The 72,089-nt window shown below is 31.9% G+C and overlaps 3 protein-coding genes and 1 long non-coding RNA gene across 5 annotated transcripts in view; 3 read left to right on the top strand and 1 right to left on the bottom strand.

Annotated features, from left to right (window-relative positions):
* The first annotated feature begins 4,070 nt into the window (after nucleotides 1–4,070).
* Nucleotides 4,071–5,702, top strand: LOC131617863 (uncharacterized). 2 transcript variants are annotated; one of them, XR_009288696.1, is made up of 4 exons: nucleotides 4,071–4,355; nucleotides 4,509–4,629; nucleotides 4,723–4,817; nucleotides 5,497–5,702. It is a non-coding gene; the product is annotated as an uncharacterized LOC131617863 (long non-coding RNA). The 2 variants fall into 2 exon arrangements; XR_009288695.1 differs by having other exon boundaries at nucleotides 5,492–5,702.
* Nucleotides 5,703–22,465: 16,763 nt separating this feature from the next.
* LOC131617862 (uncharacterized) lies at nucleotides 22,466–23,862 on the bottom strand. Its single transcript, XM_058889126.1, has 6 exons — nucleotides 23,592–23,862; nucleotides 23,297–23,488; nucleotides 23,100–23,210; nucleotides 22,919–23,000; nucleotides 22,731–22,826; nucleotides 22,466–22,645 (listed from the first exon to the last, which is right to left on the bottom strand). Exons 1-6 carry the CDS (start codon nucleotides 23,750–23,752, stop codon nucleotides 22,541–22,543), a joined length of 747 nt encoding a protein of 248 aa, XP_058745109.1. The 5' UTR covers nucleotides 23,753–23,862; the 3' UTR covers nucleotides 22,466–22,540.
* An 18,702-nt stretch (nucleotides 23,863–42,564) lies between these two features.
* On the top strand, nucleotides 42,565–44,150 carry LOC131619747 (transcription factor WER-like). Its single transcript, XM_058890813.1, has 3 exons — nucleotides 42,565–42,879; nucleotides 43,248–43,609; nucleotides 43,724–44,150. Exons 1-3 carry the CDS (start codon nucleotides 42,565–42,567, stop codon nucleotides 44,148–44,150), a joined length of 1,104 nt encoding a protein of 367 aa, XP_058746796.1.
* Nucleotides 44,151–71,137: 26,987 nt separating this feature from the next.
* The window catches only part of LOC131619746 (uncharacterized), a 6,649-nt gene continuing 5,697 nt past the window's right edge, over nucleotides 71,138–72,089 (top strand). Inside the window, exon 1 of the mRNA XM_058890812.1 lies at nucleotides 71,138–71,452. Within this exon, the coding sequence (XP_058746795.1) occupies nucleotides 71,138–71,452 (315 nt within the window). The remainder of the gene's footprint in view (nucleotides 71,453–72,089) is intronic.

Raw genomic sequence — 72,089 nt, 5'->3', positions numbered from 1 at the left:
AAATTTTCAAACTTTGCAGTTATATATTGTCCTTTTGGACGACGTTTGGGGATCAATCTCTTTTGGGCTGAATAACCGGGTGAGGGTTACCCAAATTAGCAAGCTGATTGCCTTTTACCGCCTTTTCACCATTTGGTGCCAACTTTATATATTTTTTTAATCAGTAATCATGCACGTGAATCTGAATTATGCTAGACTGTATCAATAAATTACTCGAGGAGTACTTCTCAAGAGACAAGTACTATGGTGCAAATCTACACGTTAGACTCGTATTTCTTTTAGGAAACCAAGGGTGTTTAAACAAACCTCTTCTTGTCACATTATTACGAACTTCCTGTCCTCAAACAATCCTCCCTTCATCTCTATATACTATTCTCGATCGCTCTTTAAGATCAAAACTCTTCAAAAATTAAAAATTTCGGTCAAAATTTGGGACACAAATATTTTGTAGGTCTTACACATATAATAGCAGCAATATAAATTAAAATGCAAAGAGTAAAACCTTCCCCAAACTTGAACAAAACATTGGCCTCAATGTTTTAGAACAAGCCCGAGAGAGGCGACTCACAGAGGGTAATGCACTCCATAGCTTTCGCTTGAGATGCCCCTTTTATTTCCTGAAAGACAAACAAAAACAAACAAAGAAAACGAAAACTTAGTTAATAAATGTGTGGGTTGCCTCCCACGAAGCGCTTCGTTTAACGTCGCATGGCTCGGCGGTCCATTACCCTTTATTATGAAGGGTATTTTCTCTTCCAAACCTGGTTTCTTTTCACCTCCGCAACCAAGAACTCATGAAGATGAAAAGCATGGACAAATTTTATCTTCAGCTCACTTCCCACATTCTTCTTCTCACCTTGCTCATTCTCTTCCACTTTCTTCTTGACTTCCTTAGCCTTCTTAGGACTTTTGATAGCTACATAAGTTGGTTCCACCTGAGAGGCTATGCTTGAAACTTGGTAGAAACCCACATATTTGTTGGTTTCTTTTAGAGAGAGTTGCGTTAGATATTTCGAGCAATTAAACCTTTGATTTATGCTCGCTCTTGGAGACTAAAGCGTTTGTTTATTTCGCTTCGAATGGATTGCAACTTAGAGGTTAAACATTTCTTATTGCTCTCTCTTGGAGGTTGAAGCATTAGTTTGTTTCGCATTTAATGGATCGCATTTGAGCATTTTAAACATTTCTTATTGCTCTCTCTTGGAAGCTAACGCTTTTGTTTGTTTCGCTTTGAAATGACTAAAACACACTCATTTCTAAAAAAGGTTTTCGGAATCGCACAAGGGAAAAATAAAAAGTTTGACTAGTTGATTTAATTTAATACGAATATAAGTGTCAAATGTCTATGCTATACCGCCCGTATTCAAACACTCGGGGAAAAATTGGAAAATTTTCCAGCTCCCCCATTTAATTTGTTTATTGAAAAGAGTGAGACTTGTTTATTCTTTAACTCTTTAATATTGGGTGAGTATCAAATGGCCAAGCTATTCACCCTATATTTGGATACTCGTGAGAAAGGTGGGAAATACTTCTCGCTCGCTCATTTAATGTCTACTGATTTGAACTAAACTTGGTTTATTAAAAGTGTTTTGATTGGATTGCAATTATTAGAATGACCAAGCTATACAACTCATATTCGATTAATTTATAAAAATAGTGGAAATAGTTCCAGCTCGTCCATGTTTAAGTTGGAAATGTTTTATAATTATGGTAATTATGTGTAATGCCCTCATGAGACGCATGCTTCTTTACATTTATTTATGCAAATGTATGCCTTATTTGTTTAGTATAGAACTGGGGGGTGTTACATGGAGGATGAATCTTTTGCTGCAGTCAAGAACTTGTCTGGTTCTGCTGAGGGTCAACTGCCTATAAGATACTTGGGATTCCCTTTGTCTTGTAAGAAGCTGAATCCGACTCATTTCTCCCTATGGTGGAAAGAATAACAAAAATAATAAAGCATTAGACTACTAAACTTCTTAGCAGAGCTGGCAGAATCCAACTTGTGAACAGTATTACCACTACAATTGCTCAATACTGGATGCACTGCTTCCCTCTGCCTAAATTTGTTATCCACAAAATTGATTCGATTTTTAGATCTTTTACATGGATAGGTAAAACTGAGGTGTGTAGAAAGAGTCTCGTGGCTTGGAAGAAAACGTGTAGTCCAATACATCATGGTGGCCTAAATATTATAAATCAGGAAATGTGGAATACTATAGCACTGATGAAATGTTTATGGAATCTCTGTATGAAGATGGATAATATGTGGCTGAAGTGGGTACATATGTACTACTTAAAAGGTAATGTTGTGTTAGCTCTCATATCTAATACTTGTTCTTGGATATTGAAAGCCACTTTGAGCAAAAGAGCTAATATCCCACAGATTTAGCAGAAATGGGATGATATGCAATCTAAGAAAAGATTCTCGATGAAGGAAGTATACCTGCAACTTATAGTTGATCACAGTATAGTGGAATGGAAACATCTAATGAGGAATAACTATGCTAGACCTAGAGCCTTAATTAATCTTTGTCTTTTGTGTCATGGAAGACTAGCTAGCAAGGATATATTGAAAAAAATGGGCATGTTGCAAAATGTTTAATGCGATCTTTATTGTGAGTCTGATGAAACTCTTGATCATCTCATGTTTGAGTGCAAAATATATAAGGAAATATGGACTAAGGTAGTGCAGTGGTTGGATCTTAATCATTCACCACTTAGTTGGAAGGAAGAATTACCATGGTTGATAAGGAACGCTAAAGGGGAGGGTTGAAGACATGGTCTACTTAAGCTTGCACTGGCCGAGACACTTTATGCACTATGGCAATATCTTAATGCAGTGGTCTTTAACAACAAAGGAGGTAAAGATACTATAGTGAATAATATAATTTATATGATTATGTATAGGGGCTGGATGAGGCCTAAATATAGAATCCATATAGCGAACCTTTTAATGTAATTGGTTGATAAGTGATAGTCTTGGTTTTTATTTGAGGGTTGGATCGTTTGCGATTACCTTCTACTTTTGACTGTTTTTGAAATATATATAATCTTTTATTTCAAAAAATATATTTTAATATTTGTTATAATATTTTCATATAAAAATTATAAAAATGATAATTGTAAATAATGTATTTGGATCTATTTATAAAAAATTTAGAGAAAAAAATGCACCGACAGTGTAAAATTATTTTACAGAATGAACTAATCACCATCATGTATTCTGCTAAGTCATACTGATATTTTTAAGTTAGTTGTGTAACATGGTTAAATGAAGAATTTCTATTGAATGACAGTGTATAATTATTTTATTGTGCCAGGACACTTCATGTAATCTCAAAAAATTATATTGTTGTGGTATAACCAATATTTTTAAATTAAAAAAAAAAAAAGAAGAAGTTTTTTTTGTTATAAAAAAAGTAACAAATTTCAAAAAAAAAAGTCTCATCAAAAAATTCTATTTAATTTTATCTTTTTATAATTAAAATTGAATTATTATATTATTTTTATCCTTAAGTTTGCTATCAATTAATTTGTATTTTACTTACAAGCATTGGACTTTGTTTAGTTTTATCTTCCGGATTTGGTTAGAAAACATAGGAGTTAAAATAGGATAAAAGATTTTTATTTAAATTTAATCCAGCGTTGGACTAGAAATGATGTTGACCAGGTGTTGCTCGGATTTAATTATATTTTTTATCACTACGCCAAAAATGACTTTTGGCAGCACCCCTAAGACAGCGCTTTTTCTGAAAAGCGCTGCCATAAGTCTGAATTAAAAATCACGGAAGTTGGCTACAGAAAAAGCGCTGTGTAAAGTTAACCTACGAAAGCGCTTTTAAAAAGCGCTGGCAAAGGACCCCCTTTAGAGAGCGCTTTTTGAAAAGCGCTGGTAAAGACCCCTTTAAAAAACACTTTTTAAAAAACAAGGAGGCCTTTACCAGCGCTTTTCAAAAAGCGCTCTCGTAGCCCATTTAAGTTTTAAAAAATAAAATAGAAAACCCCAAAATTGAAGATGTATTTCAAGCCTATAGGCTATAAATTTCTCTGTCGTTATCGTTTTCTCATAGAACCCTAGCCGTATTCGTCCTCCTCTTCTTCAATCGCCGTCCCTTTCGCCTACCCCAACCAAATCACGTCCATCCCTTTTGCATTCTGGTTTCTGTACCTTTCTCATTCTCGGCTCCTTCCATTTCGTGTTATCGCCTCCATCATTGAGTGGATGCCTCACCATAAGCTCATATTTTCTCTACGCCATCAACAGAACAAAAATTGATATCACCACAAGTATCTTTCTACTACGTGGAAGCCTCATTGTTGGTTCGCTGTTGTTCGTTCGATGTTCTCTACAAGTAACTTTATTTTCTTCTCTACTTAATTGTTTTTCCTTTTCTTATACAGTGATTCCATCTTTTCCCTTTTGTGGTGTTTCAGCTTCTTTTCTTCTTCTATGATTTCATCTTTTCTCTTTTTATGGTTTTCAATTTCATTTCTTTAATATTTAGGGTTTGTGATTTGCGAACATTTTTATGGTATGTGAAACAACGATATGGTGAAGGGCGTAGTAAGAGTTAGGTCAGGTTCACCGTGTTGGAAATCGGTTAGGTTTCCGAACACTCTCGTCAGGTTCATTTATCTTCTCTCTATTTAATCACGAAGATTAGATTAGATTTGATGTTCCCATTTGCTGATTTTGATTTCAATTCCTTTTTTCTCTAGGTTATATAATGTTAGTCGGTGGCATTAAGGTTGTTGGCATGTATGTTTGGGTCAATGATAATGCTTTCAAACATTCAACCATAACGTGTTTCCAGGTATATACATGTTACTAAAATTCAGTTATTTTGATTGTTAGTGTGTATATGTTACGTTACTCTCTAGCTATGAAGCAATAATCCATACCCCGGTAGTCAATAGAGGCGTTATCTCGCAATAGGGTCGTTATGGGAAGAGCCTTAGTGGCGAATAATACTATACGGGCCACTATATGGTAAATAGCAGAGTATATTGGTTTCTGGCCCAAAGCAGATTCTGTTTAAGGTGTCAACTTCGAAAAATAATACATATTTGAACCTTTCATGAACTTTGTTTGTGTTTCTAATCTACCTTGATGTATCTATAACCATGATTACCAGTAAGGATATGTACGATGTTTTCTCTGTGATTGTATTATTATATGTTGCTATGATATTAGCATATCGTTCAGTTCGTTGGTGGAAAGTCTTCACACCAGATCAATGTTCTGGAAAAAACTGTTTTGTGGTGGTTTTGCAGTTCCTTTACTATCTTTCCATTTTATATCTTCTACTGATCCATATGCGATGAATTACCATTTCATATTATCTAATTCAGTTTAAAAAGTAGTTATACTTGCTGATATTTTTCTCTTGAAATCTCAAGGTGCAAATTGTTGTTCTACAAAGTGTTATTTGATATACTTTTATGTTGTTTTTGTTTGAATTTAAAGCTGCTAAATTTCTAATTACAGAACAGTTTCCTGAAACTGCAGCTTCTATAACTTCATTCAAAGTTGATTCCGTCATTGTTTCGCTCAATAATAGAGAACCGCTTCAAACTGTTGTTGATATAGGTGAAGATGGTAAACCTCACGTTGTTGTTATAAGATCAAGTACTAACTCTGTGGTATATGGATCTTTTAACAAATCTCTTTTACACAATGACTCCACAAGCTTCGAATCTCACCGGTCTATATACCTAACTCTGTGGTATATAGGTGTAATGAATTTTGAAATGTATGCTTATATGTGTTGCATTTCCCCTTATTATATTTTCTATTTAGAATTTAAATTCTCACCCTTTTGTTTGAATGTTGCCCTTTGTTGGTAACGTGCAGGTTCAAACGAGTAGTTGCTCGATTCGTGGCGTAATCGGAGAGCTCCGAGTTTCGTTTTGATTAGGTAGTGAGTCGATGCTCTGGTCATGTAACAATGGGTTAGGATTAGTGTGTTGAACTCATATTTCCATTTGGATTTGTATCTTGATACTACCTTATGATTTCGTATGATGTTTATTGTTGTTTTTGGAGGCCTTAGTGCCAAATATTTTGGATATGTTGTTATGGTTCCATTTGGATGATATCGAGACATGATCATGGTATGGGACATGGATCATTTATACAATGCATGAGTATTTGTGATTTCCGCTGTGTATGCATATTTTGATTAAATTATGCCAAGTAAATGTTTTATATTGATGACCAGATGTATCTTATGTAGACGGATGTATTGTTTGTTGGTTTTTAAAAGCTTTTAGTTTTTAAAAACATCGTTGTGATGCCTCTTGTTATATGCATGTTTACTCTGAGTATTTGTTTCTGATTATTAATTGGGGTATTAGAAAGGGGTGTTACATTAATGGTATCAGAGCAAGGTCGACCAGTTGGTCAATAGTCGTTAATATCCTTATTCCCGTTGTATTATATTTGTGTATCTGACACGATCAATACTGTTTTGTCTGTTTTGGTTGTTGGTTGTCGTAGGACAATGGTTGCTGGAAGGAACGATGATGCCATTGTTGATGCATTGAGGATGTTGGCTGGATCTCTTGGTCAAGTTCCTAAAGCTAATGCTGGAAATCGGAATGATGAGGATGATGAGTTTCGTGCCTTGGGAAAGTTCCAGAGGAACAATCCTCCTACCTTTGAGGGAGAGCATGAACCGGATAAAGCTCAAGCTTGGTTGAAGGCGATCGAGAAAATATTTTGAGTTATGAATTGCACTGATGCTCAGAGAGTGCAGTTTGGTACTCACATGCTGAAGAAGGAAGTTGGGGATTGGTGGGGCAATATGGCTCAGAGGTTTGATGAGGAAGGTATTCAGGTTACTTGGGATCGTTTTCGTGATGCATTTTTGGAAAACTATTTTCCAGAAGATTGTCGTGGAAAGAAAGAGGTGGGATTCCTTGAGTCTCCTACTAGATGAGATTCGAGATGTCCTTAAGTTTGATCATCGTCATTAAAGAATTGAAAACCACTACCACCGACTTTAGGAATATTTGGTGTTGTCGTCATCAGAACTTTCAAAAGGATCTTTTGTAGGATCATCAATTTCATACCTCCAAGCACAAATATCAACAAAGTATTAGGAAATGTAATCTATTGTTTCTAGGTGGGTAGTTGAAATGGAAGACGACTTAAGGTGTTTTATGTGACACAAATGTACCACTCAAGCTGAAGGAAAATTTTATCAGACTGCATTAAGACATGCGATGTTGTACATGACACAATATTGAGCGGTTAAAAATTAACACGAGGATAAAGTAAGTGTAGCATAAATCGAGATGTTGAGTTAGATGTGTGGTAAGGCTAGACATGATAGAATTATATATGACTAATATTAAAGAGAGTATTTGAACATAGAGAAGGTGGAAAATAAACTTAGGTAATTTTGGTACGTAGAGAGTAGGTGTGTAGATTAAGTGGTAAGGAAATTATATCAGATGGAGAGAAATCAAATAAGTAGAGGTAAAGGAAGACCTAAAAAAACTATGACACAAGTTATTAAGAAAGATCTCAAGATTAAAAATTTAGATGAAAGTATGGTCTTTGATAGAGTATTATGAAAAAAATTGATTCATCTAGCGGATCTCATTTAGGGTCTGTATGTTTCAGCTTTAAAAAAATAGATTTTTTCTTTGTATTTTTGAAATTTTAAAAAACCGTTTTTCAAAATGTTACAAGTTTTTTTATATTCTTTTTTTCTAAAATAAAACACTAATTTTGACATCCTATAACATAAACACACATTATTGAAGACCAAAATTTAGTTAAAATCACAATTTTTCAAAAAGTTGTATTTTATAAATGATTTTTATGAAAATCTATTTGAAATAGCTTCAAAATTAAGTGATTTTTTAAAATTTTGATATCCAAAATTTTTTCCCATAAATAGATGAAATACCTAAAATCACATTTTAAGAATTACTATTCAAACAAAATTTTTATTGGAAGCTTTTATAAAAAAATTATTTGTAAATTTTTTTTTCACAAAATTATGTAACACTATAAAATCATTTTTAAAAAAAGTCAAAACAAACGGGTCTTTAGTGAAATAATTCCTTGTTGTTATTGTTGTAGGATGTTAAAAATGATTGGGTTAAATATACAATATTTCACGTAATATAGGCGAAATTCACTTTACCCATATAAAAAAAATTATGATCACCACTCTCTTGAAATGTTAATATCTATGTCTTTTGTCCCTAAATGTAAAATTTACCCCTGTAATATATATTTTTTATTTACCCCTCCACCAAATTCAATGTTTAATTTGTACGTTTAAGGAAAAATCCAAAAAAATATATATTACAAGGGGGTAATCCAAAACAAAAATATTGTAGAGAATAAAGCAAAAATCATCTATTTTATAGGGGTAAAGTGATATTAACTTAAAATTGTTTGACTCTGATAGGTTTATTGAATAAAATGGGCAAAATCAAATATATGCTTATTTTTAAATAATATTTTGTGTGAAATTAATAAAAGAAAGAAAGAAAACAAGTAAGTTATGTGAATTATAAAACCTACCGCTTATTAAATCTATTTTATTTTATTTTTATTACTTTGTATTTAAATATCAATATTTAAACTAAATGGATTGTATTGTATTTTTTTTAATTTTAAAAGGAAAATAAAAATGATGATAAATGCAATTAAATTAAAAAACTAATAATGTCACTTTTTTTTTTGGAAATATTATGCTAAAATAATAGCGTCAATTAAATACATTTTTTAATTCGATTATTTTAAAAAAAATTTACTACAATTAAAAAAATCCTAACAAAATAATAGAGATTATATTAATTTTTTGAAAAACGTTTGATTGTTTAGACAAATTTGGAATACTACATGTTGCCCCTATTTAATTGGATCAAATAAATATAGAAAAAAGGGGGTGGCACTTATAAAACGGAGTTTCTCAACTTTAACGCTAAAATCATCTCTCAGATAAATTTATTTAATATTTTTTTGTAATTAAAAATAAATTTTTATATTTGTTTTATCTTTAACTTTTGTTATCAATTAATTTGTATTTTAATTACCAGCGTTGGACTAGTGTTGAGGTAGTTTTATACTTTAAATTTTGTACCCTATTAGTTAGGGCTTTATCTCAATGGATAATATAATTAGCAAATATATAGGGCATACATATTAAATCATGTTATTCATTTCAAATATGGAATATTTTACAATGAAAAATCTTATTAAAAATTAGAACTTGGTTAGCAAATATAGGAGTTAAAATAGGATCAAGGGTTTTTATTTAAACAAGGACTCTCTTATTTATTCTACGTACTAACACTATTCACCACCATTATCCCAATATTCACAATTGCTCAAAATCATGGCATCACATTCTTTGCAACAAGAAAAAGGAAATCATGATGATGATACTAAAAATATTGTGTTGAAAAAAGGAAAATGGCTACATGAAGAAGATGCATTATTAAGAGATTATGTGGAAAAATATGGAGCTAAAAAATGGGATAAAGTACGAGAGAAAATAAAACTCAATAGAGATGAAAAAGTTGTCGTTTTAGATGGTTAAATAGTCTAAAACCAAGTTTGAAAAGAGATCCATTTAGTGAAGAAGAAATACAAAAACTTGTTCGTCTCTATTGTGAGTTAGGACCTAAATGGTCTCAAATGGTTTCACAGGTTTGTTGTTTATTTATGCTTCACTTTTATAGGAAAACAAAATAAAAGTTTATTAGGCTTTATATGATTAGTGTAGTCATTTATTATATGTTGCCTAATTTTTTTTTCTGTAAATAGAACAATAATCTTTTGCATTGAGTCTACTTATAGAACTGACTCTTCTCATGACATAAGTTTGAAAATTTAAATATCTATAATTTGATGGAAATGTATTAATTAATGAATTTATGTGATATGCATAAATATTTTTCTAGAAGAATAGTTATTTGGTTATATATTTATTTTGTATCTGTTTTTGTTGTGACAATTTTTTGAAATAGTCGATAATTGGTTATATGATTATTTTGTATTTGTTTTTGTTGCGACAGTTTCCTGGAAGAACCGATAACGAGTTAAAGAATTTTATTAATTCAAAAACAAGAATTTTAAAAAAATCTAGAAAGTTCTCCTTTTCAGAGAGCATAAACAATATTGATGACTTGATTGAGAGTGTGATGAGGGATTCTAGTAACCAAGAAAATAACGTCTCTCAAAAAGAAGAAATGGCTCTACCAAGAGTAGAATTTGATCATCAAGATATTATGCAAGATAATTATCTAGATCAATTTTATTATGAGGAAAATATCAACTTTAAACCACTTTCAACCTTGGTTGATGATTCAAATATGATATACAATAATGTGGGAAGCTCTCCTTTAAGCAATCATATTGTTCCAACATTGAATGATAGGTGAGTAGACAATTTAATGTTTTTCTTTTCTTTTTAAATTCAGTTTAAATTATCTATTAACTTTATAATATATTTTTGGACTGACACTTGAACTTATATTATCTATTGTAACAGGTTTCCTACACTCCCGCAAAGTTCATACTTTCAAGATAAGGAAAATATCAACTTTGAACCACTTCAAAAGTTGGATGATAATTCAAATATGTTATATAATAATGTGGAAACTACTTCTTTATCCATGAAACAAGATCTTCTTACACTCCCAGAATGTTCACACATTCAAAATAAGGAAGATACACGTCCATCATTTACATCAAATAATATGCTTTTTAATCAAGATCTCCCTCCGCTTCCACAATGTTGGTACAATCAAGATATGGATTATCAACATCCATTATTTTCATCTGAGGAGTTTTTTGATCAATATCCTCAAAATTCAATTCTATCATCTCATGAGATTCAATATGAGATGTTAAAGCCTAATAGTCCACGTACTAATGGCTATCTAGAAGCCATGTTATATCCACCAAAGATTTTGTAAGATTGAGCCTATGGTAATTTCTTTGGAGAATGATGATGAAGAAAACCTTTTTGACTCTTTGTCGGGTATTTGGTTATTAGACAATAAAGATAATAAGATTGAGCATACAAATTTTTTAAGGATTACAATGCACGTTTTCCTTGTTCAGTTATTATTTTCATTTTTCTAAGATATGATTTGTATCATGAATATTTTTTCTAATTGTATTTGATAGAACTACTTCATTAATTTAATGTATGCATTTTAAACTCAAATTTATCTTCCACATTATTTTTTCATTAAAGTACGAAGTGTCTCATTCATTAATTCTAAAGTTTCTAATGTCTAAAATGAATAGTTTAGATGATTTATATAAGAGGTGTGCTATTTATACACCACTTTTTCTACATTGTATTTTACACCAGCATGATAACAAAGCCAAATGTATTGGCACATAAATTAAAGTTGAATAAATTATTTAAAAAAATAAAATTGGTACATTTAGTGGATGTTTATACGGTGTAGGAGTAAGTTATAGTGTACATATAGCTTTTCTCTTTATATAAACATACATGTATGTGAATAATATGAGTTGGCGAACATAAACAATTTTTAATGATTTTTTCTTTTCATATTATTTTTCTAAGAAAAATAACTCTATCCAACAACTATGGCTTGTTTACTTAAAAAAATATATTAAGTTTGACTTTGAATGAAAGACCAAATATTTATAACCTAAATATTTATAGGGTTAAATATGTTTATGGTCCCTATAAATAACCCAAAATCTAGTTTTAGTCCCTATAAATTTTTTGTTTAAAGAATGGTCCTATAAAATTTTCCGTCTCCAATTTTAATCCCTGCCGTCAAATTTCATTAACGAAAGCTGACGTGGCACGCCACGTAGAAGACAGCTTGGCAAACATTTTAAAACGCAACAGATTGAGGGGGTTTTAAACCTCCTCTAAAACAACTCAAAAAAAATTAATAAAGTATTAAATGTAAGACAACAACGGTCGACTGCTTTGCCACTTTTTGGAGCACTCAACCTTGTCGGGCGTCTCCCTATAATATCTATTTTATATAATCCAAAGTGAAATTAGTTTTAATTGCTACATGTGGTTTAAAATATGAAACAGTTAATTATTTTAAACATTTCATTAGAATTAGAATGATTGTGTAACCAAAGCTAAATGATTAACGTGTGAGCATATAGAAAAGTACTTCCACATTTATTTTTATGAAAACAACTCACTTACCTCCAGATAAACTTTCACCCATTCTACCAAAATAAATAGATACTCAACATGACTTCCCGTTTATATTTGTTGTTCTGATTGTGGCACATCATTTTGGTGATTCAGACTAGCTAGCATTAGATTCTCTCTTGTGTCTACTAAAAATAATTCAAAATCAAGATGTATGAAAAATCCAAATAAATGGAAGAAACTGAGCCAAGGCGGAGGCAAGCTTGGGATGATACAAAGGCGCAACATTTTAGAGGGGATCATGACTTGATTGTATCAACCTTCTTCACTTTGTTTTTGGATAAACTGAGTGCGAAAGATATGTACAATGAATATAAAGTTTGGAGATATCAACGAGGTTATTATTCCGGCAAAAAGGGATGTTAGGGGAAGAATGCAATGTAATGTGAATGATGAAAGATTGTTAGCAACAAAGTTGGATAATATTTTTCATAGGAAATCAGAAGTTATTTGTGAATCCCCCAATGTTTCCAAAGGTCAAGTCTAGAACTACCAAAGGAAGAGTAAAAAAGGACGATGAGGGATCGAAATGGAAAGGGGGCCGACTAATAGACCTAATTAGAGGAAGCCGGATGGAGAGGAATTGCAGTGGGGTTTCAAAAAGTTAAGAGGCCCTAACTCATATGCACAAGCTTTAAATCAGTGAAAGGTGCATACAAAAGGGAAATGGTCCTCAAAGTCAAGAGGGTTTTGTAGGAAAGGGACGCTCGCGTTCAACATTGATGTGAATAAATCCATTACATACATGCAATTTAACTAATCAATGCAGATCAAAAACTTTGAGATATTGTCAAATACTTCTCTTTAATTATAACAAATGATATTTGCTATCATCATTCATCTTTGGATCAGATGACTTGTTCTCTTATAGTATGTGCACTTATATACTGCATACTTCTTTCCCTTAATGATCTATGTTTATTCTAGTATTTATTTCCTTTTTAAATCCTAGACCTATTTTATTTATAGCGAATCTTTGACTAGATAGAGTTAGCTTAAGTTTCTTTTTACCTTGCGTAATCTTTCCTAGAGTTTCACGTAGACCAATAACTTCTTTTTTAAGGGAGTCACAATGTTTACATTCCTATTTCGAATTATTTAGTTTAATTATATCTATTTTGAAAGAATTATTGATTTTCTTAAGATATCTTAAGAATTCCTTAAGATCTAGGGTACGCTCTCTTAGTATAACATTTTCTTACTCTAATTGACTACTCATTCTAAATAGTTTAGCATATGATGGTTGGATACCTAGAATAGTATCTCCCTCGTAGAATACCTTTAAGCAGATTTTATCCTTTTTTTTGTTGGAAGAGGATTATTTATTATTTCTCCCTGAGGTTAATGTCTCTCATCCTCTTCTTCGTTCATGTGATGAAGAAACTTCTCCATCTTCTTTTTCATACCTTGAACAAGAGGGTCCTTCATTTGGTGTTGAATCTTTTGAGGATCGTTCAACTACTGAGTATGTCCTTTCATAGGATTGCACAGAAGTTGTATGATAGTAGTATGATGAGGATGATGATTCTTCAGTTTGGATTCCATCATCTTTAAGTAATTGAACTAGATCATTCAACTTTTCTACGATTTTATTCTTTCTTTATTTTTCCTGAAATTCATGAAGGCTCATATCTTTTGATTTAAGGATTGAATTAAATTTCTAATTCTTAATTCTCATATATTTGTTAGTAATACAATTTCCAACAAAGTTTCCAATATTTCTAAATTTGGAAAAACATTCATGATTGGTGTCTTCATCTTCTTTACCTCATGTGTTCATTTTCTCTTGTTCGATTCTTAGAGAAGTTCCATGTATCATATTAAGAGTATCCCACATTTTCTTGGAAGTTCTACATTGATAAACAACACAAAATTTACTATCATCTAGAGACATTATTATAAAGTTCTTTATTTTAAGATCTATCTCTATCTTTTTTTTTCTCTTCGGTCCAAAGGGAATAGGGTTTTTCCACTGTTTCATCATTTACTTGATGAGTAGGGAAAATCGAACCATTGAATATAATTTTCCATAAATCATGATTTATGCTTTGAAGAAAAATTTTAAATCTAGCTTTCCAAATATTAAATCTACTATCAATAAAATATGGGGGTGTATTTAGAAAAGGTCTTGTGTCGAAAGTCATCTTCCTCCTAGGACGATTGGTCCTTAAACATGAGTTAGGCTTTGATGCCACTTGTTGGACTTGATACTTCACGCACAAGAGGTAGTGAATTGTTTGGGAAATAAAACCAGATTATAAAAATATTTTCAAAAACTTAGAAGCGTAAGTAAACGACATAATATAAGTTGCAGAAATTGAAAGAGTTAAGTGAAAATAAGAACACCAATAATTATAGAGGTTCGGTCGAAATAAAAGTCCCTACTCCTCTCACTGATATTTGATCTAGGGAGTTTTCAATAAATGTTGAGAGCTTTTAGTAGGAAAATCTCACAACCTCTAACCAAATAATACAAGACTTAGAATATGGCAGTTTGAGTCTTCTTTTCCAAATAGTGAATCGAGGTGGTTAGTTCTTTCTTCACAAACAAGAAACATGGAGCGATCAATATTCACGAACCTTAAACCTTGGTTTCAAGCTTTTAATACTTATATGAGCTTAAACCTAATGTTGTTTTAATACCAGGCTATCCAATAACCTATGCGATTTTAATACCTGGCTAATATCAAACATGACGAATGCTCATAGACCGGATCACACAATCCCCACGCCAAAGCTTTTTAAAGGGTTTAACTTCTAACTCACAAACAAACTCTAATTGGATAATATTCTTCAAATCTGTATACAAAATATTCCATCGATAAATTTACAATTCTACCCTTTCCAGAATCACAAGATATCCTCAGTCACAAAAATAATTTTGTCACAAAATCACTTGGGCTAAATTATTAGTGAGAGATAATTAAAGAAAAGTTTATCGAGAGACAAAGAAACACACACATACATAGAGAGAGAGAGAGAGAGAGAGAGAGAGAGAGAGAGAGAGAGAGAGAGAGAGAGAGAGATAATGAGAGTTGAAAGTGTCAAAACATAATTCTAGATGAAATGAAATGGGAAAAGGGACCTCTATTTATAGGTCAGAGGTTGGCTCAAAAAGAAGTTTGAAACATATTCACATTCGATTAGAAGTTTGAAATATAATCGGTTGTAAGTTTATAAAAGAATGGAAAAGATATCTAGTCATTGTACATCATTAAGGCGTTATCATAATAGCTTGGGACTCAAATTTAAACTGATCTAGTCGATAAGACAAATGTTTCAACCGATTAGAATACTCAAAATCTTGCTTATAGCTATTTTGACTGCTCCCAATTCATATGGCATAACTTTAAGATATTTTTGAAGATTTTTCTTTGGGTAAAAACATTTTGAAAAACATTTTAGTGTGTGTGAGTGCTTTAGTCATACACTTTTACGATAAATCATTATGCTTTATAATTTTTTCACTCACTGCTAAATTAGGAGGTACCACAGTACTTTAAGACTTTGTCAGATGCTCATTCTCTTTTGTAGATACTTTTTTGAGTAGCTTGAGATGTGGCTTTAGTTACATTCCATTTTATTGCCATCATCTAATAGTCAAGTCCATCAAACTCTAATACTTAGGTTTGCATTTTATTCGCGTAACCGTTCATGCCTTACTTATCATAAGATATTATTTTTCATTATTAAAAGTTGATGTCCTTATTAAAATCACGTCAACTTCAAAATAAGTTTTCACAAGAATTGCACTCTCTTGTTAAATGGCCAAGCTTTTGAGAATTAAAGAATTGCACGTTGCTCTTGCCAACCATTCTTCTTCCACTTCTACCTCTTAGATTTCCTCCTCTAGAGTTTTTTGATCCAGCAACCCTACTACCATTATTTCACCCATTTGGAATGTTAAATACTTGGAATTCTGGGACTCTCTTTCAGCAAAATTCGGAATGTTCCCTTTACCTTTTCTCATGGGACATTTTCCCTTCGCCTTCTTGACTCTCTCATTGAAAAGGGCTTGCAAATCAATATCCTCATTTGCCTTATCAACATTACTTTCCTCCATTCTCTCCTCATCTGCCTCAAGATAGCTTTTTAGCTCCTCTTTGTTCATTGTCGCAAGATCCTTCAATTCCTCAGTCGCTACGACTATGTTATCAAATTTTGTCGTCAAAGAATGCAATAGTTTTGCGACAACATACTACTACGTGATCATGGGAAATTTGAGTGCATTTCACTTGAATTTAATGGAATTTGTGGGAAATTTAAAGGTGTGTGAAATGCATGAATGGTTTGGCAAAACAAGTGTAATCTTGTTTTGCCTTTTAGTGCCAAAATCTTGACTTTTTCCCTGACTTTTGATTTATGATGTATGAAAATGAATAAGAAATTCAAATGAAATAAAATGATGATGAATTAAATGATCATACATTTATTTTTCCAAAATGAATAATGAAACATGTAAATTTAGTCAATTTTCTTAACATGTGTAATGCTAACTTTTCTTTGAATTTTTATTATGACATGTGATAATAATCAATGAAATTCCAAATGAAATAATGTGACGATGATTGAAATGATTATTGTAACAATGAACCATGATGCATGAAATTTTAGTCAACTTTCCTAACACATGAAAATATTGACTTTATGCTGACTTTTTCAATCAAATACCTTATTTTGCAAGCAGCAATGCCTTAAGATCTTAAAATAATGGAATAATGAGATGAATGATATTTGAAGGTAAAAAATGTCAAATCTACGGTTTACTTTCCTTTTCCTTTAACCTATAAATACATCTTTTTGACTTTTGACTGATGAATGCTTATAAGATTTCATGATCAAATGAAATGATCATGATATGCTGATGAATTTAAATGCAATGAATATTTTTGTGCAAAATTTTGGGTATGTCAAAGTTGCCCATTGAAAAATTAGAATTTGCATTTGTCAAAGGAAGTATTTCTTGGAATTGTTGAAAGACACAAGTCTCTTTGTTCCAAATCTGTCAAAACTCCTCTTAATCCACATGTCAAGTTACATTAGGACACAACCAAGCTATTTGAAGATATTCTCAACTATAAAAGATTAGTTGGGAAACTACTTTATCTTACAACTGCCATGCCTGATATTTCCGTTATCACCTGACAGTTGAGTCAATTCTTGTCATCACCAACAATAAATCACTATGACAGAACCTGCAGGGTGATAAAATACCTCAAAGGCTCATTGGGAAGATGGTTATTATTTAGAAGGGACACAACTCTTCGGCTCCTTGTCTTTACATATGTTGACTGGGCATGGTGCATGGATACTAGAAGATCAACCTCATGATATTGTTTCTTCATTGGTTCATCCTTAATTTATTGGAGAGCTAAGAAACAACAAATAGTCTTTAGAAGCTCTTCCGAAGCAAAGTATCGAGCTTTGTCTTTTGCCAGTTGTGAGCAGCAATGGTTTCTTTATTTAACGCAAGACGTAGGAGTATAATGTCACAAACCAACAGTTCTTTATTGTGACAATTAAAGTGCAATACACATTTCTGCAAAATCACATACCAAGCATGAGGTAGGGTGTTAACGTACCTAGTATTAGCTAACTTGCACTACAAGTTAATTGTTATCTTTATCATATGGTTCACATTTCCTAATGGCGCACCACATATAAAGAAGAATTACAAACTAGAGAGTTAGTTATAGTTATAGTTAGTTAGTAGGAGTTTATTAGAGAAACTAACTTATATATATATATATATTTATATATATATATATATATATATATATATATATATATATATATATATATATATATATATATATATATATATATATATATATATATATATATATATATATATATATACCATGTAACTAAACTCTTCGATCAATGAGATAACTTCATTTGTCTCCATTTTTCTCTATTTTTCTGGTTTTCTCTTTGATTTCATCATGGTAATGAGAAACATCATGACTAATGCCTCTATTACTCATCTCATACCCATATTTTAAAATGGGGAATAATTCAAACCTAAAGACGAACTCAGTCAAAGAGGTTTTTTTATCAAACTCATGGTGTATTTGGGCGAGTAAGTACAAGTACGAGTATTGTCATCATGTAATTTCACCCTTTTATAGACGAGTAAGTGAAATGTCGTGGATCCGAATCCGCGCTCCAATAGAATAATATTATTACATAACTATCAATGAGCTAGTTTAGAATTTAATTAGTATATGTACACATGTTATATGTAAATCACCTTAAATTGCATGTCAATATTTTTTATAATATTTTAACATATAAATTATAAAAATTATAAAAATGATATTTGTAAATAATGTATGTGGATCCATTTATAAAAAAATAGAGAAAAAATAATATGGATTGACAGTGTTAAATTATTTTACACAGTCAACCAATCACCATTACGTATTAATTCTGTCAAGTCATACTGATATTTTTAAGTTAACTCTCTAACATGGTTAATTGAAGAATCTATATTAAATTACTGTATAAAACTATCTTATACCTATCTTTAATATTAAAAAGTTATTATAAAAAAAAAAGTTTTTTTGTTATAAAACAATTAACAAGTTTCAAACGTTTCATAGGTACTAAACTCAAATTAATATAAAAAGGTCTCTTTTTTTAATTTATTGTTACACTAAAAAAAGGTGGCACTTGTAAAGCGGAGTTTATCTTTCTCAAAAGATTTTATTTAATTTTATCTTTTTATAATTAAAATTGAATTATCATATTATTTTTATCTATAACTTTGCTAACAATTAATTGTATTTTACTTACAAGCATTGGGCTAGAAATGTTGTTGAGGTAAACTTTTATATTTCAATGAATAATATAATTAACAAACATATACGAGTTGGACTCAATAATTCAAACATGAGATGACCATATTTGATAAGCTGATTTAGTTATAAAACATAGGAGTTAAAATAGGGAAAAGGTTTTTATTTAAACTAGGTCTCTCTCTTATATATATGCCTACATACTAACACTATTCTTCACGTAGTCAAAAAAATACATCTTTTTCAAATAGTCACATTTACTCAACTCATGGCATCTTCATCTTTGCAACAAGAAAAAAGCAATGGAGGTGATGATACTAGAAATATTATGTTAAAAAAAGGCACATGGTCATCTCAAGAGGACCAAGTATTAGTAGAATATGTGAAAAATTATGGAGCTAAGAAGTGGGATTCGGTACGAAAGAAAACAAAACTTGCTCGAGATGGAAAAAGTTGTCGTTTAAGATGGTTAAATCATCTAAAACCAACTTTATTAAAATGCTCTTTTAGTGACGAAGAAAAGGGAAAACTCATTCGTCTCTATAGTGAGTTAGGACCCAAATGGTCTCGCATGGTTTCAAAGGTTTGTTTATTTATCTTTTACTTTTTATAAAAGAAATTAAAGTTTATTAGTCTTTCTATGATTGTAACCATTTGTTATAGGTAATGATTTTTGTATGTTCTATAAGATTAGGGTTTTTAGGGTAAATAAACATATAATCTTTTGGATGAAGTTTATTTATTAGATTGACTCTTAAAGATATAATTATTGGAGACTTAAATATATGTAATTTGTTAGGAAATATATTAATTAATGAACCTTAGTGGTGAGCATGACATTTTTATAAAAGAATCGGTAATTCGTTATATAATCATTTGTATTTGTTTTTGTTATGACAGTTTCCTGGAAGAACCGATAACGAGTTAAAGAATTTTATTAATTCAAGAAAAAGAAGTTTAAAAAATTCTAGAAAGAACCTAACTCGAGAAAGCATAAACCATGTTGATGAGTTGAACGATAATATTGGGGAAATTAGATTAATGAAGGGTTCTAGTAACCAAAATAATAATACCTTCACAGAAGAAGATATGACTCTACCAAGAGTGGAATTTGATGATCAAGACATTTTGTTTGCAAACTATCTTGATCAAATTTATGAGGAGACAAATATCAATTTTGAACCACTTTCAACATTGGTGGATGATTCAAATATACTATGCAATAATATGGGAAGTTCTTCTTTAAGCAATTCTAGAGAATTTCTCATTCCCGAAAGCATAAACATTGTTGATGAGTTTATTAATGATGTTGAAGAACTTATTATGATGAAGAGTTCTAGTAACCAAAATAACAATGCCTCCGAAGTAGAAGAAGTTATGACTTTACCAAGAGTGGAATTTGATCATCCAGACATTCTGCATGCAAACTATCTTGATCAAATTTATGATGAGAAAAAAATCAACTTCAAACCATTTTCAACATTGGTTGATGATTCAAATATGTTATACAATAATGTGGGAAGCTCTTCTTTAAGCAATTCTAGAGAGTTTCTCATTCCTGAAAGCATAAACCTTGTTGACGCATTTATTGATGATGTTGGAGAACCTATTATGATGAAGAGATCTAGTAACCAAAATAATAATGTCTCCGAAGAAGAAGAAATGACTCTACCAAGAATGGAATTTGATCATCAAGACATTCTACATGCAAACTATCTTGATCAAATTTATGATGAGGAAAAAATCAACTTCGAACCACTTCCAACGTTGGTTGATGATTCAAATATGCTATACAATAATGTGGGAAGCTCTTCTTTAAGCAATCATATTGTCCCAACATTGAATGATAGGTGAGTAGACAATTTAATGTTTTTTTCTTTTTAAATTCAGTTCAAATTACATATTAATTCTATAGTTACACTAACATATTTTAGGACTAATATTATCTATGGTAACAGGTTTTCTACACACCCAGAATGTTCATACTTTCAAGATGAGGAAAATATCAGCAACTTTGAAACACTTTCAAAGTTGGATGATGATTCAAATATGCTATATAATAATGTGGAAAACACTTCTTTATCCATGGTATCGGATCTTCTTACACTCGCAGATTGTTCAGACATTCAAGATAGGAAAGATGAAATTCCATCATGCAATATGTTTTTCGATCCAGATCTTCCTCCAAATCCACAATGTTCATACAATCTTGATATGGATTATCAACTTTCATCAAGGATGTTTTTTGACCAATATCCTCAAAATCCAATTCAATCATCTGAGGAGACTCAATATGAGATATTAGAACCTTGGTTACTAGCTGAATGCGTTCCTTTTTGGCCCTTTGATCAATGAAAAGCATGAGATGGTAGAGCTTATAACTCCACATAATAATGGCTAACAATGTAAAAGTTATCTTAACATTTACCTATGGAAAAAAACTTCCATCCTGATGGTTTGTGAAGGATTGTAGACAATAAAAAATTAGTTTACATTTATTATAATGCAAGTTTTCTTTCTTTAGTTATTATTTTCATTTTTCTAAGAACTTATTTGTATTTTGACATTTTTGCTGATTGTATCTGAGAAGTATTTCATTTCAATGTATGCATTTTGAACTCAGTTTTATTTTCCACATTATTCTAGCTTGACAAATTACAATAAAAGATTATTCTCTATACATATAATATATTTATATAGAAATCTGTATGTGAATAATATGAGTTGTCAAACATGCAATTTCTAACCGTGGTTTTATTTTTCACTTCATACTATTATCACTACAACACGGAAGGGCTTTCACAGCGCTTTTTTTGGCCTTTAACAGCGCTTTAAAGCGCTGCCAAAGCCAGCGCTGGCGTAGGCTACGAAAGCGCTTTTAAAAGCGCTCTGGTAGACCCCCCCTTTAAGAGCGCTTTCCTGGAAAAAGCGCTCTGGTAGGACCCCCTATAAGAGCGCTTTCCTGGAAAAAGCGCTCTGGTAGACCCCCCTTTAAGAGCGCTTCTTAGTAAAAGCGCTGGCAAAGACCAGTAAAAAAGCAAAAAAAATTAAAAAATTACGCAGCATACAAAAGCGCTTTTGGAAAAGCGCTCTGGTAGGCCCCCCTATGAGAGCGCTTTTTCCAGACAAAGCGCTCTCATAGGGGGGCCTACCAGAGCGCTTTTCCCAAAGCGCTTTTGTATGCTGCGTAATTTTTTAGTTTTTTTTGCTTTTTTACTGGTCTTTGCCAGCGCTTTTACTAAGAAGCGCTCTAGTATGTGGACCTTTAAGAGCGCTTTTTAGAAGCGCTGTAGTTGCTAAATGAGGTATTTTTATGTGCAGCCTATAATTTAATCCTCCCAGTCGACCTGTAATGTTTTCGACCTGTAATATTTTCGACCTGTAATATATTTTCGACCTGTAATATATTTTCGACTATATTATTTCAGCCATCAGTAAGACAATATATATACTAATATATACCATTATAATATCCAAAATTATATATATACATCATTACAAAATTATATATATACATCATTACAAAATCAACAATATTATAGTTCAAATCTGCATGAAAAATTGCTTAATATAAAATTGACACAATTCCTCTTTGATTTCTTCTAACTTTAGCTTCGAGTACCCAGCAGCACGGAATTCGTCAAGGTACTATAAAACAAAAACATAATATGAATAATATATTTAGGTAAATGTAATAAATTATATGAAATTATCTTAAGTTATAACTTTATACCGTGGGAGGAATCTCTAATTGATTCGCCTGAATGATTTCTTTCATAAACCTCAATACAAAGTATCCGCAGTCTGAACTGTTACGCTGTATCGGACACTACATAGAAAAACAAATAAGATTCTATATAAGTTGTCTTGTTTTACCAAGTAGCATAAATATTATAAGCAAATTTGTGAAAAGTAATGTACCTGCACTTCGATCCAGGTGATGTTGTTTGATTTAGTCCGGGATACCTGTGCGTCCCGTTGACTACGGAATACTTGTATTGATCTAATTAACAAATATATAAAAGCATATGTTTAGATCAATCCCACAAATAAGTAAATATATAAATATACACGAATATATATTTAGAACGATCCCACTTACAAATCAACGATTTCCTTCATGGCCGGATAATTGGTCCATTCACCCTTTACCGAATTCAGATAATACACGACTTCCCTTATCGGGTTGATAGCAAGCAGCAACCAGTGTGCTCTATAAATTAAAACAATAGGTTATATGAAAATATTGCTATACACTAAAGAAACAGAGATTAGATGAATAAAGAATGAGAAACTAACCCTACTGGTCGGGTATTATACGCCCAAAGATGCAGACATTCTGTATTGCCGGTGGACATGAATCTATCGACTAAGCGCTGTCTAACAGATTCCGGATCCGAAACAATTTCCATTCCGCTGCAATGGGCGGAAGACACGAACCGGAATCTGTTAGACAATGCAGTCCCGCGCAACACTCTGTCATACAACAACCTTAAATAAAAACATAATAAACATTAGATTCTTTTTATTGAAAAGTGTAAATAAATTATATTGTGGGACTAATTAAATAATATATCGGATGAGTGAATATTACCGGATGTATGATTGCATATTACTGACGCCTAGTTGATCCTGGTCAAAAATCTCTTGCAAGTCGTCAATTGTAATATGTGACTTGAACTCAATACCGAAGACACTTTCATCCATATCGATTTCCCGTAAAGCACCATCCTTCATATCGGACATATCAACCATTGTTGCGAGTGTCGCCCGGTATCGAGGCACAAAAGCACCGCCTTTTCTTGCCGCTTGCTTCGGAGGACCACTGGGTGGTACGCTACGAACCTGCTGCGTCACTTGTTGTGACTCCCGAGCGGATGCCTAAAAATCATATAAGTTAGGTAAAATATAAAATCATGCATATTTTGATTCAGATTATATATTAACACTTTAAATGTACCTCTTTTAGCGATGCAACAGACTCCTCCTCCTGTAACAGACTCTTTTAGCGATTATATAACAACGGTCAAACTTCCACTCTTCACAAGTAACCCCTATGGCGAATTCAATTCACAAAGTTAGTAAGTACCTCCTATATTAACTCTCTAAACACATAAAACTAATGTGTTTCTGTCAAAACGCAAAGTATAAACGGAATGAATCCGAAGCAATAAAACGTAACATATATAATCACACAATTTCAGACAAATTCATCATAATACCAGTAATTTGAGAAAGAAATTTACCTCGGATGTTACCGAACTCAAGAAAACGCCAAACGTCGAACTAGGCTGGGAAACGATCAAACTTTCACTATACACAAGTTACCCCTATAGCAAATTCACAAAGTTAGTAACCACCAAGACAAAATCGATTGAACAAAGGAAATCAACAATAGTTTGATGTGTGTACATACTCCTAAATATGTAGTACCAGAGTCAATGATACGAGCTCCAAAGAGATCCAAAGTTATCAATCCAGTCAGACCTATACAAGAAATTCAATTCAATGTATGATTATAATAAGAATGGGTGAATAGCTCATGATGCAGTTAATTAAATACACCACTACTAACACTACTAACACAAGACACACGATGCAGTTAATTAAATACACCACTACTAACACGAAGCTATAAAACTTTTTGCTCAAAAGCAAACCTTATGAATCATCCTTGTCTATATACATTAACTCACTCTTGTTTCATTCTTTACCTTCTCTCTTCCTCATTAATTCAACTCTCATAAGGTATATATTATTACTATTATTATATATTATTTATTATTTAATTTCTATTATTACTATTATCAATAAATTCATTGAAGTTCCTTATGTCGTTGCTATTTCCTCTATTAGCAACTCCAATTCTTTCGTCCGAAGAAGAAATAGAATTGAAGTCACCACCAATGCACCATCAATGGTTATCTTACAGATAATTATAATGCATTAGAATAAATTCCATACACAAATTTATTTTATAACTTATTTGAATTTATTTTAGAAATCATATCCTGGACTCCTTTTAACCCTGTGATACTAAAATAAAATATTTTATATTTACATTAGCATAAAGTCATTTAATACATGCATAAAGAACATGAACAGAATAGAAAGCATGTCATGAATTGCATACAACATACACTAGTTTTACACTTTCTTTTGGTGATGCCATGAGGGTCAAAAAGAAGAAACTCAAGGCCCAGTAGGAGTCATTGTAAATTAACATAGTTCACCACAAGTAAATGTATGATTTAGGATCACATACACTTGTATTTATACTCATTCTATATCAGTCAATACAGGAAATGTAGTATACACTAAAGACAATATAACATTCATCAATGGCCAAACCAAATCCACTAAACATCATTTTTCTCTCATGGTTTATTCTCCTCTTCATGATAATTATAACTACTGGTACACTTTTATATGTACATTCTAAGACAAGCTAGTATTTTTATTATTACAATAGTAACAAAATAATTTAATTATTAAGAACTTAATGTGCTTTTTACATGCAATTAAATTAATGCAAATTCAAATGGTGCTTAAACAAATTAGTGAAACTGTTTGTATTTGGAGACTCATATGCTGATACAGGAAATTATTTGAACTCATCTTCATATAAACCTCCATATGGGATGATTTTTCCCAGTAAACCTTCTGGAAGTTTCTCCTACGGTCACATCCTCACCGATTACATCTTTAACTCTCTACTCTAATTGTCTCTAAATCTCAAACTAAACAAAAACCGAATTGTTGAAATTATTTAAATTCTTAATATAGTTCATTAAATAAAAATTTAGTTATCAGTTCTAAGCTCAATTCATTGTGCCATCTTCCTATATGAAGATCAAATCTCCTGCACCATATTCATTGAGAAATTTCTCAAAACTACAATATGGTATGAACTTTGCTTACGGAGGCACTAGTATGTTCAATACTTTTATTGATGGACCAAACATGACTCTACAAATCTACTCATTTGAGGAGTTAATTCAACAAAACGTATATACTAAACTCGACATTGAATCCTCGGTTGCCCTCATCAGCGTTTGTTGTAACGACTATCTTACATTTCTTCTTAATAAACGGGTAGAACACTAATGTGAGTTTTTACAACAAAGGCATGGTATTAAACACAACAATCTCATAATGAATCTAAGAGGAAAAGAAAACAACAAAGAACAACAACTGATATTCACAAATACTCACAAACATGAAGCCTTCCAGATATGAAAGCTATGAGAAGTGTGATACCTGGGTGGCGGAGGAGAAGAGACGGAGACGAAACGATGGTGGTGGACGGAGGAGAAGAAGTTCGCGCGATGGTGGTGGACGGAGGACCGACGACGGTGAGGGGTGGGGTTTCTGGTTCGCGTGCAGAGAGAAAAAGAAAGAGAGAAAGTGAGAAACAGTAGAAGCGTGTTTTTGGTTTTAATTTTAGTAATAAGGCTACTAAAGCGCTTCTGGAAAGCGCTCTCATAGCCTGGGCTATACCAGCGCTTTTGACAAAAAGCGCTCTCATTAAACACCCCTACCAGAGCGCTTTTGAAAAGCGCTTTCGTTCCCCCCACGTTCCCCCCACCTACCAGAGCGCTTTTGTAAAGCGCTTTCGTACCCCCCCCTACCAGAGCGCTTTTGAAAAGCGCTCTCATAACCCCCCCTACCAGAGCGCTTCTTAAAAGCGCTTTCATACCCCCCCACTATTAGAGCGCTTTTTTAGCGTGTTTTTTAATTTTGTCTTTAGCGAAGCCTATGCCAGCGCTTTTCCTAAAAGCGCTTTCGTAGGGGTGCTGCTAAAAGCCAAATTTGGCGTAGTGTATGCCTCTTCGGGTCAGTTTTCTCACTCTCATTTTGTAAAAATAGTTCAAAGTGCTTTTAATATTTGTAGTAATGGAGAATCACTTGTTTAATACACCACTTGACTGGTCAATTATTTGTATTTGCATTTCTTTATGAAGCTTGTTCTAATATTTTGGTATTTAAATGTAATTCAAAAACTATTTGAACCATAATGGTTCTCAAGAACTTTTCCCATAATTTATCAATTACAATTACATGGCATTTACACATGTTTGGATGATGCTTTTTACAATAGTTTTTTTAATAAACCACATAAATTGCAACACGGACTTGTAGATTTTACTTTTGATGAAGACAACTCAAGAATTTGTATTTCTTTATGAAGTTTGTTCTAATATACCTTTTCATTTGACGAAGAATCAAATGGTCAAGTTATTCGGTCTGTATTCGGATACTCTTGAGAGAGGTAGAAAATACTTCTCGCTCGCTTATTTACTATCTAATTATTCAAATGACCAAACTATACGGCTCATATCCGATTAATTTAGAAAAATGTAGGAAGTACTTTCACCTCGCCCATTCGATCTATTTATTTAAGAAAAAAATTTGCACACAGAAACGACTTGACGTTGGATCATGTGTTTGAGATTGATTCCAAAAACATTTGGGTTGATCGGAAGAGATAATCGATGTTGGATCGAGCACTTTTGTTGTAGTCTATTGGAGTTTGATTTGGGGAAAATACTTGATGCTGGGTCGAGCATATTTTTTTCTTTTTTTTAAGTGGATGATTTTATATATGTTAATCTTAATTAACAAATAGCTTAAGCAAATGAAATATATATATATATATATATATATATATATATATATATATATATATATATATATATATATATATATATGATAACAAATCAAAATTCAGCCACGCATTTTGAATTACTTGATCGCAAGGCCAAATACCAAGATTAAAAAAAACATCATTTACACATGTTCAATAAATTGAAATAATTTTATTAAAAACAAAAAGAGACTATGGGTCTGTTTGGTAATAATAGCGGTTGACTGATAAGTTAGCTAATAGTTTTTAGCTTATGACTGATGGCTTATGGCTTACAGCGGATTGTTGAGACTGATAGCTTATAAGCTAATTGAAGTGTTTAGTAAAATTAGCTGTTCAATTAACTTATAAATATAAAATCACATAAAGGATATTTAATATATAATTATTTTATTTTAAATTAAAATAAATTATAATGGTTAAAAATGAATTTTAATTAAAATAATAAAGATAAAAAAGAAAAAAAAATAATAAGCTATAAGACATAAACTAATACGCTATTTGAAATACCGTTTGAAAAATAAGCTATAAACTAGTCAAATAAGCTATAATCTAATAATAAAAAGACCGTTATAAGACGGGTCTAAATTATTACATGAGCTTATAAGACATAAACATAAGACATAACACATAAGCTCGAAAATATATCTTACTAAACCTATAGAAGATAGCCTATATACTAGAACAGCAAAATAAAAATATCATAAAAAACAAACGTATCAAAATGCGAAAATGCATGAAAACAGGATTTGAGAAACAAATTAATTCTCTCATTCAATACCACTCTTTCTCTTTTCTTTCACCTTCAATAGAAGTAGTTTCCATAAAATAAAATGAAACCAATGGCCCTTAAAATCTTGAAAGTGGTGGAACGTCGAAGATGAATGGTATACTGTGTGGATCGAAGGTATTTAGATGGTGTTCTTTGGTTATTTGGTGTAAGGTGAGGTTGTGGTCGTTTTTTATCTCTTTCCAATTTCAGCGTCCAATCTCCCTTCTGATCACACATTTACTATATATATATGGTATAAAGATTAGGGTTTTTCTTGCTAAAGCAAAAGTCTAAGTTTCCCTTGGTTAGCAAATCAATAATTGAAAAATGAAATTAAAACTAGTCTAAAACGAGAACAAATATATTCTGATTAAAAATAATTAAAAACAGAAGAAAAAAAAGGACCAAAACGAATAACAGTCGGATGTGTGTTTGATCAGAAAAATAAAATGAACATAGTAAAAAGATCTACAAGCAACGAACTTTAATAAAAAGTTCTGAAAAATTCAAAAGCACAAATAAAAATACCCGGCTAAACATGTCCTTATAGGTAAACTACGATTGCAAACAATGTCGAAAAATAAAACGAGCACACCAACACGACATACACGCAAGGTAGATTCATAAAATAGTCAGGTAAATATCAAAACTTGAAATATTTCTCTAACTAATTTTACGCACAGTGTCAAATCGCTTTTACGGTTCTGCCTGTAGAACCAAAATTTTATTCTGATGACCTTAGATTGATTTAAAAGATGCATGAGGAGATGAAAATGTATGAAATGAAAGTAACTCGATATTTTATTTTAAAACAAACTGAAAGTTGAGCGAATGTTGACTTTTATAAGGAGACTTACGCTCATGTGGCCCGACTCGAAGCCATACGGCTTTTACTAGCCTATGCAAGTTCCAAGGACTTCAAACTATATCAAATGGATGTAAAAAGTGATTTCCTAAAAGGATACATAAATGAAGAAGTGTATGTTTCACAACCTCCTGGTTTTGAAAATTATGAGTATCCTTATCATGTTTTTAAGTTAAAATGTGCCTAATATAGAGGTATGATCGGATCTCTTCTATATCTTACGGCAATTAAGCCCGATATAATGTTTAGCATTTGCATGTTTGCACGATATTAATCGAATCCCAAGGAATCATATTTAAAAGCGATTAAGTGTATTCTTAGATACAGTATTGGTACTTCTAAGTTTGGGCTTTGGTATTCCAAGGGAAAGGATTGTAGCTTGGTTGGTTACTCCGATACCGACTTTGTCAGGTTCAAAACAGATAAGAAGAGTACTAATGGAACCTGTCACATGTTTTCAAAATCCTTGGTAAGTTGGCATAGTAAAAAGTAAGTTTATGCAGCTTTGTCAACGCCTGAGGCAGAATATGTGGCAGCCGGTAATTGTTGTGTCCATATTGTGTGGCTCAAGCAATAATTACTAGACTTTAACATTAAAATTTTGCATATTCCTATCATGTGCAACAATACTAGTGCAATTAATCTAACCAAGAATCTGATGCTACATTCTCGCACTAAGCATATTGAGATTTGTCACCATTTTCTTCGCGATCATGTTGAAAAAGGAGATTTTTTATTCGAGCATGTTTCAACATACATGGAGAATCGGGGATCATGGATATCTCCAACATTTCCTAGTTTATATCATGATTGCTTGTGTTTTATATTAATGCTCTAACCTTGTGTTTGAGTATTTTACATCATGTGAGTGCAAACTTCATCACATCAAGAGTAAGGTATTATTGTTTCAATTTCTCCTTGAAAGTAAGACTTTTCTTCATGCGTGTTATTTGTTGATTAAAAATGTGCCATGTGTACTAAAATGATGAAAACCATGAATGCTCATTTCTAAAAAAAGAATATTGATAATCATTGTGTTCTCAATGTATATGCTTACAATGACTTCGTGTATTAATTCCTTCACAATTGTATGAGTATGTTCTTGTTTGAACTAACATGTGTTGTTATTATTATTTCTTCTTGAATTTGTGCAAGATTTATATGTAAGCATGTAAATTGGGTGGACTGTTGATCCGTAAAATAGCAAGTGTACTATTTTGCCTCTGTAGTAATAAAGGGAAAATTCCCCGAATGTCGATCTCAAGGACTGCGTGATATTATAGAGTTATTTGAATTCAATTAAACAAAAAGCCTTGGGGGTTTTGGTTTTGAAAATTACGAGTTAAATTGTAAATAAGCTTAAAAGGTTGATTTGGCCAAATATGAGTAACATGCCAGGGTAGGTGTGTGCATTAACATGTAACAATTATGAACCCTTGTTTCACTAACAAAATCCAATTTATCGATTACCGGTTCTTAAGGGTGTTTGCTCCTAAGTCCTTAGTGGGCAAACCTTTTAACATTCAATCCTAATCCCAAAGTCCTTCGAAATTAGTGATGAAATCAAGCATTATTATTATCAAGAATATTCCGGTTACTATAGGGTATTCCTAGTCCTAGGTGATATTTACTATAGTATAATGGTATAAAAAAACCCTAACAATAGAGGTCCATCCTAATTTTTAGTCATAAATCAACCATGTTGGTCCGACGAGGAAAGCGTTAAAAACCTTATACCATTAAATTGAACGTAAAAGATAAATATATTATTGAAATTTGGAATTCATAACCATCACAAATGTTAATCAGGGACCCCCCTAGCATTAGGGGGTTTAGCTACTCATATCATTCAAACAAGTTATATAGATATCAAATAAATACATTACAATATGGATGATGAAATTTGATCTTCAATTGCTTACGCTCATGAGAGTTCTCCGTTCTTTTCCAATTGCATATGCTTTTCTTCTCAATCGTATAATTCTTCGTATGCCAAAAAAAATCCCTAATTCCTCTTCAAAAACTCTCCTAAATAGTGCAGACTCACTTAAGTAGGTTGGAAATCCCAAAAACACCCTTGCAGGCCAACCACTGACAAAATAGGAAAAATCATTGAAATCAGCGTCATCACCCAACACGGGCCGTGTTGTGCAACACGGGCACCCGTGTTGGCCCCCTGTCATGTTTGTTTTTCTTGTTTAGTCCCAGGATGTGCAACACGGGTCGTGTTGCACCACTGACTTCCTTTCTTTGAAAACTTCGTGCCCAGCTCTCTTCCTGACACGGCCCGTATTGAGCAACACGGCCACCCGTGTCAGGCCTCCTGAAACATGCTTTCTGAACTTCCTTCGAAACTTTGAGTTTTGCACTGATTTATTCCGATTTCTCCATATGAGCCTGAAAACATTAAGGCATACAACCAAAGCATAAAATGACGAATAATGAAATAAAACACTAAATAACATAACTGAAAGATACTTAAAAACAACGGTAAATATATGTGTGAAAACTACTGATCAAACTCCCCCAAACTTAAACCGTTGCTTGACCTCAAGCGACAATTACAAGAGTTAATGACCTTCAAAGCACACTGGTGTTCATACGTGAGATATCCGTTTGTATTGATCAAGAAACAGTCGGTCTGACATTCACATGACGCGACGAGTTTCTGCTACAACATTAAACCTTAAGCTCCCCTTTCGGATACTTCTACAACTATGCTTTGCACTTAAGTCTCTTTCCGATTTTCCTCCTCTTTCATTCAGACAATCACATTAAGGCACTGCATTTCTTATAATAATCATCACATGCATGAGATGAATCAAGGCTTTTTATTTTCTTTTTATGGCACCAAACAAGCAGCATTTACTACTTTTTAGTTACCGATGAAGTTTTCAAACTTTGCAGTTATATATTGTCCTTTTGGACGACGTTTGGGGATCAATCTCTTTTGGGCTGAATAACCGGGTGAGGGTTACCCAAATTAGCAAGCTGATTGCCTTTTACCGCCTTTTCACCATTTGGTGCCAACTTTATATATTTTTTTAATCAGTGATCATGCACGTGAATCTGAATTATGCTAGACTGTATCAATAAATTACTCGAGGAGTACTTCTCAAGAGACAAGTACTATGGTGCAAATCTACACGTTAGACTCATATTTCTTTTAGGAAACCAAGGGTGTTTAAACAAACCTCTTCTTGTCACATTATTACGAACTTCCTGTCCTCAAACAATCCTCCCTTCATCTCTATATACTATTCTCGATCGCTCTTTAAGATCAAAACTCTTCAAAAATTAAAAATTTCGGTCAAAATTTGGGACACAAATATTTTGTAGGTCTTACACATATAATAGCAGCAATATAAATTAAAATGCAAAGAGTAAAACCTCCCCCAAACTTGAACGAAACATTGGCCTCAATGTTTTAGAACAAGCCCGAGAGAGGCGACTCACAGAGGGTAATGCACTCCATAGCTTTCGCTTGAGATGCCCCTTTTATTTCCTGAAAGACAAACAAAAACAAACAAAGAAAACAAAAACTTAGTTAATAAATGTGTGGGTTGCCTCCCACGAAGCGCTTCGTTTAACGTCGCATGGCTCGGCGGTCCATTACCCTTTATTATGAAGGGTATTTTCTCTTCCAAACCTGGTTTCTTTTCACCTCCACAACCAAGAACTCATGAAGATGAAAAGCATGGACAAATTTTCTCTTCAGCTCACTTCCCACATTCTTCTTCTCACCTTGCTCATTCTCTTCCACTTTCTTCTTGACTTCCTTAGCCTTCTTAGGACTTTTGATAGCTACATAAGTTGGTTCCACCTGAGAGGCTATGCTTGAAACTTGGTAGAAACCCACATATTTGTTGGTTTCTTTTAGAGAGAGTTGCGTTAGATATTTCGAGCAATTAAACCTTTGATTTATGCTCGCTCTTGGAGACTAAAGCGTTTGTTTATTTCGCTTCGAATGGATTGCAACTTAGAGGTTAAACATTTCTTATTGCTCTCTCTTGGAGGTTGAAGCATTAGTTTGTTTCGCATTTAATGGATCGCATTTGAGCATTTTAAACATTTCTTATTGCTCTCTCTTGGAAGCTAACGCTTTTGTTTGTTTCGCTTTGAAATGACTAAAACACACTCATTTCTAAAAAAGGTTTTCGGAATCGCACAAGGGAAAAATAAAAAGTTTGACTAGTTGATTTAATTTAATACGAATATAAGTGTCAAATGTCCATGCTATACCGCCCGTATTCAAACACTCGGGGAAAAATTGGAAAATTTTCCAGCTCCCCCATTTAATTTGTTTATTGAAAAGAGTGAGACTTGTTTATTCTTTAACTCTTTAATATTGGGTGAGTATCAAATGGCCAAGCTATTCACCCTATATTTGGATACTCGTGAGAAAGGTGGGAAATACTTCTCGCTCGCTCATTTAATGTCTACTGATTTGAACTAAACTTGGTTTATTAAAAGTGTTTTGATTGGATTGCAATTATTAGAATGACCAAGCTATACAACTCATATTCGATTAATTAATAAAAATAGTGGAAATAGTTCCAGCTCGTCCATGTTTAAGTTGGAAATGTTTTATAATTATGGTAATTATGTGTAATGCCCTCATGAGACGCATGCTTCTTTACATTTATTTATGCAAATGTATGCCTTATTTGTTTAGTATAGAACTGGAGGGTGTTACATGGAGGATGAATCTTTTGCTGCAGTCAAGAACTTGTCTGGTTTTGCTGAGGGTCAACTGCCTATAAGATACTTGGGATTCCCTTTGTCTTGTAAGAAGCTGAATCCGACTCATTTCTCCCTATGGTGGAAAGAATAACAAAAATAATAAAGCATTAGACTACTAAACTTCTTAGCAGAGCTGGCAGAATCCAACTTGTGAACAGTATTACCACTACAATTGCTCAATACTGGATGCACTGCTTCCCTATGCCTAAATTTGTTATCCACAAAATTGATTCGATTTTTAGATCTTTTACATGGATAGGTAAAACTGAGGTGTGTAGAAAGAGTCTCGTGGCTTGGAAGAAAACGTGTAGTCCAATACATCATGGTGGCCTAAATATTATAAATCAGGAAATGTGGAATACTATAGCACTGATGAAATGTTTATGGAATCTCTGTATGAAGATGGATAATATGTGGGTGAAGTGGGTACATATGTACTACTTAAAAGGTAATGTTGTGTTAGCTCTCATATCTAATACTTGTTCTTGGATATTGAAAGCCACTTTGAGCAAAAGAGCTAATATCCCACAGATTTAGCAGAAATGGGATGATATGCAATCTAAGAAAAGATTCTCGATGAAGGAAGTATACCTGCAACTTATAGTTGATCACAGTATAGTGGAATGGAAACATCTAATGAGGAATAACTATGCTAGACCTAGAGCCTTAATTAATCTTTGTCTTTTGTGTCATGGAAGACTAGCTAGCAAGGATATATTGAAAAAAATGGGCATGTTGCAAAATGTTTAATGCGATCTTTATTGTGAGTCTGATGAAACTCTTGATCATCTCATGTTTGAGTGCAAAATATATAAGGAAATATGGACTAAGGTAGTGCAGTGGTTGGATCTTAATCATTCACCACTTAGTTGGAAGGAAGAATTACCATGGTTGATAAGGAACGCTAAAGGGGAGGGTTGAAGACATGGTCTACTTAAGCTTGCACTGGCCGAAACACTTTATGCACTATGGCAATATCTTAATGCAGTGGTCTTTAACAACAAAGGAGGTAGAGATACTATAGTGAATAATATAATTTATATGATTATGTATAGGGGCTGGATGAGGCCTAAATATAGAATCCATATAGCGAACCTTTTAATGTAATTGGTTGATAAGTGATAGTCTTGGTTTTTATTTGAGGGTTGGATCGTTTGCGATTACCTTCTACTTTTGACTGTTTTTGAAATATATATAATCTTTTATTTCAAAAAATATATTTTAATATTTGTTATAATATTTTCATATAAAAATTATAAAAATGATAATTGTAAATAATGTATTTGGATCTATTTATAAAAAATTTAGAGAAAAAAATGCACCGACAGTGTAAAATTATTTTACAGAATGAACTAATCACCATCATGTATTCTGCTAAGTCATACTCATATTTTTAAGTTAATTGTGTAACATGGTTAAATGAAGAATTTCTATTGAATGACAGTGTATAATTATTTTATTGTGCCAGGACACTTCATGTAATCTCAAAAAATTATATTGTTGTGGTATAACCAATATTTTTAAATTAAAAAAAAAAAAGTTTTTTTGTTATAAAAAAAGTAACAAATTTCAAAAAAAAAAAAGTCTCATTTTTTTTTACACTAAAAAAGGTGTCACTTATAAACGCCAAAATCATCTCATCAAAAAATTCTATTTAATTTTAGGCTTAAATACACTTTTCGTCCCTGTAAGTTGGCGTGTTTTTGATTTTCGTCCCTGTAAGTTATTTTTTTGAGTTTTAGTCCCTATATCTTACTTTTTGATCGAGGTTTAGTCCCTAAAGCCAAAATCCGCAGGAAAATCTGTAGGTTACCTGCCGATTTTCTTGTGAAATTTCCTACGGATTTTGATTTTAGGGACTAAAACGAACGCGAAATTGAAATATAAGGACTATACCCCAAAAAAATAACTTACAGGGACGAAAATAAAAAACACGCTAACTTACAGGGACGAAAATTGTATTTAAGCCTTAATTTTATCTTTTTATAATTAAAATTGAATTATTATATTATTTTTATCCTTAAGTTTGCTATCAATTAATTTGTATTTTACTTACAAGCATTGGACTTTGTTTAGTTTTATCTTCCGGATTTGGTTAGAAAACATAGGAGTTAAAATAGGATAAAAGATTTTATTTAAATTTAATCCAGCGTTGGACTAGAAATGATGTTGACCAGGTGTTGCTCGGATTTAATTATATTTTTTATTGTGTACTTTATTAGTTAAGATTTTATCTCGATAGATAATATGGCAAATATATATGAAATTTTATTTAGTTACAAACCTAGGAGTTAAAATCGGGATAAGGAATTATATTTAAACTAAGACTCTCTTATTTATTTCTACATACTAACACTATTCCTCCTCACGTAGTTAAGAAAACATTTATCTCAATAATCACATTTACTCAAATCATGGCATCTTCGCCTTTGCAACAAGAAAAAGGCAATCATGATGATGATACTGGAAATATTGTGCTATGGCCATCTCAAGAGGATCGAGTATTACTAGAATATGTGAAAAACTATGGAGCTAGAAAGTGGGATTCGGTACAAAAGAAAACAAAACTTATTCGAGATGGAAAAAGTTGTCGTTTAAGATGGTTAAATCATCTAAAACCAACTTTAAAAATGTGTTCATTCAGTGAAGAAGAAGAGGAGAAACTTATTAAAGAATTAGGACCCAACTGGTCTCGCATGGTTTCAATGGTTTGTTTATTTATCCTTCATTTTTTAAAAAAAAAAAGTTTAAAGTTTATTATAAGCTTTCTATGAATGTGATCATTTGTTATAGGTAATGGTTTTTGTATAATTTATACGATTAGGGGTTTTTTGGGTAAATAAAATAATAATCTTTTGCATAAAGTCTATTTATAGGACTGACTCTTCTTAAGACATAAGTATTGGAGACTTAAATATGTTTAATTTGTTGAAAAATATATTAAATAATGAATTTTAATGAAGTGCATTGATATTTTTCTAGAAAAATCGGTAATTTATATAATTGTTTTGTATTTGTTTTTGTTAGGACAGTCCAGGAAGAATCGATAACGAGTTAAAGAATTTTATTAATTCAAGAAAAAGAAGTTTAAAAAATTCTAGAAAGTACCGAGCTCGAGAAAGCATAAACCATGTTGATGAGTTGTGTAACACCCTGTTTTTTTATTAGATTTTAATTAATTAGGATTATTTGATATTTGATAATTGTTTGTGTGTTTTATTTAATAATCATTGAGTGATAATTATTTAATTGGGTGTTATATGTTATTTAGCTAATTAATAAATAGTAGAATTATATTAGAAATTAGCTAAATGGGCTTAATTGAGTGAGAAAGAGTATTGAGTGGGTTAAGCCCAAAGGGATAATGAGAGTTAAGACAAAACTTTGTGTCATAACCTAATTAGAAAGAAAGGAGGAGAAAGATAGAAAGAAGAGGAGAAGAACATAGAAATGAAGAAGAGGAGATTGGTAGATTTTCATCAAGAGAGTGGATTAAGAGATAAGGTAAGGGTTAGAATCTAAATTCTTGTAGAATCTATGATTGGGTAATGTTGTATGTGTTAGAAAATGGGATTTCAATTTGGGTATTTTCATAATTCATGAGATTTGTGTTGTTTGATGTTGTTTATGCTTAGAATGGGTAGAAATAACATGTAATAATGATTCTTTACTTGATTCCATGGGTGGGTTTTGATTTATAACATGTTTGATAAAAAGAATGTGAGAACCTAACTTTTGGGATTTGGTAGAATTCATAGATTTGCATGATTAATGAAGTTTTGATGAATCTAATGATACATATGAGTTATATGTGTGATATTTGTGTGAAATTCGTGTGCAAAAGAATGAACTGAACTGTGAATTGAGTGATGGAATGAAAATAGGGAACTGTGCTGATTTCACATAGAAAATTCATTTTTGCGCTGTGTTCGCGACGCGAATAATGGTGGCGGCGCGAACTAAATGGATTCTGGAATGACTTGGTTTTGCCTTGTACTTTGCGGCGCGCACATGTGGATGCAGCGCGAACTGAGTGAATTTTCGAAATACACTGTTTATGTTTGGTACTTCGCGGCGCGACCAAAGCTTGGCGACGCGAACTGTGTCCAAAAATATTTTCTTGTTTGTTTGAGACTTGACTTGCATACCTATTACTTCTATATGTTAATTATGTGTTATTAATTGATTGATTAATATGTGTGAGGTATAATTGGATGTAATTTGTAATTGGTTGCTAAATGATAATTGTGTTGAGATTGGATTGAATGGCATGTTGTGTAATGTTGTGCAAAGTTGTGAAGATGTGATTGTGTAGTTTAAAAGGTAGAACGGTCGTCTTAAATGCATAAGTCTTAATTTGTTGCACGCGTACACAAGCATGAGTCTTTGAAAGTGGCAATGTTGGGTAATCTTGCGAAGGTTATTTACTTGTCCCAAACTTAACGAGTAAGGGGTTTGAAAGCTTAACGAGTATGGGGCTTTGAGGTGGTTATCTAGTCAAGAGAGGATGACAATCGGCATGACCGAAAATGATAACAGAGGGATCCACATGCATATCGCATAGAGTCACACTCGAGTCGCACGTGTCAGTGTGAAATATTGTTATGTGTGATTATGTGATATGAATGTGTGGATGTGAATTTGATTTATATGTGTGTGTGTGTGTGTGTGTGTGTGTGTGTGTGTGTGTGTGTGAAATGATGAATCATATGATATGAATTAGGGAAGGTAAAGTGAATGTGATATATGTGAATAATACATATTTGATGTGGAATGTGAAATATATATGTGTATGAGTGATATGTGTGTAAACATGTACATCATTGAAATGCGATGTTGTGAATTTTGATTGTGATACTTAATTGTATTAAACATGTTGAATTTATATTGAGGATAAATGTATGTTTTGAGAAGTGTAATGAATTTTGAAATGTATGCTTATATGTGTTGCATTTCCCCTTATTATATTTTCTATTTAGAATTTAAATTCTCACCCTTTTGTTTGAATGTTGCCCTTTGTTGGTAACGTGCAGGTTCAAACGAGTAGTTGCTCGATTCGTGGCTTAATCGGAGAGCTCCGAGTTTCGTTTTGATTAGGTAGTGAGTCGATGCTCTGGTCATGTAACAATGGGTTAGGATTAGTGTGTTGAACTCATATTTCCATTTGGATTTGTATCTTGATACTGCCTTATGATTTCGTATGATGTTTATTGTTGTTTTTGGAGGCCTTAGTGCCAAATATTTTGGATATGTTGTTATGGTTCCATTTGGATGATATCAAGACATGATCATGGTATGGGACATGGATCATTTATACAATGCATGAGTATTTGTGATTTCCGCTGTGTATGCATATTTTGATTAAATTATGCCAAGTAAATGTTTTATATTGATGACCAGATGTATCTTATGTAGACGGATGTATTGTTTGTTGGTTTTTAAAAGCTTTTAGTTTTTAAAAACATCGTTGTGATGCCTCTTGTTATATGCATGTTTACTCTGAGTATTTGTTTCTGATTATTAATTGGGGTATTAGAAAGGGGTGTTACATTAGTGGTATCAGAGCAAGGTCGACCAGTTGGTCAATAGTCGTTAATATCCTTATTCCCGTTGTATTATATTTGTGTATTTGACACGATCAATACTGTTTTGTCTGTTTTGGTTGTTGGTTGTCGTAGGACAATGGTTGCTGGAAGGAACGATGATGCCATTGTTGATGCATTGAGGATGTTGGCTGGATCTCTTGGTCAAGTTCCTAAAGCTATTGCTGGAAATCGGAATGATGAGGATGATGAGTTTCGTGCCTTGGGAAAGTTCCAGAGGAACAATCCTCCTACCTTTGAGGGAGAGCATGAACCGGATAAAGCTCAAGCTTGGTTGAAGGCGATCGAGAAAATATTTCGAGTTATCAATTGCACTGATGCTCAGAGAGTGCAGTTTGGTACTCACATGCTGAAGAAGGAAGTTGGGGATTGGTGGGGCAATATGGCTCAGAGGTTTGATGAGGAAGGTATTCAGGTTACTTGGGATCGTTTTCGTGATGCATTTTTGGAAAACTATTTTCCAGAAGATTGTCGTGGAAAGAAAGAGGTGGAATTCCTTGAGTCTCCTACTAGATGAGATTCAAGATGTCCTTAAGTTTGATCATCGTCATTAAAGAATTGAAAACCACTACCACCGACTTCAGGAATATTTGGTGTTGTCGTCATCAGAACTTTCAAAAGGATCTTTTGTAGGATCATCAATTTCATACCTCCAAGCACAAATATCAACAAAGTATTAGGAAATGTAATCTATTGTTTCTAGGTGGGTAGTTGAAATGGAAGACGACTTAAGGTGTTTTATGTGACACAAATGTACCACTCAAGCTGAAGGAAAATTTTATCAGACTGCATTAAGACATGCGATGTTGTACATGACACAATATTGAGCGGTTAAAAATTAACACGAGGATAAAGTAAGTGTAGCATAGATCGAGATGTTGAGTTAGATGTGTGGTAAGGCTAGACATGATAGAATTATACATGACTAATATTAAAGAGAGTATTGGAACATAGAGAAGGTGGAAAATAAACTTAGGTAATTTTGGTACGTAGAGAGTAGGTGTGTAGATTAAGTGGTAAGGAAATTATATCAGATGGAGAGAAATCAAATAAGTAGAGGTAAAGGAAGACCTAAAAAAACTATGACACAAGTTATTAAGAAAGATCTCAAGATTAAAAATTTAGATGAAAGTATGGTCTTTGATAGAGTATTATGAAAAAAATTGATTCATCTAGTGGATCTCATTTAGGGTTTGTATGTTTCAGCTTTAAAAAAATATATTTTTTCTTTGTATTTTTGAAATTTTAAAAAACCGTTTTTCAAAATGTTACAAGTTTTTTTATATTCTTTTTTTCTAAAATAAAACACTAATTTTGACATCCTATAACATAAACACACATTATTGAAGACCAAAATTTAGTTAAAATCACAATTTTTCAAAAAGTTGTATTTTATAAATGATTTTTATGAAAATCTATTTGAAATAGCTTCAAAATTAAGTGATTTTTTGAAATTTTGATATCCAAAATTTTTTCCCATAAATAGATGAAATGCCTAAAATCACATTTTAAGAATTACTATTCAAACAAAATTTTTATTGGAAGCTTTTATAAAAAAATTATTTGTAAAATTTTTTTTCACAAAATTATGTAACACTATAAAATCATTTTTAAAAAAAGTCAAAACAAACGGGTCCTTAGTGAAATAATTCCTTGTTGTTATTGTTGTAGGATGTTAAAAATGATTGGGTTAAATATACAATATTTCACGTAATATAGGCGAAATTCACTTTACCCATATAAAAAAAATTATGATCACCACTCTCTTGAAATGTTAATATCTATGTCTTTTGTCCCTAAATGTAAAATTTACCCCTGTAATATATATTTTTTATTTACCCCTCCACCAAATTCAATGTTTAATTTGTACGTTTAAGGAAAAATCCAAAAAAATATATATTACAAGGGGGTAATCCAAAACAAAAATATTGTAGAGGATAAAGCAAAAATCATCTATTTTATAGGGGTAAAGTGATATTAACTTAAAATTGTTTGACTCTGATAGGTTTATTGAATAAAATGGGCAAAATCAAATATATGCTTATTTTTAAATAATATTTTGTGTGAAATTAATAAAAGAAAGAAAGAAAACAAGTAAGTTATGTGAATTATAAAACCTACCGCTTATCAAATCTATTTTATTTTATTTTTATTACTTTGTATTTAAATATCAATATTTAAACTAAATGGATTGTATTGTATTTTTTTTAATTTTAAAAGGAAAATAAAAATGATGATAAATGCAATTAAATTAAAAAACAAATAATGTCACTTTTTTTTTGGAAATATTATGCTAAAATAATAGCGTCAATTAAATACATTTTTTAATTCGATTATTTTAAAAAAAATTTACTACAATTAAAAAAATCCTAACAAAATAATAGAGATTATATTAATTTTTTGAAAAACGTTTGATTGTTTAGACAAATTTGGAATACTACATGTTGCCCCTATTTAATTGGATCAAATAAATATAGAAAAAAGGGGGTGGCACTTATAAAACGGAGTTTCTCAACTTTAACGCTAAAATCATCTCTCAGATAAATTTATTTAATATTTTCTTGTAATTAAAAATAAATTTTTATATTTGTTTTATCTTTAACTTTTGTTATCAATTAATTTGTATTTTAATTACCAGCGTTGGACTAGTGTTGAGGTAGTTTTATACTTTAAATTTTGTACCCTATTAGTTAGGGCTTTATCTCAATGGATAATATAGTTAGCAAATATATAGGGCATACATATTAAATCATGTTATTCATTTCAAATATGGAATATTTTACAATGAAAAATCTTATTAAAAATTAGAACTTGGTTAGCAAATATAGGAGTTAAAATAGGATCAAGGGTTTTTATTTAAACAAGGACTCTCTTATTTATTCTACGTACTAACACTATTCACCACCATTATCCCAATATTCACAATTGCTCAAAATCATGGCATCACATTCTTTGCAACAAGAAAAAGGAAATCATGGTGATGATACTAAAAATATTGTGTTGAAAAAAGGAAAATGGCTACCAGAAGAAGATGCATTATTAAGAGATTATGTGGGAAAATATGGAGCTAAAAAATGGGATAAAGTACGAGAGAAAATAAAACTCAATAGAGATGGAAAAAGTTGTCGTTTTAGATGGTTAAATAGTCTAAAACCAAGTTTGAAAAGAGATTCATTTAGTGAAGAAGAAATACAAAAACTTGTTCGTCTCTATTGTGAGTTAGGACCTAAATGGTCTCAAATGGTTTCACAGGTTTGTTGTTTATTTATGCTTCACTTTTATAGGAAAACAAAATAAAAGTTTATTAGGCTTTATATGAATAGTGTAGTCATTTATTATATGTTGCCTAATTTTTTTTTCTGTAAATAGAACAATAATCTTTTGCATTGAGTCTACTTATAGAACTGACTCTTCTCATGACATAAGTTTGAAAATTTAAATACCTATAATTTGATGGAAATGTATTAATTAATGAATTTATGTGATATGCATAAATATTTTTCTAGAAGAATAGTTATTTGGTTCTATATTTATTTTGTATCTGTTTTTGTTGTGACAATTTTTTGAAATAGTCGATAATTGGTTATATGATTATTTTGTATTTGTTTTTGTTGTGACAGTTTCCTGGAAGAACCGATAACGAGTTAAAGAATTTTATTAATTCAAAAACAAGAATTTTAAAAAAATCTAGAAAGTTCTCCTTTTCAGAGAGCATAAACAATATTGATGACTTGATTGAGAGTGTGATGAGGGATTCTAGTAACCAAGAAAATAACGTCTCTCAAAAAGAAGAAATGGCTCTACCAAGAGTAGAATTTGATCATCAAGATATTATGCAAGATAATTATCTAGATCAATTTTATTACGAGGAAAATATCAATTTTAAACCACTTTCAACGTTGGTTGATGATTCAAATATGATATACAATAATGTGGGAAGCTCTCCTTTAAGCAATCATATTGTTCCAACATTGAATGATAGGTGAGTAGACAATTAAATGTTTTTCTTTTCTTTTTAAATTCAGTTTAAATTATCTATTAACTTTATAATATATTTTTGGACTGACACTTGAACTTATATTATCTATTGTAACAGATTTCCTACACTCCCGCAAAGTTCATACTTTCAAGATAAGGAAAATATCAACTTTGAACCACTTCAAAAGTTGGATGATAATTCAAATATGTTATATAATAATGTGGAAACTACTTCTTTATCCATGAAACAAGATCTTCTTACACTCCCAGAATGTTCACACATTCAAAATAAGAAAGATACACGTCCATCATTTACATCAAATAATATGCTTTTTAATCAAGATCTCCCTCCGCTTCCACAATGTTGGTACAATCAAGATATGGATTATCAACATCCATTATTTTCATCTGAGGAGTTTTTTGATCAATATCCTCAAAATTCAATTCTATCATCTCATGAGATTCAATATGAGATGTTAAAGCCTAATAGTCCACGTACTAATGGCTATCTAGAAGCCATGTTATATCCACCAAAGATTTTGTAAGATTGAGCCTATGGTAATTTCTTTGGAGAATGATGATGAAGAAAACCTTTTTGACTCTTTGTCGGGTATTTGGTTATTAGACAATAAAGATAATAAGATTGAGCATACAAATTTTTTAAGGATTATAATGCACATTTTCCTTGTTCAGTTATTATTTTCATTTTTCTAAGAGTTGATTTGTATCATGAATATTTTTTCTAATTGTATTTAATAGAACTACTTCATTAATTTAATGTATGCATTTTAAACTCAAATTTATCTTCCACATTATTTTTTCATTAAAGTACAAAGTGTCTCATTCATTAATTCTAAAGTTTCTAATGTCTAAAATGAATAGTTTAGATGATTTATATAAACATACATGTATGTGAATAATATGAGTTGGCGAACATGAAACAATTTTTAATGATTTTTTCTTTTCATATTATTTTTCTAAGAAAAATAACTCTATCCAACAACTATGGCTTGTTTACTTAAAAAAATATATTAAGTTTGACTTTGAATGTAAGACCAAATATTTATAAAATGAATATTTATAGGGTTAAATATGTTTATGGTCCCTATAAATAACCTAAAATCTAGTTTTAGTCCCTATAAATTTTTTGTTTAAAGAATGGTCCTTATAAAGTTTTCCGTCTCCAATTTTGATTTATGCCGTCAAATTTCATTAACGGAAGCTGACGTGGCACGCCACATAAAAGACAGCTTGGCAAACATTTTAAAACGCAACAGATTGAGGGGGTTTTAAACCTCCTCTAAAACAACTCAAAAAAATTAATAAAGCATTAAATGTAAGACAACAACGGTCGACTGCTTTGCCACTTTTTGGAGCACTCAACCTTGTTGGGCGTCTCCCTATAGTATCTATTTTAAGATGGCAACGTACTCTACTTGTACTCCCTCACTGCTTTCTATTGTAAGGTAAGGTGGCTTTAACTGAAATTTCTATTAAAAAGGACTGGTTTATATTAATCCTTTATTTACTTAATCCATTGTTGTCTAACATTTAATGTTTTTTTAGAGGAGGTTTAAAGCCCCCTCAATCTATTGCGTTTTAAAATGTTTGCCAAGCTGTCTTCTACGTGACGTGCCACGTCAGCTTCCGTTAATGAAATTTGACGGCAGGGACCAAAATTGGAGACGGAAAACTTTATAAAGACAATTCTTTAAACAAAAATTTTATAGGGACTAAAACTAGATTTTGGGTTATTTATAGGGACCATAAACATATTTAAGCCATATAAATAAAGTAAGTAAATCATCCCCAAAATACATACTTTATTACAATGCTAACGAAGGAGGAGCAATAGAATCGAGTCAAGCCAAGGCGGAGGCAAGCTTGGGATGATACAAAGGCGCAACATTTTAGAGGGGATCATGACTTGATTGTATCAACCTTCTTCACTTTGTTTTTGGATAAACTGAGTGCGAAAGATATGTACAAGGAATATAAAGTTTGGAGATATCAACGAGGTTATTATTCCGGCAAAAAGGGATGTTAGGGGAAGAATGCAATGTAATGTGAATGATGAAAGATTGTTAGCAACAAAGTTGGATAATATTTTTCATAGGAAATCAGAAGTTATTTGTGAATCCCCCAATGTTTCCAAAGGTCCAGTCTAGAACTACCAAAGGAAGAGTAAAAAAGGATGATGAGGGATCGAAATGGAAAGGGGGCCGACTAATAGACCTAATTAGAGGAAGCCGGATGGAGAGGAATTGCAGTGGGGTTTCAGGAGGGTTTTGTAGGAAAGGGACGCTCGCGTTCAACATTGATGTGAATAAATCCATTACATACATGCAATTTAACTAATCAATGCAGATCAAAAACTTTGAGATATTGTCAAATACTTCTCTTTAATTATAACAAATGATATTTGCTATCATCATTCATCTTTGGATCAGATGACTTGTTCTCTTATAGTATGTGCACTTATATACTGCATACTTCTTTCCCTTAATGATCTATGTTTATTCTAGTATTTATTTCCTTTTTAAATCCTAAACCTATTTTATTTATAAAGCGAATCTTTGACTAGATAGAGTTAGCTTAAGTTTCTTTTTACCTTGCGTAATCTTTCCTAGAGTTTCACGTAGACCAATAACTTCTTTTTTAAGGGAGTCACAATGTTTACATTCCTATTTCGAATTATTTAGTTTAATTATATCTATTTTGAAAGAATTATTGATTTTCTTAAGATATCTTAAGAATTCCTTAAGACCTAGGGTACGCTCTCTTAGTATAACATTTTCTTACTCTAATTGACTACTCATTCTAAATAGTTTAGCATATGATGGTTGGATACCTAGAATAGTATCTCCCTCGTAGAATACCTTTAACAAGATTTTATCCTTTTTTTTGTTGGAAGAGGGTTATTTATTATTTCTCCCTGAGGTTAATGTCTCTCATCCTCTTCTTCGTTCATGTGTTGAAGAAACTTCTCCATCTTCTTTTTCATACCTTGAACAAGAGGGTCCTTCATTTGGTGTTGAATCTTTTGAGGATCGTTCAACTACTGAGTATGTCCTTTCATAGGATTGCACAGAAGTTGTATGATAGTAGTATGATGAGGATGATGATTCTTCAGTTTGGATTCCATCATCTTTAAGTAATTGAACTAGATCATTCAACTTTTCTACGATTTTATTCTTTCTTTATTTTTCCTGAAATTCATGAAGGCTCATATCTTTTGATTTAAGGATTGAATTAAATTTCTAATTCTTAATTCTCATATATTTGTTAGTAATACAATTTCCAACAAAGTTTCCAATATTTCTAAATTTGGAAAAACATTCATGATTGGTGTCTTCATCTTCTTTACCTCATGTGTTCATTTTCTCTTGTTCGATTCTTAGAGAAGTTCCATGTATAATTTTAAGAGTATCCCACATTTTCTTGGAAGTTCTACATTGATAAACAACACAAAATTTACTATCATCTAGAGACATTATTATAAAGTTCTTTATTTTAAGATCTATCTCTATCTTTTTTTTTTCTCTTCGGTCCAAAGGGAATAGGGTTTTTCCACTGTTTCATCATTTACTTGATGAGTAGGGAAAATCGAACCATTGAATATAATTTTCCATAAATCATGATTTATGCTTTGAAGAAAAATTTTAAATCTAGCTTTCCAAATATTAAATCTACTATCAATAAAATATGGGGGTGTATTTAGAAAAGGTCTTGTGTCGAAAGTCATCTTCCTCCTAGGACGATTGGTCCTTAAACATGAGTTAGGCTTTGATGCCACTTGTTGGACTTGATACTTCACACACAAGAGGTAGTGAATTGTTTGGGAAATAAAACCAGATTATAAAAATATTTTCAAAAACTTAGAAGCGTAAGTAAACGACATAATATAAGTTGCAGAAATTGAAAGAGTTAAGTGAAAATAAGAACACCAATAATTATAGAGGTTCGGTCGAAATAAAAGTCCCTACTCCTCTCACTGATATTTGATCTAGGGAGTTTTCAATAAATGTTGAGAGCTTTTAGTAGGAAAATCTCACAACCTCTAACCAAATAATACAAGACTTAGAATATGGCAGTTTGAGTCTTCTTTTCCAAATAGTGAATCAAGGTGGTTAGTTATTTCTTCACAAACAAGGAACATGGAGCGATCAATATTCACGAACCTTAAACCTTGGTTTCAAGCTTTTAATACTTATATGAGCTTAAACCTAATGTTGTTTTAATACCAGGCTATCCAATAAACTATGCGATTTTAATACCTGGCTAATATCAAACATGATGAATGCTCATAGACCGGATCACACAATCCCAACGCCAAAGCTTTTTAAAGGGTTTAACTTCTAACTCACAAACAATCTCTAATTGGATAACATTCTTCAAATCTGTATACAAAATATTCCATCGATAAATTTACAATTCTACCCTTTCCAGAATCACAAGATATCCTCAGTCACAAAAATAATTTTGTCACAAAATCACTTGGGCTAAATTATTAGTGAGAGATAATTAAAGAAAAGTTTAGCGAGAGACAAAGAAACACACACACACACACACACACACAGAGAGAGAGAGAGAGAGAGAGAGAGAGAGAGAGAGAGAGAGAGAGAGAGAGAGAGAGAATGAGAGTTGAAAGTGTCAAAACATAATTCTAGATGAAATGACATGGTAAAAGGGACCTCTATTTATAGGTCAGAGGTTGGCTCAAAAAGAAGTTTGAAACATATTCACATTCGATTAGAAGTTTGAAATATAATCGGTTGTAAATTTATAAGAGAATGGAAAAGATATCTAGTCATTGTACATCATTAAGGCGCTGTCATAATAGCTTGGGACACAAATTTAAACTGATCTAGTCGATAAGACAAATGTTTCAACCGATTAGAATACTCAAAATCTTGCCTATAGCTATTTTGACTGCTCCCAATTCATATGGCACAACTTTAAGATATTTTTGAAGATTTTTATTTGGGTAAAAACATTTTGAAAAATATTTTAGTGTGTGTGAGTGCTTTAGTCATACACTTTTACGATAAATCATTATGCTTTATAATTTTTTCACTCACTGCTAAATTAGGAGGTACCACAGTACTTTAAGACTTTGTCAGATGCTCATTCTCTTTTGTAGATACTTTCTTGAGTAGCTTGAGATGAGGCTTTAGTTACATTCCATTTTATTGCCATCATCTAATAGTCAAGTCCATCAAACTCTAATACTTAGGTTTGCATTTTATTCGCGTAACCGTTCATGCCTTACTTATCATAAGATATTATTTTTCATTATTAAAAGTTGATGTCCTTATTAAAATCACATCAACTTCAAAATAAGTTTTCACAAGAATTGCACTCTCTTGTTAAATGGCCAAGCTTTTGAGAATTAAAGAATTGCATGTTGCTCTTGCCAACCATTCTTCTTCCACTTCTGCCTCTTAGATTTCCTCCTCTAGAGTTTTTTGATCCAGCAACCCTACTACCGTTATTTCACCCATTTGGAATGTTAAATACTTGGAATTCTGGGACTCTCTTTCAGCAAAATTCGGAATGTTCCCTTTACCTTTTCTCATGGGACATTTTCCCTTCGCCTTCTTGACTCTCTCATTGAAAAGGGCTTGCAAATCAATATCCTCATTTGCCTTATCAACATTACTTTCCTCCATTCTCTCCTCATCTGCCTCAAGATAGCTTTTTAGCTCCTCTTTGTTCATTGTCGCAAGATCCTTCAATTCCTCATTCGCTACGACTATGTTATCAAATTTTGTCGTTAAAGAATGCAATATTTTTGCGACAACATACTACTATGTGATCATGTGAAATTTGAGTGCATTTCACTTGAATTTAATGGAATTTGTGGGAAATTTGAAGGTGTGCGAAATGCATGAATGGTTTGGCAAAACAAGTGTAATCTTGTTTTGCCTTTTAGTGCCAAAATCTTGACTTTTTCCCTGACTTTTGATTTATGATGTATGAAAATGAATAAGAAATTCAAATGAAATAAAATGATGATGAATTAAATGATCATACATTTATTTTTCCAAAATGAATAATGAAACGTGTAAATTTAGTCAATTTTCTTAACATGTGTAATGCTAACTTTTCTTTGAATTTTTATTATGACATGTGATAATGATCAATGAAATTCCAAATGAAATAATGTGACGATGATTGAAATGATTATTGTAACACTGAACCATGATGCATGAAATTTTAGTCAACTTTCCTAACACATGAAAATATTGACTTTATGCTGACTTTTTCAATCAAATACCTTAATTTGCAAGCAGCAATGCCTTAAGATCTTAAAATAATGGAATAATGAGATGAATGATATTTGAAGGTAAAAAATGTCAAATCTACGGTTTACTTTCCTTTTCCTTTAACCTATAAATACATCTTTTTGACTTTTGACTGATGAATGCTTATAGGATTTCATGATCAAATGAAATGATCATGATATGCTGATGAATTTAAATGCAATGAATATTTGTGTGCAAAATTTTGGGTATGTCAAAGTTGCCCATTGAAAAATTAGAATTTGCATTTGTCAAAGGAAGTATTTCTTGGATTTGTTGAAAGACACAAGTCTCTTTGTTCCAAATCTGTCAAAACTCCTCTTAATCCACATGTCAAGTTACATTAGGACACAACCAAGCTATTTGAAGATATTCTCAACTATAAAAGATTAGTTGGGAAACTACTTTATCTTACAACTGCCATGCCTGATATTTCCGTTATCACCTGACAGTTGAGTCAATTCTTGTCATCACCAACAATAAATCACTATGACAGAACCTGCAGGGTGATAAAATACCTCAAAGGCTCATTGGGAAGATGGTTATTATTTAGAAGGGACACAACTCTTCAGCTCCTTGTCTTTACATATGTTGACTGGGCATGGTGCATGGATACTAGAAGATCAACCTCATGATATTGTTTCTTCATTGGTTCATCCTTAATTTATTGGAGAGCTAAGAAATAACAAATAGTCTTTAGAAGCTCTTCCGAAGCAAAGTATCGAGCTTTTTCTTTTGCTAGTTGTGAGCAGCAATGGTTTCTTTATTTAACGCAAGACGTAGGAGTACAATGTCACAAACCACCAGTTCTTTATTGTGACAATTAAAGTGCAATACACATTTCTGCAAAATCACATACCAAGCATGAGGGAGGGTGTTAACGTACCTAGTATTAGCTAACTTGCACTACAAGTTAATTGTTATCTTTATCATATGGTTCACATTTCCTAATGGCGCACCACATATAAAGAAGAATTACAAACTAGAGAGTTAGTTATAGTTATAGTTAGTTAGTAGGAGTTTATTAGAGAAACTAACTTTTATATATATATATATATATATATATATATATATATATATATATATATATATATATATATATATATATATATATATATATATCATGTAACTAAATTCTTCAATCAATGAGATAACTTCATTTGTCTCCATTTTTCTCTATTTTTCTGGTTTTCTCTTTGATTTCATCATGGTAATGAGAAACATCATGACTAATGCCTCTATTACTCATCTCATACCCATATTATAAAATGGGGAATAATTCAAACCTAAAGACGAACTCAGTCAAAGAGGTTTTTTTATCAAACTCATGGTGTATTTGGGCGAGTAAGTACAAGTACGAGTATTGTCATCATGTAATTTCACCCTTTTATAGACGACTAAGTGAAATGTCGTGGATCCGAATCCGCGCTCCAATAGTATAATATTCTTACATAACTATCAATGAGCTAGTTTAGAATTTAATTAGTATATGTACACATGTTATATGTAAATCACCTTAAATTGCATGTCAATATTTTTTATAATATTTTAACATATAAATTATAAAAACTATAAAAATGATATTTGTAAATAATGTATGTGGATCCATTTATAAAAAAATAGTGAAAAAATAATATGGACCGACAGTGTTAAATTATTTTACACAGTCAACCAATCACCATTACGTATTAATTCTGTCAAGTCATACTGATATTTTTAAGTTAACTCTCTAACATGGTTAATTGAAGAAACTATATTAAATAAAAGTATAAAACTATCTTATACCTATCTTTAATATTAAAAAGTTATTATAAAAAAAAAAGTTTTTTTGTTATAAAACAATTAACAAGTTTCAAACGTTTCATAGGTACTAAACTCAAATTAATATAAAAAGGTCTCTTTTTTTAATTTATTGTTACACTAAAAAAAGGTGGCACTTGTAAAGCGGAGTTTATCTTTCTCAAAAGATTTTATTTAATTTTATCTTTTATAATTAAAATTGAATTATCATATTATTTTTATCTATAACTTTGCTAACAATTAATTGTATTTTACTAACAAGCATTGGAATAGAAATGTTGTTGAGGTAAATTTTTATATTTCAATGAATAATATAATTAACAAACATATACGAGTTGGACTCAATAATTCAAACATGAGATGACCATATTTGATAAGCTGATTTAGTTAGAAAACATAGGAGTTAAAATAGGGAAAAGGTTTTTATTTAAACTAGGTCTCTCTCTTATATATATGCCTACATACTAACACTATTCTTCACGTAGTCAAAAAAATACATCTTTTTCAAATAGTCACATTTACTCAACTCATGGAATCTTCATCTTTGCAACAAGAAAAAAGCAATGGAGGTGATGATACTAGAAATATTATGTTAAAAAAAGGCACATGGTCATCTCAAGAGGACCAAGTATTAGTAGAATATGTGAAAAATTATGGAGCTAAGAAGTGGGATTCGGTACGAAAGAAAACAAAACTTGCTCGAGATGGAAAAAGTTGTCGTTTAAGATGGTTAAATCATCTAAAACCAACTTTATTAAAATGCTCTTTTAGTGACGAAGAAAAGGGAAAACTCATTCGTCTCTATAGTGAGTTAGGACCCAAATGGTCTCGCATGGTTTCAAAGGTTTGTTTATTTATCTTTTACTTTTTATAAAAGAAATTAAAGTTTATTAGTCTTTCTATGATTGTAACCATTTGTTATAGGTAATGATTTTTGTATGTTCTATAAGATTAGGGCTTTTAGGGTAAATAAACGTATAATCTTTTGGATGAAGTTTATTTATTAGATTGACTCTTAAAGATATAATTATTGGAGACTTAAATATATGTAATTTGTTGGGAAATATATTAATTAATGAACCTTAGTGGTGAGCATGACATTTTTATAAAAGAATCGGTAATTCGTTATATAATCATTTGTATTTGTTTTTGTTATGACAGTTTCCTGGAAGAACCGATAACGAGTTAAAGAATTTTATTAATTCAAGAAAAAGAAGTTTAAAAAATTCTAGAAAGAACCTAACTCGAGAAAGCATAAACCATGTTGATGAGTTGAACGATAATATTGGGGAAATTAGATTAATGAAGGGTTCTAGTAACCAAAATAATAATTGTAACACCCCATTTCTACCCGGCAATTATAATGCGGAAAATATCAGAGTATTTAAAAATTTCTCGACAAACAAATGAGGCGTCACATATTCACTTCAACAATAAATCACTTCATCGCATTTCAGCGGATACATAACACTTTCTAAAACAGAATAACTTCTTTTATTAATAAAACAGCGGAGTCATGATTCTCAATTTCAAAATCAAGTAACATCTTAATCACATAAACAACATCATATTAATAAAGCAACTTCACTTAACATATCATCCTAATAAACCAGGATAGTCACAATTAACAACAACATCATAAACATTATAAATTGTCCCCCCGAGTGCTACATATCAGAGCGACAACCGACTCGATTAACGGCAACTAAATCTTCATACTCGAACACCTGCACGTTACCAATATAAAGGCAACGGCGAACAAGAGAAAAGGGTGAGATATCAAATCATATAAGTGAGCGCATGATAAATTGTATATTAGGATCCAGGCATATATAGTCATCACATCACAAGTATTAATGTTGCTATACACTTCATGCTTTCACTAATTCACAAATCTCACATACTTTACATCTCACAACAAGTCACCATCAATCATATTCACATCAATTACATATAAATCTCATTCCTTTACTTTGCAAGCTAATTCACGATACATCACATATAAGTCACACAAGACATGTTCAGTTAACCGCATTCGCAAGTATTGATATCCTCATACTATTCACAAAATCATCAATTCACATTCTCACATACATTCATCATTTAACAAGTCACGGAATACAGTCACAATATAGTCCCAAAATGTCATAACTATGAATCACATAAGACACATGGGACATGACTCATGTATATGCATGTGGTACCAATCGGAGCTTCAGCCCCCGTCACCAATTGCCCGAATCTGAGGCACAAGGCATAAGCCTTCGTCACTAATTTGCCAATCCAGGCCGTCACAGAGTATGCATATGAAATGTGACTCGACAAAAAGAAATACACAACATACTCATCACAATCACACATCATCACTAGGCATACGCCCACGTCACTTATAATTACCAATTATTAGAGGTAATTCAACGTCACAATTAATCATTCATCTTCACTTAGTCACAAAATTATCATCACAAATATATACAACATCACATATTATCAATCATCACAAACATCGTCATGTTTCGACACATCTTCACAATTATACAACTTCTCATATAAACAAGATAATCACAATTATCATCATGTTCGGCACGTCATCACCAATCAACACCTTAAGTCAATTCAAATTAGCCTCATAATTCTCTATGAATTAGTCTTTTAATCAACTCACTAATCCACTATCAACTAACCAAAATCATTCACCTAATATTCTCTAATTAATTATATATATCCTACGTCACTACCGATTATCTAAATTTCCGGTTAAATTCACAATATTCACGGCTTTATGAGTTTTCGGGTTATACTTCCAAGTCACTAAAATCACGGATCAACCAGTTAATTCGGATACAATTCTATTCTTCATCGGTTATTCGATTCGTTCAATTAAATACTCAAGATATCGTAATTTACCGATAAACCGAATAGTTAATCTAAGTTCATATTTATTCTAATTAAATATGCTTATTGAAAAGTAAATTCAACCATAAATTTAATCGACCGATTAATGTCACAATTTCGACAAAATAACACCACCACGTTAATATACTAATTAAACTTAGCTACCACGTCAATTTTCATCAAATTCCGGACAACTAAATATACCGCTTAATTCGGCTATTTTGATCAAAGGGGACTGTTTTGCATTTTATTATAACTTCTATATAAAACATATAAATCATTACTATTTCTAACATACATTGCTACGCTACTGTTGCTTCCATTTCCTATTAATTAATACTAGCCTAAACTACATGCCACTGTTATCCAAATTCAATGTATTATATAAAAATAAAACAAGGGAATGGAACACAGGAAGAAACATATACAACACACATTCATCGAAACGTAACAGGATGCCTGTCATAGCCTTGTCGACCGTCACCACATTTCTTATTTATTTTTCTTTTCAAATAGAATACAACCACAGCAACAAACAGAAACAATAACAATGGAAATATTCTGAATTTCAACTTTCGGTAACTTCTTAACACAACACAAGCAAAACCTAACCCCTAATTTTCTTCAATCAAACAACCACAACAACAACTTACAGAAACAACATTGATAAATATTCAATTTCTAGCAACAATTTAATACAGTAAGAGCAATAAATCTACACACCCAATTCCCCTTATACAATTGTTCATGAACCCCATTATAGGAAGAGAACCCCACCCTTACCTTAATCAATTTGAAGAAACTTGTTGGGTCTCCGATTTGGCACCATGGATGGAAGTTTCTAAGCTTTGCTCCTCTTGGCTTGCCTCCTTCTCTTCAAACTTTATTTTCTCCAAGTGACAACACTACACTTCATATCTCTAAAACCCTAATTTTATCATTCTAATTGGGCTTATATTTTAACACCTCTTCTTCACAACCAATTTAGGCCCAATAAGACTAATAACTCAAAATAACCAATATATCACTTTAAATAATATTCCAACAATATAATAAATTCTGATTTGTAAATAATATTATTCTTAATATTATTCTTCGACCGTCCGACTAAAATCCAACTTTTAACTTAATAAATTCAAACACGCTTCTTTAAATAACACCGACAATCCAAATTCGACCAATATATCATATTTCCGGTCTAATCTTAATTACTCAGAAAATTCCCAAAACTTCCAATATTATTCCAATAATATTTCTAATATTGAAAATATCAAAACTCTTGATTAAATATCAATCCGCTATCCCGAACTAATACCAACTAAATCGCCTCAAAATACGAAAACTTCACTAAACACTCCGAACGTCTAGATTGAGCGAATAATCGAATTTTCGGGCGTTACAACTCTCCCCCACTTAGAATATTTTCGTCCTCGAAAATCTACTTAACAACACCATCGCAACCAAGTCTCGTATCCAATTCTCAAATATCCAAATCACGTTTGGTAACACTTCAATCACTACTTCTTCGGCACAACAACGATTCCACAAGAACACAAACACATTACTATTCTTACCAGATTCACAATAATCCACAACCCAATGCAGCATCCTGGCTCATCGCACTTATTCCAACAGTCTATCAATCCAAACATCAAGATAACTCTACTTCACAGTCTTCTGACATATCGTCCTTTACTTCTTACAAGTCGTATAACAACAGTGCAACGCAATGCTTCCGATGCGCAACTCTGATAATTCTTCTTTAAGTCACTGCCTTGTTAAAACTCTGTCAACTGTATGGTTCACAAATTTTTCAATGCAACGCTGACTTTCGTTAATACTCATTTTCACATCGTTGTTTCACTATTACTTCCAAATCTTTGCCTTGCGACATTCTCTTGCACAATACTCACTACTCCGAATTGTTCATTTCGTCAAACTCTTACTCAACCACTCCTCTTATCAAGATACACAAACTGGTGAGCGACTACCTTCGCGACGTAACATCAATACTCTTTTTCTACTATTAAGATAGCAAGACAGATCTATAACATTCAGTACGATTGTCATCTACCATTGACAATGGATTGAGGGTGATCAGTTCCCCAATTTGTCAATTAGTATTTGATAACCATAGTGGAGTACAAACCGTCGTTACTTCGTAATAGCGTCATCTCCGAATTTTCACTCAAATCCATTAACACGTCATAATCCAATAATTCACCTTGGGTTTTTACAATACCCACAACTTCCTACTCGTTATATCTTGTCGATGAGACACCAACGTCCAAGCATATTACAAAATCTACTTCGTAGTCACTTAGCATCACACAATCGTCAAACGCCTTTCCATCTTCAAAATTACTTCTATACTCGTACTTCACAATTCATCCCATCTTTAAACTCTTCATAACTCAAGAGGTGCATTCTTTCATCGAAATTCCAGTCTTAATATCACCGAGACAACCATTCTTTTCACAGGCTACGCGCACCTTCGAGTTTCTAACTTGAACTCGTGATTCACCATACTTCATGCATCGACTACATCCGACAATCACTTATGTGAGTCCAACATAAGGTTCACTGCAACTTCATTACTCTATCACTCTTCAAAGATCGGCATCCCACGCAAAGGTTACTCGTACCAACAACTTCACAGTCCTCAAATGTGCTGAACATCGCAGCTCTCTAAATTCCGTCTCTCAAAATCATTCTTAACTTCAAGTCGTCTTCAAATCCAAATAACCTCCAAAACTCTCAACAAACGCTTGCACCGATGCTTGTCGACAGCATACCAGACTATCTCTTACAACAAAACCCTCTTCGAGAAGCAAGGCTTCTCCCCTACTTATCGTCAAATTACTTCCTGCAACAAAATAAATAAGTACCAATAGTGTTCCACACACGTGTCGCGTACTACAAGATAAAACACTGACAGGTTCAACTGTCGTACAAACTCAACAGACTCGACAACTTGGCCGGACGGACCGACCTGCTTTGATACCACTAATGTAACACCCCATTTCTACCCGGCAATTATAATGCGGAAAATATCAGAGTATTTAAAAATTTCTCGACAAACAAATGAGGCGTCACATATTCACTTCAACAATAAATCACTTCATCGCATTTCAGCGGATACATAACACTTTCTAAAACAGAATAACTTCTTTTATTAATAAAACAGCGGAGTCATGATTCTCAATTTCAAAATCAAGTAACATCTTAATCACATAAACAACATCATATTAATAAAGCAACTTCACTTAACATATCATCCTAATAAACCAGGATAGTCACAATTAACAACAACATCATAAACATTATAAATTGTCCCCCCGAGGGCTACATATCAGAGCGACAACCGACTCGATTAACGGCAACTAAATCTTCATACTCGAACACCTGCACGTTACCAATATAAAGGCAACGGCGAACAAGAGAAAAGGGTGAGATATCAAATCATATAAGTGAGCGCATGATAAATTGTATATTAGGATCCAGGCATATATAGTCATCACATCACAAGTATTAATGTTGCTATACACTTCATGCTTTCACTAATTCACAAATCTCACATACTTTACATCTCACAACAAGTCACCATCAATCATATTCACATCAATTACATATAAATCTCATTCCTTTACTTTGCAAGCTAATTCACGATACATCACATATAAGTCACACAAGACATGTTCAGTTAACCGCATTCGCAAGTATTGATATCCTCATACTATTCACAAAATCATCAATTCACATTCTCACATACATTCATCATTTAACAAGTCACGGAATACAGTCACAATATAGTCACAAAATGTCATAACTATGAATCACATAAGACACATGGGACATGACTCATGTATATGCATGTGGTACCAATCGGAGCTTCAGCCCCCGTCACCAATTGCCCGAATCTGAGGCACAAGGCATAAGCCTTCGTCACTAATTTGCCAATCCAGGCCGTCACAGAGTATGCATATGAAATGTGACTCGACAAAAAGACATACACAACATACTCATCACAATCACACATCATCACTAGGCATACGCCCACGTCACTTATAATTACCAATTATTAGAGGTAATTCAACGTCACAATTAATCATTCATCTTCACTTAGTCACAAAATTATCATCACAAATATATACAACATCACATGTTATCAATCATCACAAACATCGTCATGTTTCGACACATCTTCACAATTATACAACTTCTCATATAAACAAGATAATCACAATTATCATCATGTTCGGCACGTCATCACCAATCAACACCTTAAGTCAATTCACATTAGCCTCATAATTCTCTATGAATTAGTCTTTTAATCAACTCACTAATCCACTATCAACTAACCAAAATCATTCACCTAATATTCTCTAATTAATTATATATATCCTACGTCACTACCGATTATCTAAATTTCCGGTTAAATTCACAATATTCACGGCTTTATGAGTTTTCGGGTTATACTTCCAAGTCACTAAAATCACGGATCAACCAGTTAATTCGGATACAATTCTATTCTTCATCGGTTATTCGATTCGTTCAATTAAATACTCAAGATATCGTAATTTACCGATAAACCGAATAGTTAATCTAAGTTCATATTTATTCTAATTAAATATGCTTATTGAAAAGTAAATTCAACCATAAATTTAATCGACCGATTAATGTCACAATTTCGACAAAATAACACCACCACGTTAATATACTAATTAAACTTAGCTACCACGTCAATTTTCATCAAATTCCGGACAACTAAATATACCGCTTAATTCGGCTATTTTGATCAAAGGGGACTGTTTTGCATTTTATTATAACTTCTATATAAAACATATAAATCATTACTATTTCTAACATACATTGCTACGCTACTGTTGCTTCCATTTCCTATTAATTAATACTAGCCTAAACTACATGCCACTGTTATCCAAATTCAATGTATTATATAAAAATAAAACAAGGGAATGGAACACAGGAAGAAACATATACAACACACATTCATCGAAACGTAACAGGATGCCTGTCATAGCCTTGTCGACCGTCACCACATTTCTTATTTATTTTTCTTTTCAAATAGAATACAACCACAGCAACAAACAGTAACAATAACAATGGAAATATTCTGAATTTCAACTTTCGGTAACTTCTTAACACAACACAAGCAAAACCTAACCCCTAATTTTCTTCAATCAAACAACCACAACAACAACTTACAGAAACAACATTGATAAATATTCAATTTCTAGCAACAATTTAATACAGTAAGAGCAATAAATCTACACACCCAATTCCCCTTATACAATTGTTCATGAACCCCATTATAGGAAGAGAACCCCACCCTTACCTTAATCAATTTGAAGAAACTTGTTGGGTCTCCGATTTGGCACCATGGATGGAAGTTTCAAAGCTTTGCTCCTCTTGGCTGGCCTCCTTCTCTTCAAACTTTATTTTCTCCAAGTGACAACACTACACTTCATATCTCTAAAACCCTAATTTTATCATTCTAATTGGGCTTATATTTTAACACCTCTTCTTCACAACCAATTTAGGCCCAATAAGACTAATAACTCAAAATAACCAATATATCACTTTAAATAATATTCCAACAATATAATAAATTCTGATTTGTAAATAATATTATTCTTAATATTATTCTTCGACCGTCCGACTAAAATCCAACTTTTAACTTAATAAATTCAAACACGCTTCTTTAAATAACACCGACAATCCAAATTCGACCAATATATCATATTTCCGGTCTAATCTTAATTACTCAGAAAATTCCCAAAACTTCCAATATTATTCCAATAATATTTCTAATATTGAAAATATCAAAACTCTTGATTAAATATCAATCCGCTATCCCGAACTAATACCAACTAAATCGCCTCAAAATACGAAAACTTCACTAAACACTCCGAACGTCTAGATTGAGCGAATAATCGAATTTTCGGGCGTTACAATAATACCTTCACAGAAGAAGATATGACTCTACCAAGAGTGGAATTTGATGATCAAGACATTTTGTTTGCAAACTATCTTGATCAAATTTATGAGGAGACAAATATCAATTTTGAACCACTTTCAACATTGGTGGATGATTCAAATATACTATGCAATAATATGGGAAGTTCTTCTTTAAGCAATTCTAGAGAATTTCTCATTCCCGAAAGCATAAACATTGTTGATGAGTTTATTAATGATGTTGAAGAACTTATTATGATGAAGAGTTCTAGTAACCAAAATAATAATGCCTCCGAAGTAGAAGAAGTTATGACTTTACCAAGAGTGGAATTTGATCATCCAGACATTCTGCATGCAAACTATCTTGATCAAATTTATGATGAGAAAAAAATCAACTTCAAACCATTTTCAACATTGGTTGATGATTCAAATATGTTATACAATAATGTGGGAAGCTCTTCTTTAAGCAATTCTAGAGAGTTTCTCATTCCTGAAAGCATAAACCTTGTTGACGCATTTATTGATGATGTTGGAGAACCTATTATGATGAAGAGATCTAGTAACCAAAATAATAATGTCTCCGAAGAAGAAGAAATGACTCTACCAAGAATGGAATTTGATCATCAAGACATTCTACATGCAAACTATCTTGATCAAATTTATGATGAGGAAAAAATCAACTTCGAACCACTTCCAACGTTGGTTGATGATTCAAATATGCTATACAATAATGTGGGAAGCTCTTCTTTAAGCAATCATATTGTCCCAACATTGAATGATAGGTGAGTAGACAATTTAATATTTTTTTCTTTTTAAATTCAGTTCAAATTACATATTAATTCTATAGTTAAACTAACATATTTTAGGACTAATATTATCTATGGTAACAGGTTTTCTACACACCCAGAATGTTCATACTTTCAAGATGAGGAAAATATCAACAACTTTGAAACACTTTCAAAGTTGGATGATGATTCAAATATGCTATATAATAATGTGGAAAACACTTCTTTATCCATGGTATCAGATCTTCTTACACTCGCAGATTGTTCAGACATTCAAGATAGGAAAGATGAAATTTCATCATGCAATATGTTTTTCGATCCAGATCTTCCTCCAAATCCACAATGTTCATACAATCTTGATATGGATTATCAACTTTATCAGGGATGTTTTTTGACCAATATCCTCAAAATCCAATTCAATCATCTGAGGAGACTCAATATGAGATATTAGAACCTTGGTTACTAGCTGAATGCGTTCCTTTTTGGCCCTTTGATTGATGAAAAGCATGAGATGGTAGAGCTTATAACTCCACATAGTAATGGCTAACAATGTAAAAGTTATCTTAACATTTACATATAGAAAAAAACTTCCATCCTGATGGTTTGTGAAGGATTGTAGACAATAAAAAATTAGTTTACATTTATTATAATGCAAGTTTTCTTTCTTTAGTTATTATTTTCATTTTTCTAAGAACTTATTTGTATTTTGACATTTTTGCTGATTGTATTTGATAGAACTCTTTCATTTCAATGTACGCGTTTTGAACTCAGTTTTATTTTCCACATTATTCTAGCTTGACAAATTACAATAAAAGATTATTCTCTATACATAGAAATCTGTACGTGAATAATATGAGTTGTCAAACATGCAATTTCTAACAGTGGTTCTATTTTTCACTTCAAACTATTATGCCTCTTCGGGTGAGTTTTCTCACTCTCATTTTGTAAAAATTGTTCAAAGTGCTTTTATTATTTGTAGTAATGGAGAATGACTTGTTTAAGACACCACTTGACTGGTCAATTATTTTATATGCTATTCAATATGCCAAGTATTTGCATTTCTTTATGAAGCTTGTTCTAATATTTTGGTATTTAAATGCAATTCAAAAACTATTTGAACCATAATGGTTCTTAAGAACTTTTCCCATAATTTATCAATTACAATTACATGGCATTTACACATGTCTTGGATGATGCTTTATACAATAGTTTTTTAAATAAACCACATAAATGGCAACACGGACTTGTAGATTTTATTCTTGATGAAGACAACTCAAGAATTTGCATCTCTTTATGAAGTTTGTTCTAATATACCTTTTGCTTTGATGAAGTATCAAATTATTGAAGTATCAAATGGCCAAGCTATTCTGTCTGCATTCGGATACTCTTGAGAAAGGTAGAAAATACTTCTCGCTCGCTTATTTATTATCGCAATTATTCGAATGACCAAGTTATACGGCTCATATCTGATTAATTTAGAAAATTGTAGGAATTATTTCCATCTCGCCCATTCGATCTATTTATTTTAGAAAAAAATTGCACACATAAACGACTTGACGCTGGATCATGTGTTTGAGATTGATTCCAAAAACATTTGGATTGATGGGAAGAGATAATCGACGCTGGATCGAGCACTTTCTTTACATTCTATTAGAGTTTGATTTGGGGAAATGGCTTGACGTTGGGTCGATCATATTTTTGTTTTTTTTTAAAAAAAGTGGTTGATTTTAAGTTAATCTATATATATATATATATATATATATATATATATATATATATATATATATATATATATATATATATATATATATATATATATATATATATAACAAATCAAAATTCAGCCATACATTTTGAATTACTTGATCGATAGGTCAAATACCGAGATTTCAAAAAAAAACATCTATTTACACATGTTCAATAAATTAAAATAAATTTATAAAAAACAAAAAGAGACTATATACTACAACAGCAAAATAAAAATACATTCGCACATTTAACGAATACATTACTCATAATAAAATTATCCATAGCCAAAAAGTTTAAGGAATGATACATAATATTAAAGACGAAAGTTACTCTTCAAAAGTGTAAGGCCTTCAATCCTTGATCTCCTAATCCTTAATGTTGTCAAAATCGAATAAAAATATCATATTATGAATCCTTATATTTTTTTATTTTAATAAGCAATTTTATAAGATATCGCACTAGGGGTGCAACCCTTACAAAGAAATTTTATAGAGAGTTAAAACAGTTTAAAGGTAGTTTATACCAATCATATTTCTCTCCACAAATGGCATAACTTGTTCGCCGAACAAAAAAAAAATTATAATTATCGTATCGACAGAGACGGGTGATTTTAAAGACTGTCCAATAGTTTTTAAGTTTCTAAGTAGAGAAGGATTTATATTTTTTATATATAAAAAATGACAAAATATAAAATGGAGATTTCAATTTTAATAGTAAGAAAGCTTGCAATGGATAGATTTCGTCATTACGTATTTATCATACACATCCATAGATCAATAATATCCCCCTCTACTCAACTATCAATATTATTATTGGTTGATCTCATTTGTATCTCCTTTCGGTTTCCACTCCATGAGATCAGTACGATACGTAATAGTCAATATCTCGATTATTAACAAATGTAAAGCATTAAGCTCCAAAGATTATAAAGCAACAAGACTCCACGTCAATCCCATTATATTATGTAAGGATATTGAACTTAAGACATCTCTGGGAATTAGTATCCAATATATTATTATAATGGATCTAATAATGTCAAGTCATACCATGAAAACAAGTTTTAGGTAGCAAATCTAAAACATACATGTCATCAACATTAAATAGATGAGTCGAAGTACACAAAACGCCATGACATATTTAATACATCAATATAATGACTACATCTCACCCCCAACAAAGTGATTTTTAGGTACACTTATCATAACTGTCGATGATCCCCAAAAGCTGAATTTGGAAGTTTATCTACCCTGTCACTAGAGAAGTGCTTCTTCATCCAGGCTCCCTGTCTTATTATTTTATTATAAACCAAGTTTAACATACTCAAACTATGTACTACCTCACTCCACTTGAGAATCTCACTACTACAAATAACATGTTTTATCTCGGACGCAAAATGCATTTAACCTCGGCTAATGAAGCGAGGTAATGAAGGACGTCATGAAAAGCTTCCAATTTACCCCTCGATTTATAAAACTGACGGATTGAGTTATATGCACATGGAAAGCGGGAAAATTGTTGCTGCTCAGTTTCATTGATGAGTGAGTGTTTAGGAAAATAACATAGTTGGCATTTGGGGTAATTGAAATTTCAGATGTTGTTGAAGAAGGCATGGTTAAATTTTGTATTTGTTAGTTGTAAAGCTTAGTGAGCGACTGATACCATACAAAAGAATGAATTTCTTAATATCAATTTACTGGGATATACACCATAATATATACATATATTACATATTAAGAAAGTGGTTAAATTAAGCCTAAACTTTTGCTCACTGTTACTGCTTGACAAGGTTATATGCCTCTAAATGCTAATAGTAACCAAATAACTCTCCTTTAATATTTGATGATCAATTCAAATATTATTTTATTGCTTGATTATTCAAATTGATTCTGTTTGTCCATTACGAACCCTAACATCTGCATTTTATTAATTTTCAAAACTAGCGCATCATATCTCTCGATTTTTGTCTAAACCCGGGGGATAAGATGTCGTTTTTTTTAAACTCATTACATTGTTTAAACAAAATATTATAAATTAATTTTTTTTACAAACTACTTTGTGTATCCAGAATATTACATTGTTGACACACAAAAAATTGATTTTCTTGAAGATCTAGATTTTAGATCTTCGGATCAAAGAATTTTGGGAAGAGAAAATATTGGGTGCAGGATCAATTCGGTTTCTTTTGTATGCATTTGTTTCTGAAATAAAACCAAAAAAAATAAACAAATGATTTTCTTCTCATATAAATATATAAGAACACAATCCTTAAACCTAAATAATTTTCTGCTCTTGCAATCCATCGTGGATATTTTTTTCATGGCAAACCTTAAAGTGGTGGACGTAGATAGTTTCAAGCGCTTCATGATGCTTCAAAGTGGTATTCAAAATGCTCTTTTTGATATTCATAATGCTTTTATAATGAAAAAATTTTATGTCTCACATGGATCACTAATGGTAGTGTTTTGATCGTTGATAGTCATGAAATGAACGGTAAAGATTTGTTTAAGGACGATGATTAATATAATCAATAATCACTCCAAAATTATTCCCTCTGTTTTGACAGAAACTTAGGTAAGATATGTTCACCCCTCGATTTTAGAAAAAAACCGAGGTGAATAATCTTTTTTTAAATCATTACATTATTTACACAGAATATTAAAAAACTCCAAATTCACCATCGTTGCTGCAATTCCAGGTTTTCTTGCATATATCTATTGAAAATTTGAACAACTGTCTTTGTTTAAACTGAAACAAGAATTATTTTCTGCACTTTCAATCTATCATAGGAACTTTTCCAAACTTTTTTAATTGAGTGTTGTTCCAAAAATACTACTACAACAACAACAACATCGACACCATTATGTGAGATAGATTGCAAGGGCGCAAAAAATATTTTGTTCAAGGATAGAATAACATTGAAGATTTTTTGTATCTTGCAATCCATCACAAAGAATGATGCATGCGAGTTTGGGGTGACTATATATAAGTATGGATTAGGGTAAAATTTGTTTAACGAGTGCTTTTATAGTAAAATTTGATTACTGTATCTCTCAATTATTGTAGAAACCGAAGGGAAAGATCAATTAGTTTATACTTCCAAATAAAAAAAACATAAACTGCAATAGTTGGGATTTGAAGCATGTTCTGAGTTGTTTTTCCACTCAGTTATATTAAAAACTCAGGGAATACGTTATTTTTATTTTTAAAAATAAAATATGGCGCGCCTTGACATTATATCTCAGTTTTATTTTGGATGAGGTGAGAGCTTTATCTTGAAATTTATTATTTATAGGAAAGATTTTGGACTTCTCGCTAGGCGCACCTCCCTTACACCTAACGAGCTAACTTTTTTCCCATTAAGCATTGTTGGTTTTTTGAAAGGTGGCCCTAACCGCATAGCCTCGCTAAACTTAGCTCCTCTATGCTAAGGAAATAAACTCTTGTTGCACCCTGAAGTAAATGAACCTGTATGTGCTATTTGGGATCAGTTCCTTGCCCAACGCGCTTGTATTTGGGCTTAGCAAGCCTTGATTTTAGGTTTTTATTATTGTGCTCACCGAGATTTCAAAATCAAGTGCCTACCTATCCTCATGTGCAATGAGGGAATCATATCTTCGTAGTTCGCGGTAAAAACCCACAGATTTGTTGGTTTCTTTTAGAGAGAGTTGCGTTAGATATTTCGAGCAATTAAACCTTTGATTGATACTCGCTCTTGGAGGTTGAAGCGTTAGTTTGTTTCGCATTTAATGGATCGCATTTGAGCATTTTAAACATTTCTTGTTGCTCTCTCTTGGAAGCTAATGCTTTTGTTTGTTTCGCTTTGAAATGACTAAAACACACTCATTTCTAAAAAAGGTTTTCGGAGTCGCACAAGGGGAAAATAAAAAGTTTGACTGGTTGAGTTAATTTTATACGAATATAAGTGTCAAATGTCCATGCTATACCGCCCGTATTCAAACACTCGGGGAAAAATTGGAAAATTTTCCAGCTCCCCCATTTAATTTGTTTATTGAAAAGAGTGAGACGTGTTTATTCTTTAACTCTTTAATATTGGGTGAGTATCAAATGGCCAAGCTATTCACACTATATTTGGATACTCGTGAGAAAGGTGGGAAATACTTCTCGCTCGCTCATTTAATGTCTACTGATTTGAACTAAACTCGCTTTATTAAAAGTGTTTTGATTGGATTGCAATTATTAGAATGACCAAGCTATACAACTCATATTCGATTAATTTAGAAAAATATAGGAAATACTTCCATCTCGTCCATGTTAAAGTTGGAAATGTTTTATAATTATGGTAATTATGTGTAGGGGTGATCGCGGTGTGGTTTGGGCGGTTTTGACGAAAAAAATCATCCGAACCGCAAGAGAAAAAATCGTGCGGTTTGGTTTGGTTCGGTTGGCTTTTAAAAAAAATCCGAACCAAACCAAACCAAACTAATGCGGTTTGGTTCGGTTCGGTTGGTTCGGTTTTTTACAAATATTTTATTGAACAATACATACATATAGATGACAACATAACTTTGTATTTAGACATTCATACACTATCAAATAACAACAAAACTCGTCATGTTTTGACAACAACTTTCTATTTAATATGTAAAAATTAAATTAGACAAAAGTTAAATAATAAACATAAAATAATAGTATAAAACAATATAAAAATTATTAGAAATGAAACAAAAAAAATAGAAGAGAGAAGAGATTAGTGAAGGTGAAAAAGAAAAAACAAAAGAGTTGAGAGATTAGAGAAGAAGATGTGCGATAAAAATGAAACTGAAATAGGGAACATTTGCATAAAAATAAGAAGGTAAAAAAGAAAGAATATAAGAGAGTAGAGATTATAGAAAAAGAGGGAAGATGTATGTGGCAAAGAAGGCGCGATAATACTATTAGAGATTTGAGAAGATCGGGACTAAAATCATATGTGTAAGGACGAGAAAATTGTTCTTAATCATAAGGCTAAGGTATAATACATTTAAGTTTGGGTTGAATGTGAGTTAAGTAAAAGTTAGGTTGTAACATAATGCCGTTTGATTCGGTTTGGTTCGGTTTACAAAATACAAACCGCAAACCGAACCGAACCGTGCGGTTTTATTAAAAGATGACCCAAACTAATCCGAACTAAATGCGGTTTTTTGCGGTTTCGGTTTGGTTTGTGGTTTTCTATTGGGTTGGTTTGGTTTTGAGCACCCCTAATGTGTAATGCCCTCATGAGACGCATGCTTCTTTACACTGATTTATGCAAATGTATGCCTTATTTGTTTAGTATAGAATTAGGGGGTGTTACATGGAGGATGAATCTTTTTCTGCAGTCAAGAACTTGTCTGGTTTTGCTGAGGGTCAACTGCCTATAAGATACTTGGGATTCCCTTTGTCTTGTAAGAAGCTGAACCCGACTCATTTCTCCCTATGGTGGAAAGAATAACAGAAAGAATAAAGCATTAGACTACTAAACTTCTTAGCAGAGCTGGCAGAATCCAACTTGTGAACAGTATTACTACAATTGCTCAATATTGGATGCACTTCTTCCCTCTGCCTAAAATTGTTATCCACAAAATTGATTTGATTTTTAGATATTTTACATGGATAGGTAAAACTGAGGTGTGTAGAAAGAGTCTCGTGGCTTGGAAGAAAACGTGTAGTCTAATACATCATGGTGGCCTAAATATTATAAATTTGGAAATGTGGAATACTATAGCACTGATGAAATGTTTATGGAATCTCTGTATGAAGGTGGATAATATGTGGGTGAAGTGGGTACATGTGTACTACTTAAAAGGTAATGTTGTGTTAGCTCTCATATCTAATACTTGTTCTTGGATATTGAAAGCCACTCTGAGCAAAAGAGCTAATATCCCACAGATTCAGCAGAAATGGGATGATATACAATCTAAGAAAAGATTCTCGATGAAGGAAGTATACCTGCAACTTATAGTTGATCACAGTACAGTGGAATGGAAACATCTAATGAGGAATAACTATGCTAGACCTAGAGACTTAATTAATCTTTATCTTTTGTGTCATGGAAGACTAGCTAGCAAGGATATATTGAAAAAAATGGGCATGCTGCAAAATGTTTAATGCGATCTTTGTTGTGAGTCTGATGAATTTCTTGATCATCTCATGTTTGAGTGCAAAATTTATAAGGAAATATGGACTAAGGTAGTGCAGTGGTTGGATCTTAATCATTCACCACTTAGTTGGAAGGAAGAATTACCATGGTTGATAAGGAACGCTAAAGGGGAGGGTTGAAGACATGGTCTACTTAACCTTGCATGGGCCGAAACACTTTATGCACTATGGCAATATCGTAATGCAGTGGTCTTTAACAACAAAGGAGGTAGAGATACTATAGTGAATAATATAATTGATATGATTATGGGTCCGTTTGTTTTGGCTTTTTTTTAAAAATGATTTTTATGTGTTACATAATTTTGTGGAAAAAAAATTTACAAAGAAACTTTTTATAAAAGCTTCGAATGAAAATTTTGTTTGAATAGTTATTCTTAAAATGTGATTTTAGGTATTTCATCTATTTATGGAAAAAAATAGGATATCAAAATTTCAAAAAATCAATTAATTTTGAAGCTATTTCAAATATATTTTCATAAAAATCATTTTTGAAATACAACTTTTTGAAAAAATTGCGATTTTGACTAAGTTTTTGTGGTTAATAATGTATGTTTATGTTATAGGATGTCAAAATTAGTGTTTCATTTTAGAAAAAACGAATATAAAAAAACTTGTAATATTTTGAAAAACGGTTTTGAAAAATCTATTTTCAAAAATACAAAGAAAAAATCCATTATTTTAAAGCCGAAACAAACAGGCTCTATGTATAGGGGCTGGATGAGGCCTGAATATAGAATTCAGGCTTTGGCTAATATGCATAAGGATTTTCCTTATGCACCATGCATAAGTCTACATAAGCCATTGGATCATGTTTTTTTAATCCAGTATTAAGTATTGAGTATTGAGTGGTGAGTATTGAGTATTGAACAATAACAATTGATGTCTAGAATTTGATCCAAGGGTCCATAATAATCTATGCATGGTGCATAGATTTTTATCTATGCACGGTAACTGCACCCTAGAATCCATATAGCGAACCTTTTAATGTAATTGGTTGATAAGTGATAGTCTTGGTTTTTATTTGAGGGTTTGATCGTTTGCGATTACCTTGTACTTTTGACTGTTTTTGAAATATATATAACCTTTTATTTCAAAAAATATATTTTAATATTTGTTATAATATTTTCACATAAAAATTATAAAAATGATAATTGTAAATACTGTATTTGGATCAATTTATAAAAAAATTAGAGAGAAATGCACCGACAATGTAAAACTATTTTACAGAATAAACTAATGACCATCATGTATTCTGCTAAGTCATACTGATATTTTTAAGTTAATTTGTGTAACATGGTTAAATGAAGAATTTCTATTGAACGCCAGTGTATAATTATTTTGTAGTGCCAGGACATTTAATCTCAAAAAAATATATTGTTGTGGTATAACCAATATTTTTATTATAAAAAAAGAAAAAAAAAAGTTTATTTTTATTATAAAAAAAAGTAACAAATTTCGATAAAAAATGTCTCATTTTTTTTACACTAAAAAATGTGTCCCCTATAAACGCCAAAATCATCTCATCAAAAAATTCTGTTTAATTTTATCTTTTTATTTAAATTTAAAACAGCGTTGGACTAGAAATGCTGTTGACCAGGTGTTGCTCGGATTTAATTATATTTTTTATTGTGTACTTTATTAGTTAAGATTTTATCTCAATAGATAATATGGCAAATATATATGAGTTGGACTCATTAGGTCCAACATGAACTAATTTTAAAATTTATTAAAAAATGAAATTTTATTTAGTTACAAACCTATGAGTTAAAATCGGGATAAGGAATTATATTTAAACTAAGACTCTCTTATTTATTTCTACTTACTAACAATACTCCTCACGTAGTTAAGAAAACATTTATCTCAATAATCACATTTACTCAAATCATGGCATCTTCATCTTTGCAACAAGAAAAAGGCAATCATGGTGATGACACTGGAAATATTGTGCTGAAAAAAGGAACATGGTCATCTCAAGAGGATCAAGTATTAGTAGAATATGTGAAAAATTATGGAGCTAGAAAGTGGGATTCTGTACGAAAGAAAACAAAACTTATTCGAGATGGAAAAAGTTGTCGTTTAAGATGGTTAAATCATCTAAAACCAACTTTGAAAAAGTGTTCCTTCAGTGAAGAAGAAAAGGAGGAACTTATTTCTCTCTATAAAGAATTAGGACCCAAATGGTCTGGCATGGTTTCAAAGGTTTGTTCATTTATCCTTCATTTTTATTTACAAAAAAAAAAGGTTAAAGTTTATTAGTCTTTCTATGATTGTAACCATTTGTTATAAGTAATGGTTTTTGTATGTTCTATAAGATTAGGGTTTTTAAGGGTAAATAAACTAATAATCTTTTGGATGAAGTTTATTTATTAGATTGATTCTTCGTAAGATTTAATTATTGGAGACTTAAATATATCTAATTTGTTGGAAAATATATTAATTAATGAACCTTAGTGATGAGCATGGACATTTTTCTAGAATAATCAGTAATTCGTTATATAATCATTTTGTATTTGCACTACAACACGGAACAGCTTTCACAGCGCTTTTTTTGGCCTTTAACAGCGCTTTAAAGCGCTGCCATAGCCAGCGCTGGCGTAGGCTACGAAAGCGCTTTCAAAAGCGCTCTGGTAGACCCCCCCTTTAAGAGCGCTTTCCTGGAAAAAGCGCTCTGGTAGGACCCCCTATTAGAGCGCTTTCCTGGAAAAAGCGCTCTGGTAGATCCCCCTTTAAGAGCGCTTCTTAGTAAAAGCGCTGGCAAAGACCAGTAAAAAAGCAAAAAAAATTAAAAAATTACGCAGCATACAAAAAGGGGGATACAATTGACAGATATTCAGTA

This window comes from Vicia villosa, linkage group LG7 (genome assembly GCF_029867415.1).
Source record: "Vicia villosa cultivar HV-30 ecotype Madison, WI linkage group LG7, Vvil1.0, whole genome shotgun sequence".
Classification (NCBI taxonomy): domain Eukaryota; kingdom Viridiplantae; phylum Streptophyta; class Magnoliopsida; order Fabales; family Fabaceae; genus Vicia; species Vicia villosa.
Note: the sequence above shows the minus strand (reverse complement) of the source record. Positions and strands in the feature narration are given on the sequence as shown.

Excerpts from the sequence above, each read along its gene's own strand:
- LOC131617862 (XM_058889126.1), bottom strand. The coding sequence starts at position 23,752 with ATGGTTGATATGTCCGATATGAAGGATGGTGCTTTACGGGAAATCGAT. Across the intron at positions 23,489-23,591 it reads AATATGCAATCATACATCCG|GTTGTTGTATGACAGAGTGT; the intron begins GTAATATTCACT and ends TTTTTATTTAAG. Across the intron at positions 22,827-22,918 it reads TCACCTGGATCGAAGTGCAG|TGTCCGATACAGCGTAACAG; the intron begins GTACATTACTTT and ends TTTTCTATGTAG.
- LOC131619747 (XM_058890813.1), top strand. The coding sequence starts at position 42,565 with ATGGCATCACATTCTTTGCAACAAGAAAAAGGAAATCATGGTGATGAT. Across the intron at positions 42,880-43,247 it reads GGTCTCAAATGGTTTCACAG|TTTCCTGGAAGAACCGATAA; the intron begins GTTTGTTGTTTA and ends TTGTTGTGACAG. Across the intron at positions 43,610-43,723 it reads GTTCCAACATTGAATGATAG|ATTTCCTACACTCCCGCAAA; the intron begins GTGAGTAGACAA and ends CTATTGTAACAG.